The sequence below is a fragment of the Coregonus clupeaformis genome, unplaced genomic scaffold (assembly GCF_020615455.1).
Source record: "Coregonus clupeaformis isolate EN_2021a unplaced genomic scaffold, ASM2061545v1 scaf0202, whole genome shotgun sequence".
Taxonomy (NCBI): domain Eukaryota; kingdom Metazoa; phylum Chordata; class Actinopteri; order Salmoniformes; family Salmonidae; genus Coregonus; species Coregonus clupeaformis.
Genome location: NW_025533657.1, coordinates 485,507 through 557,595, shown reverse-complemented (window position 1 = coordinate 557,595; position 72,089 = coordinate 485,507). Strand labels below are relative to the sequence as shown.

The 72,089-nt window shown below is 44.4% G+C and overlaps 2 protein-coding genes and 1 pseudogene across 3 annotated transcripts; 1 reads left to right on the top strand and 2 right to left on the bottom strand.

The window, feature by feature from the left end:
- Positions 1-6,998: 6,998 nt before the first annotated feature.
- Positions 6,999-10,015, top strand: LOC123484125 (secreted frizzled-related protein 2-like). Its single transcript, XM_045214140.1, has 3 exons — positions 6,999-7,634; positions 8,272-8,352; positions 8,515-10,015. Exons 1-3 carry the CDS (start codon positions 7,139-7,141, stop codon positions 8,817-8,819), a joined length of 882 nt encoding a protein of 293 aa, XP_045070075.1. The 5' UTR covers positions 6,999-7,138; the 3' UTR covers positions 8,820-10,015.
- A 7,505-nt stretch (positions 10,016-17,520) lies between these two features.
- LOC121560104 lies at positions 17,521-18,599 on the bottom strand (annotated as a pseudogene).
- A 3,136-nt stretch (positions 18,600-21,735) lies between these two features.
- On the bottom strand, positions 21,736-61,666 carry tmem131l (transmembrane 131 like). Of its 2 annotated transcripts, none has more exons than XM_045214148.1 (29): positions 61,587-61,666; positions 60,712-60,816; positions 57,193-57,270; positions 55,431-55,611; positions 53,661-53,719; positions 53,457-53,562; positions 49,350-49,455; positions 48,974-49,112; positions 48,481-48,654; positions 45,119-45,188; positions 44,863-44,980; positions 44,573-44,642; positions 44,202-44,311; positions 43,736-43,805; positions 42,392-42,516; positions 41,719-41,861; positions 40,792-40,978; positions 40,039-40,224; positions 39,515-39,664; positions 38,531-39,173; positions 38,229-38,344; positions 37,612-37,784; positions 35,918-36,124; positions 31,934-32,012; positions 31,423-31,526; positions 30,973-31,105; positions 27,571-27,647; positions 27,286-27,425; positions 21,736-22,285 (listed from the first exon to the last, which is right to left on the bottom strand). In XM_045214148.1, exons 5-29 carry the CDS (start codon positions 53,694-53,696, stop codon positions 21,968-21,970), a joined length of 3,780 nt encoding a protein of 1,259 aa, XP_045070083.1. In that variant the 5' UTR covers positions 53,697-53,719; positions 55,431-55,611; positions 57,193-57,270; positions 60,712-60,816; positions 61,587-61,666; the 3' UTR covers positions 21,736-21,967. The 2 variants fall into 2 exon arrangements, with proteins under 2 accessions (XP_045070083.1, XP_045070084.1); XM_045214149.1 differs by having other exon boundaries at positions 49,350-49,452.
- Positions 61,667-72,089: the final 10,423 nt, after the last annotated feature.

Here is a 72,089-nt window from a genome sequence, read left to right as displayed (position 1 = left end):
GGAGACATCCCAGTGGCAGATGTAGGAGAGTATTGTGGGCATACTCAACCCAAGGCAACTGAGAGGCCCAGGAGGTGGGGTTGGAAGAGACCAGACAGCGTAGCGTGGATTCCATCTTCTGGTTGGCTCTCTCCGCCTGACCATTGGATTGGGGGATGAAAACCAGATGTGAGACTGACAGTAGCTCCAATGGCCGAACAGAAGGACTTCCAGACAGCAGAGGTAAACTGAGGGCCACGGTCGGAAACGATTCACTGGGCAAACCGTGGACCCTGAAAACCTCCCTAACCAGGATCTCGGACGTCTCCGAGGCAGAGGGAAGCTTGGCAATAGGCACAAAGTGGGCGAACTTGCTGAACCTGTCCACGATAGTCAGAACGACCGTGTTCCCCCTCAGAAGCGGGCAACCCCGTGACGAAGTCCAGGGCCAGATGCGACCATGGACGCCGGGAATAGGAAGGGGGTGAAGTAGTCCAGAGCTGGGCCGATTGGCACTCTTATTCTGCGCACACACTGGACAGGCAGCAACAAAACCCCCGAGTATCCTCGGCCATGGCAGGCCACCAAAAACGTCTGCGAAGAAACGCCATTGTCCGAGCCACGCCAGGGTGACAAGCCATCTTACTGGCGTGGGACCATTTGAGAACAGCAGGACGAACCGACTCAGGCACAAACAACCGACCGGGTGGACCGTTACCGGGTCCGGGCTGAGTCCGAAGGGGCCAGCACCTCCTCCTCAATCCTCCACATAACTGCTCCCACGACGCAGTTCCGGGGGAGAATTGTCTCGGTCTTGGACCCACTCTCCTCCGTCTTGGAGAACATCCGGGACAAGGCGTCCGCCTTGCCGTTCTTAGATCCAGGTCGAACGCCAGGACAAACTTGAATCGTCTGAAAAACAACGCCCACCTGGCCTGACGGGAGTTGAGACGTTTAGCCGATTGCACGTAAGCAAGATTCTTGTGGTCAGTCCAGACAATAAACGGTTGCTCCGCCCCTCCAACCAGTGGCGCCACTCCTCCAAGGCAAGTTTCACCGCGAGAAGCTCCCCGGTTACCCACATCGTAATTCCTCTCCGCAGGCGAAAGGCGACGGGTAGTAGGCGCAGGGATGGAGTTTACTGTCCGTGGAGCATCGCTGCGACAGGATGGCGCCAACTCCCACATCAGACGCGTCCCACTTCAACGACGAACTGACGGGCCGTGTCCGGTTGAGAGAGAATCGGTGCGTTGGTGAATCGCCTCTTCAAATCCAGAAACGCTCGATCCGCCTCCGGATTCCACTTGAAGGTCCTGATGCTGGAGTCAAGGCAGTTAATGGAGCGGCCACACGGCTGTAATCCCGGATGAATCTGCGGTAGAAATTCGCAAACCCCAAAAATCTCTGGAGCTGCAATCTCGTACCGGGCTGGGCCCATTCCAGAACCGCTCTAACCTTCTCCTGGTCCATCCTAATCTCACCCCTGGAGATGATGTACCCGAGAAAGGATGTCGTGTGGGCGTGAAACTCGCACTTCTCGGCCTTCACGAACAGGCGATTCTCCAATAATCGCTGCAGAACCTGCCGGACATGCTGGACGTGGTCGGAAGGTTCCTTCGAGAAGATCAGAATGTCATCCAGGTAAACAAACACGAAGAGACCGATCATATCTCTCAGGACGTCGTTCACCATACTCTGGAATACCGCTGGAGCATTGGTCAGTCCAAACGGCATCACCTGATACCAGTGCCCCATCGGCGTATTGAAACCCGCAACCACTCGTCCCCCTCTCTGATCCGGACCAGGTGATACGCATTGCGTAGGTCAACTTGGTGAACACCGTAGCACCCTGTAAGGAGTCGAAGGCAGAACTCATCAAGGGCAGGGGATACTTGTTCTTGACCGTGATGTCATTCAACCCCCGATAGTCAATACATGGTCGAAGAGAACCATCCTTCTTACCCACAAAGAAGAATCCTGCCCCCAGGGGTGATGACAGACCGAACGAGACCAGCAGCTAGGGACTCCTTGATGTAGGTCTCCAACGCCTCACGTTCAGGTCGGGAGATACTGTATAACCTTCCCTTGGGGTAGACAGCTCCAGGGACCAGGTTGATGGCACAATCATATGGTCGGTGGGGAGGGAGTGACAGAGCCTTCTGCTTACTGAAAACCTCCCCCAAATCGTGATATGTCTCGGGAACCAGGGACAAATCTGGAGGTTTAGCCTCAATCACCTGACTGGGAACCGAATGGGGGCAGGCAGTCTTGAGACAGTTAGCATGACAATCCAGGCTCCAACTCGTTACCTTGCCCGTCACCCAATCGAACGTGGGATTGTGTTCCTTCAGCCAGGGGTATCCAAGGACCAGAGGAACATGGGAAGACGGCAGAATGAAAAATGAAATCATCTCAGAATGATTCCCTGACAACCGCATCTTAACCGGTTCAGTCCTCATCGTGATACGTGCCAGACTACTGCCGTTCAGAGTGGTCGCTTCAATGGCTTCCGGCAATTGCTCCTTGGAAAGCCCCAGCTGTTCCACCAATCGCATCAAGAAAGCTTCCATCGGCACCTGAATCGATAAAGCGTTAAGCGCTAAGCTCTGATTCCTGTTCACAAGGGTAGCCGGGAAGCGGGGTCTGACAGAGGTACTGAGAGGTTGAAACTGGCTCGCTAAAAGTCCTCCCAACTTTAGCGAGCCGGGCAGTTGGACGACCGCAGGGAGCAAGTGGAGATGTAATGTCCCGAGCGACCACAGTAGAGGCAGCAGTTGGTCCCTACGTCTCTGTTGACGCTCCTCCTTGGTTAACCCGTGCCGCCCCCACTTGCATGGGTTCAGAATCGGGAGAGAGGTCCTCTCCACTAATCCTTCGTGGTGGAGAATGATCGACGTGTTCTGGTCCACCACCCGACCCGACTGGGAACTGAGAAGCTGATCGATTGGAAGGAACCCCATTGCTTCTCCTCCTTCGCTCTCGGACTCGATTATCCACCCGAATAGACAAGGCTACCAAGCTGTCCAGGTCACTAGGCTCCGGATAGGAGATCAACTCATCCTTGAGCTGCTCCGACAGACCCTGGTAAAAAGCCGCTTGCAAAGACTCCCCTCGTTCCACCCACTCTCCACAGCCAACGCCCTGAACTCGATCACGAAATCGCACGCTGCGAGTTCCTTGGTGAAGAGAAAACAGGCGCCTAGCTGCGTCCCTCCCTCGGACGGGAATGGTCGAAGAGCTTCCTCATCTCGGCCGTGAACCCCTGGTATGAAGCCATGCAGGGATCCTGTCGTTCCCAAACGGCTGAAGCCCACTCCAGCGCGTTCGACCACGCAGCAACTCAATCACAAAGGCTATCCTAGCCTTGTCTGTGGCATAAGAGTAGGGCTGTAGATCGAACACTAATCCACACTGCATAAGGAAGGAACGGCATCCTCCCAGCTCCCCCTCATATTTATCCGGCGCGGAACCTTGGGCTCACGGAGGGACACAACTTCAGAAGCGGCAGGCGAGATGGGTGAAACCGGTAGTGGGTCCTCCACCGGACACTGGCGTTGGTTCTGGACCTCCATCAGGCCGGTAGAAAGGTTCCGAACTGACAACGCGATCTCCTGTAGTACCGTACTATGATGGCCCAACATCTTCTCCTGCTGGGCAATGGCATGGCGAACTGAGTCCAGGTCCGCTGGGTTCATAATTGGCCGGATCGTTCTGTCACAGTTCCCTCAGCCAGAACCCAGAAGCAGACCAGGACAAGGAGAGTAGAAACGAAAGTGAGGGTTTATTCAGATAACAAAAAGGTGCAGAATAATCCAGGGACAGAGCGGGCGGCGTGGGTGAGTAGTTGGGGGTGCAGTACTTGGTCCAGTGATGGCTTCGGCAGCCGCCGACCATCAGGCAGAGGTGGGGTGAAGGTTCCGGACGTGTGACTGCAGGTGGAACAAAAACGGAGGTAAGGACACAAAAACTCGACAAAGTACAAAACAACAAAAACTCACGCTAGAACTCAACACTGATACAGATACACCTACTGTTCATGGCTAACGATCCGGCAGGAACTGGATGTTGGGCCAGAGCCTAAGAAAGGTGCTGATTAGGCCCAGGTGTGCAGATTGCTAATGGGAAGCAGGTGCGGAAACCAGAGCGCTCCCGGAGCGTTCCCGAACCCTCGGGAAACTGGAGATTACGACCAGGACCCGACTCAGACAGCCGGGATCGTTACATAACATGTCAACTACAAGGCAATAACATCTTTATGTGGGACATAGAAGGGAAGTTACAAATCCAATTTGTGCAATATGTTACAATTTCTTGTGCTTAAGATCCCTGAGTGCATCTTTAACATACCACCCGAATTGCAAAATTCGTATGATATCATAAATTTTTACATTTTACGTCATTTAGCAGACGCTCTTATCCAGAGCGACTTACAGTTAGTGCATACATTATTCTTTTTTATTTTCATACCGGCCCCCCGTGGGAATCGAACCCACAACCCTGGCGTTGCAAACGCCATGCTCTACCAACTGAGCTACCTCCCTGCCGGCCATTCCCTCCCCTACCCTGGACCAATTGTGCGCCGCCCCATTGGTCTCCCGGTTGCGGCCGGCTACAGCAGAGCCTGGATTCGAACCAGGATCTCTAGTGGCCACTCGGGAGACTAACTCATACGAATTGCAAAATCCATAACGTATCACACGAAATGGATGACGTAGTACACAATTGGATGACGTGGTACACAAAAAACGGGGACCCGTTTTTGCTCGTCAGCATCATTTTCAAAACTACTGGCTGAAATTATACAACGTTCGAGAATGCATCTTTAACACGCAATAACACATTTTTTGTTGCTTTTATCAAATGTAAAATTCACTAGAACAATGCAATGTACATGCTCCCTTATGTTCTTATTGTGTGGCTGAAAATCAACATTCTTCTCAGAGTACTGGCTTTCTAGTAAGGAAATGGAGGCCATCACTTAGGTTGCTGACCATGTCAACTCCAGCTCTCCCTTTTACCCATTGATCTAGTTATACTTGTCGGAGCAAAGACTCCTGCGAATGAACAACATCAACCTTTAAGATAAAGCTCTCACCATCCTTTCTTTCTCTTTTTCCCCCAAAGGAGAAAATAGGGCAGGATGTCAAGGCTGAGAAGAACCATTCGGCTGTCTGCAGACCAGACTCCAGCCCAGGGGGTGTTGAGTGGGATGGGAGCCAGGCTAGGGCTGCAGCCGAGGGGGGGAGATAGAGTTTCACCCCTGGGTCCTATGCACCAAGCTCTGGTTCTCACACTGGACTATATTTCACCATGTGGTGTATAAACCTGAGGAATGAGCCAGAAGGTTTAACCCCTGGTAATGATGATAAATTAATGCATGGATGAATAGAGTCGAGTGGCACTTTCAACATAGCTCTCCTAACTCCAAACTTACTCCCTAAAGACAAGATGTAGCTTATAGGTTTTAATTAGTTAATGTATTACTATTGTTTTGGGCAGCTGACACAAAAAGCATGAGTGGAAAGCCAAAATTAAGTGATATAAACTCTCAAATGAAAAGGTTCCTGGAGTATCCTTTAGGGGTTCTTCAAATTTAAACTGTGGGGGAACCTCTAAATTCTTTGAAGAACCCTTTAAAATGGTTCTTCAAATAACCCCTTTTAATGGATCCTCGAATAACCTTTTGAATAACCCTTTTGGGTACATTTTTGAACTCCCCCCTCCCATATTATTAACAATAATATGCTTAACAATAACAACAATAACACAATATTTCAGTTGTCAGTGTTTATTATGATTTTAGAGGCAAAAAATAATTACTTTTTTATTTTATTTTTTAAACGTGCACATGGCAGTATTCATACCTTGGTTTTTGTGGTAAATGTGAATGGAAAAAAACTGTTCACTTTTGATAATGGTTTTTATACAAATACCTTGTCCATGATGTAGAGGCCTCTGGGATTGTCATTGGAGAGGTAAGGGAGGCTGCTGTGACTGAGTCCTATAAGGTTTTAGAGAAACCTAAATGAACTGTAGATGATACATGTGATCTGCACAACATACCAATACCAATTGTACATACCTTTGGGTGCCTCCTGGTCAGTATACCTGCAGACTCAGACATACACAAAACTGAGTAGTTCAGTCATCTGCACCCAATGCAGCTATAGCCTTTAACATATTCTTACCTCTTTGTTGATTGATATCCATTGAATTGTCCATTTTCTGTTTTAGAAATAATTTTAAAAGGGAGAAAGTGTCAAACAACACTGCCATTTGTACAAATATGAAAAGATAGATGGTATCATCATAAAACAATATACATTTAGATCATACAAGGGAGAAACCTTACATTGAGGAGATCTTTCCATTTTTCAGTTAAGTGTCTGCACCTGCTGTCATCTCAAATTAAAATCCAAATGTTTCAGTTGGGCAGTTAGGTTCCTGCAAGAACCCTCACCAACTAAGGATGTTCCTGGATGAACCCCACCTCCTTTGCGGTTCTTGGAAGAACCTTTTGGGGGCATTTATCAGTGCCAAGAACCCTAAGGTTCTTCCATGAACTTTTAGAAGAACCCTTGTTGGACCCCTACTTTTTAGAGTGTCGCTCTATGTAGTAAAAAAAAAAAGTGCAAGACTGATAGTTTTGTAGCATGTGAGGTATTTCTAACATTCTGCTGGCTTCAATTGCAAAGAGGTATGCTTGGTAGTGAAATAACTTACCATATATACATATGTTTTTTTCTACAATATGAAATGAATAACGTAATACATTAGAAAATAACCCAGTGCACACCTTCACACATCTTTCTCTGGTGAGCTCTATTGTTTAATTGTTTATATTCAATAGTATTAATTGACTTTAATTCCAACCAGACTCAAAATAATTGCTAATGTAACTCTGCCACTCGAATGTTTACCTAATACCGAGGAGTGAAATTGGACCAATGGATGAGATTACTTCGCGCCCCTGACTCCTCCCAAACATGCCCACAAGAAAGCCCCATGTTAGGCTACTACATATTCAGAACATTGTCAGTGGTCCTCTACTCATGTAGGCTACGGATGCTGAAGAACACCTGGATGAAGGCATCGAAGCTCGACGTTTCGATTTTTTAACATTTATCTTATATATTTTTTTTCTATTTAGGCAACAACTATGAATTACTACATTCTGTCCTTAATATGGGCGATAACATTACCTGCGTGCATGGCCATCCACGGATTATACAATTTCGGTCAGCCCGAGTTATTCTACAAAAAGAATAACTGCAAACCCATCCCGGCCAATCTTCTCCTGTGCCATGACATCGAATACACCGAGATGCGCCTCCCGAATCTTCTCGGGCACGAGACCATGAACGAGGTTTTGCAGCAAGCCTCTTCGTGGATTCCACTGGTCCAGAAGCAGTGTCACCCCGACACGAGAAAGTTTCTTTGCTCTCTCTTTGCACCGGTGTGTCTTGACGATTTGGACGAGCCCATCCAGCCGTGCAGGTCGTTGTGCGAGAGCGTCAAACACGGTTGCGCACCGGTGATGTCCGCGTTCGGGTTCCCGTGGCCAGATATGCTTGACTGCGAGCGCTTCCCGCCCGACAATGACCTGTGTATTCCTTCAGCGGGCATCGATCATTTCATGCCAGTCACCAAAGAAGGTAAGGTATTGGCATAATTCGGCTAGACAACACTTCAATTATTCACAGAATAAACCTCAAATCGATTATAATTTTTTGTAACACCAGTTTAACTTCCAGTTATGAAAAGAAAATACAGGGCTTTATGGCAACATAACAAAAAGTTAAACATTTTGAGTAAGAATTTCATAGCATATAGCCTACTGATAAAATAAAGTCAAGGCAAAATATGTCTTAGCCTACAATAACATGACACTACTTCAAACAGCCTATGATACATTTTATGTAGTAGATCTAATGGGGTAATGTAATGGAGTAATTTAATAAAAAGTAATAGCCATGTTCCTGGTGCACCATTCCCTCCTGGATTTTCATAAGAGTGAAAATCAGGTTAATAGTGGGGAGTCTTGTGGAATCTCCTCCTTTGGGCAGGACCTGTGTTTACTGGGTTGTTCCCTTAATAATGGGATGTGTAAACAGCATGCTTTTCCCATCTCCACCGGTTAATCCTGAGATCACTCTCAACAGTGGATTGGGAGAAAGAATGCATTGAATAGTTTCACTAAAGCTTTAAACTGTAATATGCTGTATTATGTTATAGTACACCTGTTGAATTTACAGTGGGAGTATAACAAATCTGCTCTCGTTTCTCCTGTAGTGCCCAGAGTGTGTGAAGCCTGCAAGGAAAAGGAAGAAAACGACAATGAAATAGTTGACAACCTGTGCAAAAACGACTTTGGTAAGTCCTACTCCTGAATTCTATGTAGATACAGTCTTGTCTTGCTTTATATATATAAACAAGTCGGCTACCTACTGTAGGCCTATTAGCACGCAGTTTCAAGTCCAACAAATCAAAACGTAACATCCACCTCTTCCTTTCGCCCCTGCCTCCTTTGCGCAGCCCTGAAGATCAAGGTAAAGGAGATCTCCTACATGAACGGCGACACCAAGATCGTGCCTGAGACCAAGAGCAAGACCATCTACAAGCTGAGCGGCGTGACGGAGCGCGACCTGCGCAAGACGGTGCTCTGGCTCAAGGATGGCCTGCAGTGCGTGTGCGACGAGATGAACGACATCAACGCCTCCTACCTGGTCATGGGCCAGAAGATGGATGGCCACCTGGTCATCACCTCGCTCAAGCGCTGGCAGCGGGGCCAGCGTGAGTTCAAGAGGATCTCGCGCAGCATCCGCAAGCTGCAGTGCTGAGCGAAGCAAGACCAGATTAGTTTTATCTAGACTCAAAGAGCCGGTCTGGTCTGATACCGATGCAACTAGTTCTCTGTCAGTATTGTTAAACGTCCTGTTTTTAGTACCATGTTTAGCACTGCCATAGGCTACTTTTATTAGGATCTCATTTGATCCATCAATAGTCCTTATAAGACAAAACACATCACATTACAGTACAATCAAAGACAAACAGGTCTGTCTACGGTCGGCCTACTACACAGTCCCACTTGGAATGTCTGCATATTTCAGTGTTTCTGAAAAGATTGAAAATAATTAGCTACCAGTCATCCTTTTTTCGTTATGCAATGCAGTCTGTTAGACTACACTTATCCAGACTTGATGATGAGGCTGGATACATTTAGTGCATAGGCCTATCATTAGGTGAGAGGAGAGTGTGTGGTTTCTGTGTGCATGATGTGATATTGTTCACATGTATTCTTTACAATATAATGTGCTTTTTTACGTATTAATTTTCTCAAGCAACGAGAGATAGCTGGCTATATTCTCTGCATTTTAGATACTACTTCCAATGTACCCCTGGCATTGCAAGTTCAGCAGCCCAAAGCAAGGCCCATTTCATTGCAGTGACGATTATCAATTATTTGACCCTCTGCAGTCAATGGACTATGTCACCTTTTTGTAAGAGCCTCAATACTGCACTGTTCCCTTTTCTACCACAATTATTGATTATGAAATATTTTTATATTTCAAGCTTTTTCAAGTTAGTTCCTTTGACATTGGTGATCACATTTTGGAGTGCCGTCTACCACGCCATTTCTGTTTCTCTTAACTTTTTAATTAAGTTTCTTCTCACTATGACAGCGTGTCTTAGGTATGTTAACTAAGTATATAAGGATTGTATATGAATGGTCGATTAATGTTTTCATTTTTTGGGTTGAATGCAAAAAAAAATGCAGCTGGAGTGTGTGTGTGTAAAATATTGTTTTATACAGTACTCTGTAAATATCAGATAAACATTGTATTCTTGTACATAGTTTTGAGAGACAGCAGAAATCGAGACACGTGTGAATTCAGATGGTGATAATTTTCAAAAAATTACAACACTAAACATATATTTGTATAATGCTAATCTGAGAAGTGTAATTCTTATATATGATCTGTTACTGCATCTTTTGGTCCCTCTTAATTAAAGGAAACAAATCTTTGACTAATCAAAGGCATGTTTATTAATATGTTTGGAACAGATATGAAGTGAAGACCGGAGAACTTGAGACCCAGACCCAACCTCTTCAGAACCATTCCAGACCAAGACCCAACTTCTTGACAACCAGAGCTAGATTTAGTGTATTGAGACTATGACAATATATGTTGAAATGTGGAAAAACAAGACCCAGACCAACCCTCTTAAAGCATCCTCAAAATAAGAAATCTCCCTAAACATTAGCATGCAAATACGGCCTTCACATTTAAAGAAGGTGCCAGGGCAAAAGATGGTACTCAGTAGCCCCGTTTATACCTAGTGCCAACATGCATCCTTTGTCCAGATTTAGTCCACATCCTGATTGTGCCCACATTTGTAGACAGGTGTAGATTATCTAAAAACATAGTGACCTGCGGAGATAGCAGAGCACACCTTGTGTCTGAATATCTCACAAGTGTAGACGGATCTGGACTGTAAAAACATTTAAATCATCATTATCCCACCCTCTAAAGTTAACAGGTGGCACCAGTGTCTTAAAATGAATACATTCATATTATTTAAACAATATCTGTCAAATAACTTGCATACAGAGAGGGATCACAAAATCTGGTCACAATGCAGACAAAGTGGACGGATAAATGACACATTCTAATGACAAGTGTAGACGTGTCAAATTGTGATTGGATCATCTTGATCGGGTGACGACAATCACGTGAGCACCAAGTATAAACGGGGCTAGTGATGCTATGTATCTTGACCACATCATGAGTTGAGACCACAAAGACTAGCCAAGACCCAGAACAAACCAATACTTTGGGCACTGAGGCCCTGACCAAAATATCTCTTAGGGTAAAATGTATACAATAATGGAGAGAGCTCACTTGAGTAATAGCACCATCTGCTGGATATATTTCAAAAGAATACAGCTTGTACTGTATCCCTAAATGTATTGTCAAACATTATTAACAAACAGGGCAAATGTGATAGTTTGGGGATTTTAGTTTTATCACTATCAATTTACAGATAGACACATTTTCAGAATGTGTGACCCATGTGGGGATCAAAACCATATTAATAAGAGTTAGGGAAATGTCACGGTTTACTAAGCCAGAACCCAGAAGCAGACCAGGACAAGGTAAGTGGTGTCAAAAGGTGAGTGTTTATTTACTGAACCAAGGGTGAAGGGGAATAATCCAGGGAACAGAGCGGCGGCGTGGAGGAGTTGTAGAGGGTCCAGTGGTTGATCCGATGATGGCTCGGCAGCCGCCGACCATCAGGCAGAGGTTGGGTAGAGGTTCCGGGCGAGTGACTGTGGGGAGAACAAAAACGGAGGTAAGTACCAGGCAGGTCAACAGGGTGCAACAAAACAACAAACACTAACTCTAGTACTGAGGCTAATACGCCGGCAAAACATACTGTTCATGGCTAACGATCCGGCAGGAACTGGATGTTGGGCCAGACCCTAAGAAGGGTGATGATTAGGCCCAGGTGTGCCGATTGCTGATGGGAAGCAGGTGCGAAACAAGAGCTCCCCGGAGCGTTCCCGAACCCTCGGGAAACAGGAGCTACGACCAGAAACACTCGTCACCAGACAGGACCCGACTCAGACCGCCGGGATCGTTACAGTACCCCCCTCCGACCAACGCCACCGGGCGGACTCCCGGAGCGCCAGGATGGAGGCGGTAAAAGTCCCTGATGAGATCCGCATCTAGGACCTGTCGCCGCGGAATCCAACTCCTCTCCTCCGGACCATACCCCTCCCAGTCCACGAGATACTGGAAACCCCGGCCCCGCCGTCTGGCATCCATAATGCGACGCACCGTGTAGGCAGGACCACCTCCGATCATCCGAGGAGGAGGAGGAGGAGGCGGAGGAGGCAACAGAGGACTGAGGAAGACAGGCTTGAGGCAGGAGACATGAAAAGTGGGATGGACTCTGAGCGTCCTCGGTAGTTTGAGTCGCACGGCCACTGGATTGATCACCTTCTCCACCACAAACGGACCAATAAACTTCGGTAACAACTTCCTAGACTCCAGTCCGTAACGGAAGATCCCGTGTGGCCAACCAAACCCCTATCTCCGATGGTATAGGTGGGAGCGGGGATCCGGCGACGATTCGCCTGGAGCTGATACCGGTCCGAACCTCTAAGGAGTGCCTTTCTGGCCCGATGCCAGGTCCGGTGGCAACGCCGAATATGGGCCTGAACAGAAGGCACTGAGAGCTCCTTCTCCTGAGAAGGGAACAGGGGAGGTTGGTAGCCATACAGGCACTGGAAGGGAGACATCCCAGTGGCCGATGTAGGGAGAGTATTGTGGGCATACTCAACCCAAGGCAACTGAGAGGCCCAGGAGGTGGGGTTGGAAGAGACCAGACAGCGTAGCGTGGATTCCATCTTCTGGTTGGCTCTCTCCGCCTGACCATTGGATTGGGGGTGAAAACCAGATGTGAGACTGACTGTAGCTCCAATGGCCAAACAGAAGGACTTCCAGACAGCAGAGGTAAACTGAGGGCCACGGTCGGAAACGATATCACTGGGCAACCCGTGGATCCTGAAAACCTCCCTAACCAGGATCTCGGACGTCTCCGAGGCAGAGGAAGCTTGGCAATAGGCACAAAGTGGGCGAACTTGCTGAATCTGTCCACGATAGTCAGAACGACCGTGTTCCCCTCAGAAGCGGGCAACCCCGTGACGAAGTCCAGGGCCAGATGCGACCATGGACGCCGGGGAATAGGAAGGGGATGAAGTAGTCCAGAGCTGGGCCGATTGGTACTCTTATTCTGCGCACACACTGGACAGGCAGCAACAAAACCCCGAGTATCCTCGGCCATGGCAGGCCACCAAAAACGTCTGCGAAGAAACGCCATCGTCCGAGCCACGCCGGGGTGACAAGCCATCTTGCTGGCGTGGGACCATTTGAGGACAGCAGGACGAACCGACTCAGGCACAAACAACCGACCGGGTGGACCGTTATCGGGACCGGGCTGAGTCCGAAGGGCCGCCAGCACCTCCTCCTCAATCTTCCACATCACTGCTCCCACGACGCAGTGCCGGGGAGAGAATAGTCTCGGTCTTGGACCCACTCTCCTCCGTCTTGGAGAACATCCGGGACAAGGCGTCCGCCTTGCCGTTCTTAGATCCAGGTCGAAACGTCAGGGCAAACTTGAATCGTCCGAAAAACAACGCCCACCTGGCCTGACGGGAGTTGAGGCGTTTAGCCGATTGCACGTAAGCAAGATTCTTGTGGTCAGTCCAGACAATAAACGGTTGCTCCGCCCCTCCAACCAGTGGCGCCACTCCTCCAAGGCAAGTTTCACCGCGAGAAGCTCCCGGTTACCCACATCGTAATTCCTCTCCGCAGGCGAAAGGCGGCGAGAGTAGTAGAGCGCAGGGATGGAGTTTACTGTCCGTGGAGCATCGCTGCGACAGGATGGCGCCAACTCCCACATCAGACGCGTCCACTTCAACGACGAACTGACGGGCCGTGTCCGGTTGAGAGAGAATCGGTGCGTTGGTGAATCGCCTCTTCAAATCCAGAAACGCTCGATCCGCCTCCGGATTCCACTTGAAGGTCCTGATGCTGGAAGTCAAGGCAGTTAATGAGCGGCCACACGGCTGTAATCCCCGGATGAATCTGCGGTAGAAATTCGCAAACCCCAAAAATCTCTGGAGCTGCAATCTCGTACCGGGCTGGGCCCATTCCAGAACCGCTCTAACCTTCTCCTGGTCCATCCTAATCTCACCCCTGGAGATGATGTACCCGAGAAAGGATGTCGTGTGGGCGTGAAACTCGCACTTCTCGGCCTTCACGAACAGGCGATTCTCCAATAATCGCTGCAGAACCTGCCGGACATGCTGGACGTGGTCGGAAGGTTCCTTCGAGAAGATCAGAATGTCATCCAGGTAAACAAACACGAAGAGACCGATCATATCTCTCAGGACGTCGTTCACCATACTCTGGAATACCGCTGGAGCATTGGTCAGTCCAAACGGCATCACCTGATACTCGGAGTGCCCCATCGGTGTATTGAAACCCGTCAACCACTCGTCCCCCTCTCTGATCCGGACCAGGTGATACGCATTGCGTAGGTCTAACTTGCGGTGAACACCGTAGCACCCTGTAAGGAGTCGAAGGCAGAACTCATCAAGGGCAGGGGATACTTGTTCTTGACCGTGATGTCATTCAACCCCCCGATAGTCAATACATGGTCGAAGAGAGCCATCCTTCTTACCCACAAAGAAGAATCCTGCCCCCAGGGGTGATGACGAGGACGAACGAGACCAGCAGCTAGGGACTCCTTGATGTAGGTCTCCAACGCCCCCTCACGTTCAGGTCGGGAGATACTGTATAACCTTCCCTTGGGGTAGACAGCTCCAGGGACCAGGTTGATGGCACAATCATATGGTCGGTGGGGAGGGAGTGACAGAGCCTTCTGCTTACTGAAAACCTCCCCCAAATCGTGATATGTCTCGGGAACCAGGGACAAATCTGGAGGTTTAGCCTCAATCACCTGACTGGGAACCGAATGGGGGCAGGCAGTCTTGAGACAGTTAGCATGACAATCCAGGCTCCAACTCGTTACCTTGCCCGTCACCCAATCGAACGTGGGATTGTGTTCCTTCAGCCAGGGGTATCCAAGGACCAGAGGAACATGGGAAGACGGCAGAATGAAAAAATGAAATCATCTCAGAATGATTCCCTGACAACCGCATCTTAACCGGTTCAGTCCTCATCGTGATACGTGCCAGACTACTGCCGTTCAGAGTGGTCGCTTCAATGGCTTCCGGCAATTGCTCCTTGGAAAGCCCCAGCTGTTCCACCAACTCGGCATCAAGAAAGCTTCCATCGGCACCTGAATCGATCAAAAGCGTTAAGCGCTAAGCTCTGATTCCTGTTCACAAGGGTAGCCGGAAGCGGGGTCTGACAGAGGTACTGAGAGGTTGAAACTGGCTCGCTAAAAGTCCTCCCAACCTTAGCGAGCCGGGCAGTTTGACGACCGCCGGGAACAAGTGGAGATGTAATGTCCCGAGCTACCACAGTAGAGGCAGCAGTTGGTCTTACGTCTATGTTGACGCTCCTCCTTGGTTAACCCGTGCCGCCCCACTTGCATGGGTTCCGAATCGGGGAGAGAGGACCTCTCCACTAATCCACTGTGGTGGAGAATGATCGATGTGTTCTGGTCCACCACCCGACCCGACTGGGAACTGAGAAACTGATCGATTGGACGGACCCCATTGCTTCTCCCTCCTTCGCTCTCGGACTCGATTATCCACCCGAATGGACAAGGCTACCAAGCTGTCCAGGTCACTAGGCTCCGGATAGGAGATCAACTCATCCTTGAGCTGCTCCGACAGACCCTGGTAAAAGGCCGCTTGCAGAGACTCCTCGTTCCACCCACTTTCCACAGCCAACGTCTTGAACTCAATCACGAAGTCGGCCACGCTGCGAGTTCCTTGGCGGCGAAAACAGGCGCCTAGCTGCGTCCCTCCCTCGGACGGAATGGTCGAAGAGCTTCCTCATCTCGGCCGTGAACCCCTGGTATGAAGCCATGCAGGGATCCTGTCGTTCCCCAAACGGCTGAAGCCCACTCCAGCGCACGACCACGCAGCAACTCAATCACAAAGGCTATCCTAGCCTTGTCTGTGGCATAAGAGTAGGGCTGTAGATCGAACACTAGTCCACACTGCATAAGGAAGGAACGGCATCTTCCCAGCTCCCCCTCATATTTATCCGGCGTCGGAACCTTGGGCTCACGGATGGCCACAGCTTCAGAAGCGGCAGGCGAGATGGATGAAACCGGTAGTGGATCCTCCACCGGCCACTTGCGTTGGTTCTGGACCTCCGTCAGACCGGTAGAAAGGTTCCGAACTGACAACGCGATCTCCTGTAGTACCGTGCTATGATGGCCCAACATCTTCTCCTGCTGGGTAATAGCATGGCGAACAGAGTCCAGGTCCGCTGGGTTCATTACTGGCCGGATCGTTCTGTCACGGTTTACTAAGCCAGAACCCAGAAGCAGACCAGGACAAGGTAAGTGGTGTCAAAAGGTGAGTGTTTATTTACTGAACCAAGGGTGAAGGGGAATAATCCAGGGAACAGAGCGGCGGCGTGGAGGAGTTGTAGAGGGTCCAGTGGTTGATCCGATGATGGCTCGGCAGCCGCCGACCATCAGGCAGAGGTTGGGTAGAGGTTCCGGGCGAGTGACTGTGGGGAGAACAAAAACGGAGGTAAGTACCAGGCAGGTCAACAGGGTGCAACAAAACAACAAACACTAACTCTAGTACTGAGGCTAATACGCCGGCAAAACATACTGTTCATGGCTAACGATCCGGCAGGAACTGGATGTTGGGCCAGACCCCTAAGAAGGGTGATGATTAGGCCCAGGTGTGCCGATTGCTGATGGGAAGCAGGTGCGGAAACAAGAGCGCTCCCCGGAGCGTTCCCGAACCCTCGGGAAACAGGAGCTACGACCAGAAACACTCGTCACCAGACAGGACCCGACTCAGACCGCCGGGATCGTTACAGGAAATGAGTAATCAGTTTAGAGAAGGGAATGGTTTAATACAAATACTGACCAAGCATTCGTATCCCGAAAGAAAGAAATGACTCATACATTGTTAATAGAAAGTTAGCAAAAATAGATAACATCTTGCTACCATGGAAAGGAAAATACCTGTCTATTTGTGGAAAAATCACCCTGATTACCTTAAGTCATACCTCCCAGTTTATCTATTTGCTTATGGCCCTGCCTACACCTAACGACTTGTTTTTTTAAATTATATGAGCTGAAAATATTCAATTTAATTTGGAATGGCAAGTCAGACAAAATTAAACAGGCCTATTTATATACAGTGCATTCAGAAAGTATTAAGACCCCTTGACTTTTTCCACATTTTGTTACATTACAGCCTGATTCTAAAATTGATGAAATTATTGTTTTACTCATAGATCTATACACAACACTCCATCATGACGAAGCGAACAGGTTTTTTGAATTTTTTATTACAAATAAAAAACGGAAATACCTTATTTACATAAGTATTCAGACCATTTGCTATGATAATCGAAATTGAGCTCAGGTGTATCTTGTTTCCATTGATCATTCTTGAGATGTTTCTACAACTTGATTGCAGTCCACCTGTGGTAAATTAATTGGACATGATTTGGAAAGGCACACACCTGTCTATATAAGGTCCCACAGTTGACGGTGCATGTCAGAGCAAAAACCAAGCCATGAGGTCGAAGGAATTGTCCGTAGAGCTCCGAGACAGGATTGTATCGAGGCACAGATCTGGGGAAGGGTACAAAACATGTCTGCAGCATTGAAGGTCCCCAAGAACACAGTGGTCTCCATCATTCTTAAATGGAAGAAGTTTGGTACCACCAAGACTCTTCCTAGAGCTGGCCGCCCGGCCAAACTGAGCAATCGGGGGAGAAGTGACAAGTTTTTGTATGGGGGGCAATGAGAGATTGCCGAATTTAGTCAAGATAAAAATGAATTGCTAGTTTGATGGCTTATTTGAGGTTCCGTAATGCTTAGGTTGTCACAAGTGTACTGATTTATAAGTGTGATGCACGTGACATCCTGGCAACTTTGAGAAAAAACACTTTGTATCGGAGTTGGAAGCGGGTATAGTCCAGCTCGTACTTACACCAATCGCTCCTTACAAATTTCTGGGAGAGGACAAAGAGTGGGGACAAAGAGTGTCCTGTGACTCTTCTCTATGGCGTCCATGAGTCCAAGATCCACCCACCGGGCAGGAAGTCCCTCTTGTGGAGGCGTAATGGCGGTTGCACTTGCTCAAGCTCTGGGACCAGATGCTCCTCCACCCACCCAGAGTCTCTCTCACTATAGGGTACAAAGGCGTCGTAGCCAACGTCGCCTCTTGAGAACTGGCCTCCTTTTAGCTCTCAAACAAGCCCAGGTCATTTTGAGGTACCACAGGGCATCGAAATTGTAACACAGAACTCCAGAAAGACCATGAGAATGCTAGTGCAATACTGCTGCATGGCACTCAAACACTGATAGCCGAGCGTCTATGACGGGCATCCCTCTCACCGCGTCAGGTGACTCGCATACGTAGGCCCCAGACCCATCTACTAAGGTGAGTAGGTGTCCCGTGTCATCTTGCATGAAAGCCACAAAGTCACACGAACATACAAATGTGTTGGTACCAGCCTCCAGAACCCTTAGTTTGTTGTATCCCTCCAAGTCTTCACGGCTAAAGAAGCAAAGGGCATTGTTGCGAATGGAGAGAACCTCCAGACAAGGATCCAACTTTCCATCCATCAAACTCAAGATCTTGTTGCCAGAGAAGTACAACTCAGTAAGGAGAGGAAGTTCAATGTTAAACACAGTCAGGTCATTGTCGCTTATATCAAGAACGTGCAAAGGGTTGCCTTTGTTAAGTGGGAGGACGAGATGTTCAGTAAGCTGCCAGGTATGCTATGGAAAACGTTCCCACTCAAGTCGATGGTGGTCAACTTGTCCAGTTTCGTGAAAAGGTGATTGTTGAGGGTTTGCAGAGTGTTTCTGCTGACGTTCAGGGTCCTAAGTCCCCAAAGTACACCCTTGCCATAGCCCAGCATCTCTTGCATTGTTTGATCATTGAATAAGTTTACACTAATGTCCATATACTCCAGCCTGGAAACATCCTCAGAGGTTACACAAGGAGTGGTGTGAACTACACTATTGATCACCGATACTATCCAACATAATGTTGTAAACCAGGGATCATCAACTAGATTCAGCCGCGGGCCAATTTTTTCTTGAGTGGACGGTCGGGGGGGCCGGAACATAATTACAAATAATTTGTAGAATACAAATTGACCGCAAGAAGCCCGAACAGATAGAATGTTTCACTAAAACATAATCATTTTAAACCTTGCTTACATTTGTACACTATCTCTATTATGCGTGGGAATACTTGGGAACAGATATTTTAAATAAAAATCACTTGGAGCAGATTGGTGTTTTTCAAGTCTTTTATGTCCCCCCCCAATTGTCCTTTATATATATATATTTTTAAATTGCTCATAAAACTTGGGGGTACAAATAAAACCACCCGAGGGCCAAATTTGGACAGTTGGGGAACCCTGTTTTAAACCAAGAACGTTTTTCTCTGATATTGATTGTTTAGACGAAGTGTTACACTGCCAACAGGTCCAATTTTCTCTAAACTACCATTTTCATAGACCTCTAGAGCACTGCCATGGAACTCAAGCTCCTCAAGAAAGCTTTCTTTCTTCTGACGGATGGGGCTGGAGAAATGTTACCACTCAAATTCATTGACAGAGCTACAGAAGCAAGGACTGACCATCCATGATGAAAATAAGCATTTAAAATGGGCTATTCATAAGTGTAACCAATTATTCAGATTATAACTAGGTTGTAAGATATAACATACAGCTAGCTATACACTCAGTGGCCAGTTTATTAGGTACACCCATCTAGTACCGAGCCGGACCCCCCTTTGCCTCCAGAACAGCCTGAATTATTTGGGGCATGGACACGTTGCTCAAATTGGTATCAAGGGACCTAATGTGTGCCAGGAAATCATTCCCCACACCATTACACCACCAGCCTGGACCGTTGACACCAGGCAGAATGTGGCCATGGGATCATGCTGTTTACGCCAAATCCTGACTTTGCCATCAGCATGACGCAACAGGAAGCGGGATTCATCAGACAAGGCGATGTTTATTTTTTTCACGTGCCACTTCTTGTTTTTAGCTGATAGGAGTGGAACCCAGTGTGGTCGTCTGCTGCAATAGCCCATTCGTGACAAGGACCGACGAGTTGTGCGCTCCATGATTTCATTCTTCACACCACTGTTGTACTGCGCCGTTATTTACCTGTTTGTGGCCCGCCTATTAGCTTGCACGATTCTTGCCATTCTCTACGACCGCTCATCAACGAGCTGTTTTCGTCCACAGGACTGCCGCTGACTGTTTTTTGTTTGTCACACCATTCTCGGTAAACCCTAGACACTGTCATACGTGAAAAGTCCAGGAGGCCGGACGTTTCTGACATACATTGGTTCCAGTGCTTGGCACCGACAATCATACCACGCTCAAAATTGCTTAGGTCACTTGTTTTTCCCAATCGAACAGTAACTGAATGCCTCGATGTCTGTCTGCCTGCTTTATATAGCAAGCCACTACCACGTGACTCACTGTCTGTAGGAGCGAACCATTTTCGTGAACAGGGTGGTGTACCTAATAAACTGGCCAGTGTATATACAACTATAACAATTATTTTAAATGATTACAACTTGAGAAATGTAGAGCAAAATAAACCACTGGGTTCCTTGTGTTAAATCATTTGATTTAAACAAACATAAGAGTGGTCCGTCTTCTAAAATGTGTTCCGAGTCCCCCTTACCGGTCAGTGAGAATTTGACTGTCCCAAATTCCCTTGGAGCTGCTGTTCCTGCAAGAAATATACTGTCCAATGGAATGGTTATTCGGCTTAATAAAATGTAGGCTAAACAGCATTTGTGAATCACCTTTTGTGTGCCACGATGCCATTGCCCATACGTTTCTGGGACCAATCAGAAAGGTTAGAATGTGTTTGCATTCAAGAAATCGTGGGGGAGAACTCAGATCCAGACTCATTGCGGATAAGAAACTAACGTCCGTGGCGTAGCGTTTGGCCGTAGCAAGGAGTTTGGGTAGCCAGGCAAACTATGCCAAATAGTGAGCATAGTATTTCCCCCTTTCTCTGTCCAACAGTATGGAACACTCCATTGACTCAAAAGAGGAAGTGAAGCCAGAGTGAAACATGGGGACTGGTTTTTTCAAGTGTTATTTCTGATTTATACTGAACAAAAATATAAACGCAACATGTAAAGTGTTGGTCCCATGTTTCATGAGCTGAAATAAAAGATCCCAGAAATGTTCCATCAGCACAAAAAGCTTATTTTTCTCAAATTATGAGCACAAATTTGTTTACGTCCCAGTTCGTTAGCATTTCTCCTTTACCAAGATAATCCATCCACCTGACAGGTATGACATATCATGAAGCTGATTAAACAGCATGATCATTACACAGGTGCACCTTGTGCTGGGTACAATAAAAGGCCTCACCACCCCGACAGCTGATGAAACTGGAGTATATCTGTCTGTAATAAAGCCCATTTGTGGGGAAAAATGCATTCTGATTGGCTGGGCCTGGCTCCCCAGTGGGTGGACTTGGCTCCCAAGTGGGTGTGCCTATGCCCTCCCAGGCCCACCCATGGCTGCACCCCTGCCCAGTCATGTGAAATCCATAGATTAGGGCCTAAAGATTTTATTTAAATTGACTGATTTCGTTATATGAACTGTAACTCAGTAAAATCGTTGAAATTGTTGCATGTTGTGTTTATATTTTTGTTCAGTATAGTTCAATTAGTGTTCGAAGATCAACAACGAATATTCTCATCCTAGAATCTTAAAAATGTCACTTTTATAAACTGACTTTTAATTGATTGACATCAATTGTGCAGTGATATGAATCAATTGATTACTTGGTTTGGTCTATATTTCACTTAGTTTCACTGTATATTATTAGGTCGTCACCTGGTGTACATTTTAATTCTCTGACATTTTCTGGTTATAATTGTTTTTGTAAAGCGGTGGAAACTGCTGTATGAAAGTGATTTTGATGGATGGCAAAGATAACAAGCTTATGCGGTCCCTCTGTTACTGCCATATTCTAAATAGTTGTAGCGTTGGGGACAAAGCAAACAAGACATCAAGTACAAAACGTTTTTAATTTTCTATGATCAAAACTGCAAAACATCTAGAAAAATATACAACAAATGCTTAACCTTTCACAACATTGAACGTTTGAAAAAAAAGGAACATAAAAGTAAAGGAATATTCACATTCTTCCCCCATTATCGATAAAAGCACATTCATTTTTTTGTTCCTTTCTTTTATAGCATTGTTTTTGTTTGTTGTCGTCAGGTTATGCCGGGTTTTTATTAAACGTCGCCGCAGTAGCCCGAGTCGTTGGACAGCTGTGAGTTTGAGCTGCGGTTGGACGAGGAGTTCCAAATGTCCAGGTTCATGTGGGGGCCGAAGGGGTTGAAGCTGGAGTACTGCTTGGGGCGGCACATGCCCCCGGGCTCCCGGTTGAAGGGGGCGTGAGGCGGGGTGATGGGGCAGATGGGGGACACCGGGGACATGGGGGCTGAGCGCTCGGGCTGGAAGTGGCTTTGGTACGGCTCACTCTGGGGGGTCCAGATGGAACCGAATAGACTGGACATGGGGGACAGGCTCCTGGTGCCGGGGAAATATGGCTAAGGGGGAACAGAGCGAGAGAGAGAGAGAAACAAAATGTGGTTTAGAAAAGATATGCCACCATTTATTTTACAAAATAAATTAAAAAATCTAAAAGTAAAGTTCATGAGAAGCAGTGTTTGAATTTCCTATATACACACAAGCAATGTTCCCTCTAGAACTGTTGCCATTTTTAACCATTTCATGTGTCTGAAGGTACAAAGTCTGCCTTCCCGGCGGGCCCAAAGAGCAAATCAAGTGCACTATAGGCCTACCGCTGGCCAATCGGATGGCTCAGATGACCGTGTCTGCAGTAATGTAGCAGGCATAAAAGAAACCTACAGTAAAATTGATACTGTGAGATTTAAAAACGTTTAAAACCATGACTAGAGAGAGGCTGTCAACAAATACAGCAAAGAGATGCGGTTTATGAGTGAGTTCATGTTTAAGTTCTTCCTCAGCACTGTCAACAATTTTATAAGCCATAAAATGCACGTTCCTCCTATTTCCACTAAGCGCTACTACAAGCACTGCAGCAGTAATGAATGAGTAGGAAAGTGCATCTATAGGCTTGCGTTGTTATTATTAGCGGCTTGGGTCTTTTTTTTATATCGTGGAATATTTCACTTTCTCTGTTCATAGAAGTAACAAATATGTGCATGAGGCAGAAATAATGCGGTGCGACTCGGGTTTCGCAATCATCTGGAAGACGGTGTCCCTTTTTGGTCAGTGTCAGTGGAGAAAAGGGAGAGCGGAGGGATGTTGAGAGGCGGACCCTCAGTCTGCTGCTCGCTCTCTCCCTCCGCTGAGACAGACCATCAGATGCAGGCACCATCAGCCCAGTAAAAAATAAAAAAGTAAATTATTTAAATGTGTGCTCACTCAGCTGTTCTTCACAAGTAATAAAACAACATATCTATTACTGGTGTGATCATATAGCTTACCTCAAAAAAAAAAAAAAAAGACCCGAACAACAATGCATTGGCAGGGCAATTCAAGCAAAGCCAATATTCGGTCATTACATATTGGGCCTATAGCTTACTGCACAAACCTCATTGCTACAGTACTGTTTTAAATTGGTTAATGTTGCATAGTTTTATGTTTTTTAAGTCATGTAAAAAAAAAATCTTAGCGGTAGATCTCAGCTTGCATTTTGACTCAAATTGATCTTGACTCAGAAAAGATTGGTGACCACTGTTCTAGAATTATCCCTGTTAAAACTAATCAACGTTTCCCTTTACTGTGGCAATTGTGATCGAATCAACTCAATATTAGCCACTTTCAATGCAACATACCGAAACAAAACGAACTATGCAAGATATTTTGTTGTAGGCAGAACGCATCGGAGTAGGATTCTATTGCATTGATACGCACTACTCAGCCCATACTCTACACAGACCAGTGCGGCATAAACAATCAGCGCTGCAGAAGGTCTATATGCAAATAGACCATTGCCATATATGGATCTGTGCCATTTACTTTGAACTGGACTGTGTTTACAGCATGAGTGGCCGTGAGTAGATGCGCTTGTTTTGAGATCAAAGTGAGAGCTGCATGTACCCACGTGCACATTTTGTTCATATCCTTTGCTTGTTAGGGAGTTATTAGCCCAGTTATAGATCATTTGTAGCCAGCAATAGGGGAGTGATTGCTTCCTACAAGAGCACAAAACGTATACATTTCTAGACATCTTTGAAAAGCGAGTCAGGTAAAGAGCTTTTTTTGTCATAAAGTGGCAGTGTTGTATTTTGAGACAGGCTTGAATAAGCTAAGTAGCAAATAGGGAGAGGGTAGCATTATTAGTCTGATTCTCTGTAATAATGGTGTGGGAATAATAATGCATTTTATTTTGTAAAGTGGTTTCTTGCATCAAACAACAACATTTTCAGTCACCTCCTTGTCTGAAGGACAAGTGGATAAACAGGTTAATGTAAAGCCCTGAATGTTTTTAAAAAAAGTCTCATGGACTGTAGACCTACATTGAATGCCACACATTTGCTGCTACTGTAGGCTGAATGATATAACTGCTATTTCCATGTTAAAATGTTATGGGATGCATTTTCTACATTGTTTTTTATGGTAGGCCACTCTGGTAGGCCTACATTATGATCAAATAGCCACAGCAGCCTACATGGCCACTTAAAACTGCAACTTAAAGCGGGTACACCCTCAAGTGTTCACAGTAAACGCACGCTGGAAGTTGCACAGAATTTTCACAACGTTCAAGTTTGCGCTCAGCTGACCAAAAATTTGCTCAGTGCCGAAAGAAAGTAGAGGGAACATTGCACACAAGACATGTTTGGTGATAATGGAGGTGGTCAGGATCTTGATAAAAATAAGCATAAAAGCGTCATCTTACAGCCCTGTCACCGCTAGTATTTTGGTATTTACTTTCTGGTTCTTGTTAGAAAATAATTCAATACAATGGAGTACCACTTACAGTGGGGAAAAAAAGTATTTAGTCAGCCACCAATTGTGCAAGTTCTCCCACTTAAAAAGATGAGAGAGGCCTGTAATTTTCATCATAGGTACACGTCAACTATGACAGACAAAATGAGAAAAAAGAATCCAGAAAATCACATTGTAGGATTTTTAATGAATTTATTTGCAAATTATGGTGGAAAATAAGTATTTGGTCACCTACAAACAAGCAAGATTTCTGGCTCTCACAGACCTGTAACTTCTTCTTTAAGAGGATCCTCTGTCCTCCACTCATTACCTGTATTAATGGCACCTGTTTGAACTTGTTATCAGTATGAAAGACACCTGTCCACAACCTCAAACAGTCACACTCCAAACTCCACTATGGCCAAGACCAAAGAGCTGTCAAAGGACACCAGAAACAAAATTGTAGACCTGCACCAGGCTGGGAAGACTGAATCTGCAATAGGTAAGCAGCTTGGTTTGAAGAAATCAACTGTGGGAGCAATTATTAGGAAATGGAAGACATACAAGACCACTGATAATCTCCCTCGATCTGGGACTCCACGCAAGATCTCACCCCGTGGGGTCAAAATGATCACAAGAACGGTGAGCAAAAATCCCAGAACCACACGGGGGGACCTAGTGAATGACCTGCAGAGAGCTGGGACCAAAGTAACAAAGCCTACCATCAGTAACACACTACGCCGCCAGGGACTCAAATCCTGCAGTGCCCCCTGCTTAAGCCAGTACATGTCCAGGCCCGTCTGAAGTTTGCTAGAGTGCATTTGGATGATCCAGAAGAGGATTGGGAGAATGTCATATGGTCAGATGAAACCAAAATAGAACCTTTTGGTAAAAACTCAACTCGTCGTGTTTGGAGGACAAAGAATGCTGAGTTGCATCCAAAGAACACCATACCTACTGTGAAGCATAGGGGTGGAAACATCATGCTTTGGGGCTGTTTTTCTGCAAAGGGACCAGGACGACTGATCCGTGTAAAGGAAAGAATGAATGGGGCCATGTATCGTGAGATTTTGAGTGAAAACCTCAGTCCATCAGCAAGGGCATTGAAGATGAAACGTGGCTGGGTCTTTCAGCATGACAATGATCCCAAACACACCGCCCGGGCAACGAAGGAGTGGCTTCGTAAGAAGCATTTCATGGTCCTGGAGTGGCCTAGCCAGTCTCCAGATCTCAACCCCATAGAAAGTCTTTGGAGGGAGTTGAAAGTCTGTGTTGCCCAGCGACAGCCCCAAAACATCACTGCTCTAGAGGAGATCTGCATGGAGGAATGGGCCAAAATACCAGCAACCGTGTGTGAAAACCTTGTGAAGACTTACAGAAAACGTTTGACCTGTGCCATTGCCAACAAAGGGTATATAACAAAGTATTGAGAAACTTTTGTTATTGACCAAATACTTATTTTCCACCATAATCTGCAAATAAATTCATAAAAAATCCTACAATGTGATTTTCTGGAATTTTTTTTCTCATTTTGTCTGTCATAGTTGACGTGTACCTATGATGAAAATTACAGGCCTCTCTCATCTTTTTAAGTGGGAGAACTTGCACAATTGGTGGCTGACTAAATACTTTTTTTCCCCACTGTATGTGACTTTTACCAAGAATTAGGAAAAGAAAGGTATCATCTATGTCATCAAGCGGTCAGTGACAATGGTTTGTCTAAATAACAGGTAAACAATGGTCTCTAAAATAAAGCCTAACCGAAAGACTATGACCTACATTGTATTGACCCATGCTGAGGCCAGACCCATGGTCGGTAGTTTGTGAAGTGGAATTGTCCACGCAAGAGAAGCAGACAAAGCCTCACTCCCTAGATTCCCATTCAAACCACAGAAGTTGCAGTTCCTATTTTCTAAGCTCTATTTGCTTTGTTATAAAATCACACAGTTAGATTGTGATGTTAAATGTGATAACCGCAGACAGCACACCAAAAGGGAAAAACAGAGGTTCCAGAGGCCGAGGGCGTTTCAGAAAACAGACAGTCAACAAAACTGTAGCTTCACAGATTCAGATGAGTTACAATAACACTCACATTCATTATCCACTTAAATAATTTCAAACAATCCTTTATATTATTATCATAAATATATAATATTAAATACTAAACTTTACTGAGACAGATTTACTAAGCGTTTGCACATGGCTTTATTCACAGGGAATTAAATATTGGGGACAGACTAAACATCGGGGACAGATCAAAAGGGCAAAATAAAGGTTTGAAATAAAACATGAATCTTAAGTGTAAATAAAGGACGTTTCTAGTTTTAGCTTGGTCTTTGGTGCAGACGCTTAGTAAACCTGGTACAAAGTCAAGTGGTTAGGACTAGGTAATTGTCTGAGGCAGACAGGGGGAAAGTAATGATAGATATTAGGGGGATTAGGTTAAATGGTCCCCTGTAGCTCAGTTAGTAGAGCATGGCGCTTGCAACGCCAGGGTTGTGAGTTCGTTTCCCACGGGGGGCCAGTATGAAAATGTATGCACTCAATAACTGTAAGTCGCTCTGGATAAGAGCGTCTGCTAAATTACTAAAATGTAAATGAATGGAGCCAGCAGCGGGTCCCGGGGGTTTACCTTGCTGCCCACACAGCCGGCTGTATCCCAGGTCGAGGGAGCCTCCTGGGAACACTCCTCGCTCCAGCTGGGCTGGTGGTTGTAGGCTACAGTCTGGCGCTCTGGCTGGCATGGAAAACTGTTGTGGAAGTTGGTGTTGCCTGCGGACCGATGGTAAGGACACAATGGTAAGTGTTTTTCCCATGATATTTCACCAGGTTGTCCCATTGACAACAAAAGCCTTTTTTCAAGGGATACCTGTATAAAACATTTTACACACAATAACACAGTAGATTTGATGCCTACCTGCTGACATGTAGTTGCCCTGGTCACAGTACGCGTATGGGCTGTTACATTGGCTGTTGGCACTGTTCCAAGGGAAGCTGTTCAAGAACACAAACACACATTAACGAAAACACAAAATCGTAAATTAGCTAATACACATTTCACAATTGAAAATGATATCACTTGACAGATGACCACATCACAGGGGTAAACATTTGTATTTATTAAGGATCTCCATTAGCTGCTGCCTTCCTGGGGTCCAGCAACATTAAGGCTGTTACATACAATTACAAATATTACATGACATTACTTTTCACAACACATTAAGTCTGTGCCCTCAGGCCACTACTCTACTACCACATATCTACAATACAAAAGCCATACGCGTGTGTAGAGTGCGTGTGTTATCATGTGTATGCGTGTCTGTGCCCGTGTGTCTCTTCACAGTCGCCGCTGTTCATAAGGTGTATTCTTTATAAAAAAACATATCTGATTCTACTGCTTGCATCAGTTACCTGATGTGGAATAGAGTTCCATGTAGTCATGGTTCTATGAAGTACTGTGCGCCTCCCATAGTCTGTTCTGGACTTGGGGATTGTGAAGAGACCTCTGGTAGCATGTCTTGTGCGTTATGCATGGGTGTCCGAGCTGTGCGCTAGTAGTTTAAAACAAACAGCTCGGTGCATTCAGCATGCCAATACTGCTTACAAAATCAAGTAGTGATTAAGTCAATCTCTCCTATACTTTGAGCCATGAGAGATTGACATGCATAGCTCTCTGTGTACATTTAAGGGCCAGCCGTGCTGCCCTGTTCTGAGCCAATTGTAATTTTCCTATGTCCCTTTCTGTGGCACCTGACCACACGACTGAACAGTAGTCCAGGTGCGACAACACTAGGGCCTGTAGGACCTGCCTTGTTGATAGTGTCGTTAAGGCGGCAGAGCAGCGCTTTATTATGGACAGACTTCTCCCCATCTTTGCTACTGTTGCATCAACATGTTTTGACCATGATGGTTTACAATCCAGGGTTACTCCAAGCAGTTTAGTCACCTCAGCTTGCTCAATTTCCACATTATTCATTACAATATTTAGTTGAGGTTTAGGGTTTAGTGAATGATTTGTCCCAAATACAATGCTATTAGCTTTTGAAATATTTAGGACTAATTATTCCTTGCCACCCACTCTGAAACTAACTGCAACTCTTTGTTAAGTGTTGCAGTAATTTCACTCGCTGTAGTAGCTGACGTGTAAAGTGTTGAGTCATCCGCATACATAGACACACTGGGTTTACTTAAAGCCAGTGGCATGTCATTAGTAAAGATTGGAAAAAGTAAGGGGCCTAGACAGCTGCCATGGGGAATTCCTGATTCTACCTGGATTATGTTGGAGGCTTCCATTAAAGAACACCCTCTGTGTTCTGTTAGACAGGTAACTCTTTATCCACAATATAGCAGCTCCCACAATCTTTTTATCAGTCATTTGTGTAAGTGCCATGCATGTTGAATGTCCTCCCCTATAAACGTGCTGAAAGTCTGTTGTCAATTTGTTTACTGTAAAATAGCATTGTATCTGGTCAAACACAAGTTTTTCCAAAAGTTTACTAAGGGTTGGTAACAGGCTGATGGATCGGCTATTTGAGCCAGTAAAGGGGGCTTTACTATTCTTGGATAGCGGAATTACTTTTGCTTCCCTCCAGGCCTGAGGGCATACACTTTCTTGTAGGCTTAGATTGAAGATATGGCAAATAGGAGTGGTAATATCGTCCACTATTACCCTCAGTAATTTTCCATCCAAGTCGTCAGACCCAGGTGGCTTGTCATTGTTGATAGACAACAATTTTTTCATCTCTTCCACACTCACTTTTCAGAATTCAAAATTACAATGCTTGTCTTTCATAATTTGGTCAGTTATACATGGATGTGTAGTGTTGGCTTTTGTTGCTGGCATGTCATGCCTAAGTGTGCTAATCATGCCGATGAAAACAAATCATTAAAGTAGTTGGCAATATCAGTGGGTTTTGTGATGAGCCATCTGATTCAATGAATGATGGAGTTGAGTTTGTCTTTTTGCCCTTGATTACATTTAAAGTGCTGAAAAGTTTATTACTATCATTCTATCATTCATTTATCTTTGTTTCATAGTATAGTTTCTTCTTCTTTTCATTCAGTTTAGTCACATGATTTCTCAATTTGCAGTACATTTGCCAAATCGGTAGTGCAGCCAGAGTTATTTGCCATTCCTTTTGCCACATCCCTCTCAACCATAACATTTTTCAATTCCTCATCAATCCACGGGAATTTAACAGTTTTTACAGTCATTTTCTTAATGGGTGCATGCTTATTAGTAACCGGAATAAACAATTTACTAAATGTGTCAAGTGCAGCGTCTGGTTGCTCATCATTACACACCACAGACCAGCAAATATTCTTTACATCATCAACATAGGAATCACTACAAAACTTATTGTATGACCTCATACACTATATTTTGAAACTTTGGTTTTCCTAGATATGGCTACTATATTGTGATCACTACATCCGATGGATTTGGATACTGCTTTAAAGCAGATTTCTGCAGCATTAGTAAAGATGTGATCAAGACATGTTGATGATTTCAGTCCTGTGCAATTTGTAGGTTGACTGATAACCTGAACCAGGTTGCAGGCACTGGTTACAGTTTGAAGATTTTTCTTGAGTGGGCAGCTTGATGAAAGCCAGTCATTATTAAGGTCACCCAGAAAATATACCTCTCTGTTGATATCACATACATGATCAAGCATTTCAAACATATTATCCAGATACTGACTGTTAGCACTTGGTGGTCTATAGCAGCTTCTCACAAGAATAGGCTTTAGGTGAGGCAGGTGAACCTGTAGCCATATTACTTCAACAGTATTTAACATGAAATCCTCTCTAAGCTTTACAGGAGTGTGGCTCTGCAACACCGCCCCCATTGGCATTTCTGTATTTTCTGTAGATGTAATAACCATGTATTGCTACCACTGTATCAAAGGTATTATCTAAGTGAGTTTTAGAGAATATGAATGTGATCTATTACTAGCAAGTTATTGATTTCATGAACCTTGTTTCTTAGGCTACATATGTTAATGTAGGCTATTTTTAGCACTTTTCTGGGATTCTTGATTGTTTTTCTTGATTTACTGGGAAGCTTATGAGAAGGTAGACACAAAAATGTTATTTATGTTTGAGCTGATAGTGCAGGGTGAGCTGCACAGTCGACTTCCTACTAGGACATACCACCTCAGTGCTAACAGTATAACTCTGGTTCATAGGCACATGATTACTGTATACAATAGATGTATGATCGACATGGCCTGACAAACAATCAAAATGGCTTCCTAAGCTACAGCATGATTGTACAAAAGACACAATTAGTACATTTTGTCTCGGCTTAGTGACATACCCGTTGAAGGGAGCGGGGGCTGAGGCCTGAGGTACGTAGGACACGGCGTCTGAGGTGTTGTACCTGAACTCATTGGTGAGGGGGACAGAGGGAGCCGACCACGTCTCCTCAGGCAAATACTGGCCCGCCACATCTGAGAGAGAAGAGGGAAACAATTAACATAGAGCTGTAACACAGGCTTTATAGTAGGGTTGGAGAAAAGGCCTGCATACTTGGCAATCCAGAAAGAGGGTTGGCCACCCCCGATTTACGACACCAAACATTTACAGCAATCGCACTCATTCGCGAAACGCATGAATACAATGACAAACAAAACAATACCCTTGCATGCTGATTTTATAGCACTTCCCTTTTTGAGATCAACTTTCTATTTATACTAGACAATACATTTTCCACACAGATTCTGATGTACAGGTATGTCAACATTTATTGACTGAGCACTTCACTCACCCATGGTTCTGTCCATGCGGGCTGCTACAGAAGCAAAGCTGGGGGGCACTGGGGCAGGCTCTGTTGGGCTTTGGCAAGGCTCCTTCCTGTACAGGTTATTCATGCTGCACACCAGGGGACAGATATAGCACTTTGAGATTCTGTGTGTAATAAAAAGCACTTTAAAAATGTACATAAATAATAATCATTATTATTGGAACTTTGACTTCTCCATTAGGGTTGATAGGATCAAAGTGTCTTTGTCAGTAAGGACATTTAGAATGATAGTATACTTCTTGAAACACTATAAGAGTGGTTCAGTTGGTTAAAGTATGGCCGTGCTTGCCACACTACAGTTGTGGGTTGAACTGTAAGTAGCTTTATATAAAATAGTCTGCTAAATGACCATAAGAGTATGTCTTCCATTCTATGTGGTTGATGTGTGTGTGTGTGTTTACGTGTGTATTTATCAGTCTGTGTGTGTGTGTTAATGTGTGTGTGCGATTACATCAGTTAATGTGTGTGTGTGTACCTCTGGGCCTTGTAGGTGGAGTTCATGGTCTGGTAGCAGTCCCTCTCGGCTGGGTAGACGCCGTACTGCATGGAGTCCCCTGTGGACACAGACACACAGTAACAAATCACAACTCTGACCCTGCTTTATAATGAAAACATGTTAGTTAATTCATCCCTTTTCTACTATATCAGTGTCAGAGAGGGAGAGAGAGCGTGGGTGTAGTAATGTTAATTGAAATCTTTAAAAGGTTTAAAAAACAATTATAATAAATGCAACAGTGAAAATACTCCAAACTTTTAGAAATGTTTTAATCAATCAGATATTGACTGAATTATAGCACATTAAACATTGTACTGGCACGGACAAATAATGAATGGAGCTCAGGCATTTTGGTGTTACATTAATTGTAAAATGTCTTTTTTCAGATCTTTTTGAAATACTTTGTGATAAAATAAACAATATTATGTGCCTCATTTGCCTGGGTGTATTTGCATTCATTAATACATTTATATAAAGGAGTGGAACATGGCTGCAACCACCAAAAACTTTCTCTGTCTCTAGGCCTACCTGCACTGTCTAGACCGGCTCATTCATTATTCATTACCGTTGTCATGTTCTCTTGCATAATTCAACAAGTGTGTCAAGAGAAGGATAACCATGCGTTTTTAAAATCAAAACGCTTGGCTCTAGATTACACCTTTCAATACATACTTTACATTGTTTGTGAGATTAGACATATCACTATAATTTTAGCGTTAATTTTCCAAGTTGCTTTCATTTCAGTGCCTCTAAATTGTAAACATTTGAACTAAATCATTACTTTTTTCAATTGCACATAAATCTAAACTCATCGAAATAAGATATCTTTCTTGTGATGTAACTGTCGAGCGGTGCGTTAAATCCCAGACATAGTGTTAGCGTTCTTATAGATGCAACGGAAAACCAATGTATTCCATTGAGCCCATTACAGCCCAAACTAGTGTGTTTGACAGGTCATTAGAAACTTTTCCGCGGTCCTTATGTCAATGAGAAAACACTAGCAAGTGTAAGAAAGAGTCACCAGAGTAAGAGATTTAAGTGACAAGTGGATTTTGCACCCCTCAAAACACAGGAAATAGATAGCTGAGAGTGAGAGAAAGGTAGACAGAGAAAGAGGGAGAGAGAAAGAAATAGGTGGAGGAAAAGAGAGATGGAGAACAGGTGAGGTGAAAGACGGATGCAACATTTCCATGTCTGATGAGGTGTACACTGAGGTGGATTCAGAGATGGGGAATTTGGGAATCTCAGTCCTAGCCAAGGCCGACAAAGTCACTCAGAGCCAAAGGGCAGGTAAACATCTGGCTTAACCTAACCCAGCACCACGGTGCTCTGTAGAGTCTCCAGTCCCACTTCCAACCCCCCCAGCCCATGGATCTCCAGAGCCTAGGTCCGGACCTACTATTCTGGGGTAAAAGGAGGACATTTCGATGAGAAGCACATGTGTGAGATGGAATGGAGACACATGGCTATGCTGATGAAAGACAGAACAACAGGGGAGATGGAGAGAGAGAACTATTGGGAACGGAGCAATATGTGGGGACCAGGGAGAAAAACACATTCCCTAAAGTTAATCTGTGACTAAGGCAGGGTTCTCCAACCCTGTTCCTGGAGAGCTACCTTCCTGTAGGTAGCCTAGTGGTTAGGAGTGCTGGGCCAGTAACCAAAAGGTCGCTGGTTCAAATCCCCAAGCCGACTAGGTGAAATATTATTGTTATTAACTAACGGTGCGCTAGATTACGGTTAAAGTGAAAACCTACAGGACGGTAGCTCTCCAGGAACAGGGTTGGGGAGCCCTGCTCTAGGGGCACATTTCCTGATAAGTGCAGTGCAAGTGACAGTGTATACACTTACCCTGTCTGAGGTGCTGCAGTAGCGAGAGAGGGGAGTGTATACACAGTGTACAAAACATTAGGAACACCTAGGGCTGTGGTGGTCACGAAATTTCATCAGCCGGTGATTGTCAAGCAAATAACTGTCGGTCTCACAGTAATTGACCGTTAATTAACAAACACATTTAGCGTCTCCTGCCTTCCACATAGCCTACAAGCCACTGATGCAGACCTTTGGAACATCACATTTTAAAAAGTCTAATAAATCCATGTAATACAGCCTACACCTTCACAATAAATCCATTATTTATTTTAGACAGGTCTAAAGAAGCATGATATGAAGAAAATGTAGTCTATTTCAGAAGAACAGAATAGCATACTCTGAGTTGTCCTTATGTTAGGTACTGATCTGGCTATGCCATATGGCTGTGGGCTACACTAGTTCATTTAGCATTACATTTACATTTACATTTTAGTCATTTAGCAGACGCTCTTATCCAGAGCGACTTACAGTTAGTGAATACAGACGTTTTTATTTTATTATATTATTTTTATACTGGCCCCCCGTGGGAAACGAACCCACATCCCTGCCGGCCAAACCCTCCCCTACCTTGGACGACGCTGGACCAATTGTGCGCCGCCCATGGGTCTCCCGGTCGCGGCCGGCTGCGACAGAGCCTGGACTCGAACCAGGATCTCTAGTGGCACAGCTAGCACTGCGATGAAGTGCCTTAGACCACTGCACCACTCGGGAGCAGACAAGATTAGCTTAGAATTCCGTGGCATTAATCTATGTTATAGTATGAAGAATACAATTGAACAACGCTGAATAAAATATAAATATTTTCTCCAATCAATTTGAGGCAGTGCGCACATGAGGCTATTCTGTGTTGAGCGGTTAACAAAGAAATAGGTACTCTTATATGCTTAATTTAGAGTTATTAATGTAACTTTAGTTTTTCTACAAACATTGGGCTATATGTTTTGATTTGTAATACATTTTAAGGCTGCATGATGAGACTAATGATGATTTGAAAAAAGTAATGAGCTATACTCCTGTTGTAAAGAACAGCAATGTGCTTAATATTAGGAGAGTTGAGAAATAAATATAGTAGGCCTAGCCTATAGAAAGCTGATTGGATCCTCCTCTTTTTAATAGACGCCATCACTCTGTTTTCTCACGCAATTGCATAGCCTATAGAAATGTTGCGCAACATGAGCTCATGGGCTCTCAAGTGTTTGATTAGATTTTCGATTACATTTGCATTGATGTCAGTGATAAGAGGGACAATAGAGCGCTGAGTACCAGGCAGTTAGCAAGTTTGGTAGGCTACTACTGACCATGAACAGCATCAGAGCTTGGAGAAGCCGAATTACCGTGACTAAATGGTCACGTGGAATTTGACTGCCTTCATGACTCGTGACCGCCGGTGTGGCGGTAATTCGGTCACCGCAACAGCCCTAGGAACACCTTCCTAATATTGAGTTGCACCCCCCTTTTGCCCTAAGAACCACCACAATTCGTAACCTCAATTCGTCGGGACATGGACTCTACAAGGTGTCGAAAGCATTCCACAGGGATGCTGGGTCATGTTGACTCCAATGTTTCCCACAGTTGGATGTCCTTTGGGTGGTGGACCATTCTTGATACACACACGTGAAAAACCCTGCAGCGTTGCAGTTCTTGACACACAAACCGGGGCGCCTGGCACCTACTACCATACACCTTTCAAAAGCCACTTAAATATTGTGTCTTGCCCATTCACCCTCAATGGCACACATACACAATCCATGTCTCAATTGTCTCAATTTAAAAATCCATCTTTAACCTGTCTCCTCCCCTTCATCTACACTGATTGAAGTGGATTTAACAAGTGACATCAATAAGGGTTCATAGCTTTCACCTGGATTCAACTTGTCAGTCTATGTAATGGAAAGAGCAGGTGTTCCTAATGTTTTGTATACTCAATGTATAGATAAGAGTGTGCTTGTGTGCGTGCGTTGTATATAGTGCAGTGTGTGTGTGTGTGTGTGTGTGTTGTGTATGTATATTGCAGTAGTGTAATTTGTAAGTCGCTCTGGATAAGAGCGTCTGCTAAATGACGTAAATGTAAATGTAAATGTTTATTCATACATTTCCTGGCTGAGGTAGTGCAGTGGTGTGTGCGGTGGTGCGGGGCGCTGGGGTCCTTGTCTCCCTCAATGCTGCTGGCAGAGCTCCAGCTGCCCCAGCTGCCGCGGCTGGCCCGCACGCTGCCCGATGAGCTGCCCGAGTCTGAGCCCGACTCGCACGCCACGCGCCGCTCCGCACACTTCCGCCGTGGGCGCACCAGACAGACACCTAGAAGAGTAATGAGGGAGAGAGATGCTGAGGACTGTGCATGCCCGTGGTCTAGCGGTAACACTCCTGGCCAGTCAAATATACTGCTCAATCCCTTCAATCCCCATGTCCATCCTTCCTATGGTTTTCCCACTTGCCTATCTTCCCTTCTGTTTGTGTAAAATTAAAAGAAAAGAGCTGCTGAGGACTGTCCAATATTCTATATAAAATGTAAATCTATTAACTTCATTCCCTCTCGTCTTTACCATCACATTTAATTGGGAATTCCAGTGTTTCTGAAAATGTGACAAAACTGGATCTGTACTCTAATGTCTACCATGTCAATGTGTTGTTAAAGAAATTGCACTTTAGCACCTCCTTGTGGTCAGTCAGGTGTAAATACACTTAGAGATGTCCGGATCATCCCCGACACAGCAGAAGGCTTTTTTTACATGATGGTTTAGGTGAGTGTTAAGGTTAGAGTTGAACTTTGGTCAAGTTAGCCACAAACTTACAGTGATAGCCACAGGTTATCAAGTAGTTGAGGGTTGTAACCATAGACGTTCCAGCTTTTTGAGTTTGTTAGGGTTTCCGTTATTCGGTAATAGCCAGCTTTTGGCCTATAAAATATGAAACCGCTTGCATGTGTGGTGACAGCGTTTTCCCGCTAACTGCATTATGGAACAAACATTCACACATAGCCTACTGCCTTCTGCACATTGCTGTGCTTATAATGTGAAGAAATAAAAGTTTATCAACATTTTCAGCTAAACGTTCTGATCTGTTGCTTCAGACTCATTGCTTTTTAAAGTTTTATTTTTTATTTTTATGGAGCCTAGGCCTACTGGTTGTATGAATTTGGGATCTATCTTCCCACAACTGTCCCAAAGTATGTTTGGAATAGGTCATCTCATTCTCGACAAGCTGACCAATAGAATAGGTACACTTTTCTACCATGGGGGATAGTAGATTGACATAGGCTAGTGATTTTGCTGTTCGTTACTCATCTTGTTATAATATAAATAATATAATATGCCATTTAGCAGACGCTTTTATCCAAAGCGACTTACAGTCATGCGCGCATACATTTATTTTATTATTATTTTTGATTTTTTTTGTATATGGGTGGTCCCGGGGATCGAACCCACTACCTTGGCGTTACAAGCGCCGTGCTCTACCAGCTGAGCTACAGAGGACCACATTTGTTGGCTGAGGAAAAGTATATGTGGACAGTTATTCTAACATCTTCAAAGTGCATATTAGAATTCGGTAAGAAGGACCGCACATTGTTTCATTCTTGACATGCATGTTCTGTTAATATTAATGACCATAATCTAAATGTGATTTCTGTCATTATGAGCACCGTGGGTGGACTAACTAATCAGTTACGCACCCAATGCATATGGGTCCGTCAAATTTCTCAAATGTTCTGTCAATTAAAAGGTTGCCGGTCAAATGTCCGCCGCCACATTTTCCTAACGGAAACCTTGGTGTGTGTGTGTACCCACCGTTCTGTTTGAGGGGGCTGTCGGGGTTGGGGCTGGGCTTTGGTGCGTCTGGTTTTCCTGTGGAGCAGCGGTTCCGAGTGCGTGTTCCGTTCATATTCTGTTGTTGTTCTCCCGTTCTCCACTCCGGTTCCCTCTCCTGCACTGACATCATAACCAGGCTGTGTTCTGGTAGCCTGTTGGAACAGCGAAGACCAATGTCACTTTTCAATGTCTTTACATTGAAAAGTGATTCAACAATCAACAGGGTTACAGACTTTAAACACAGCTGAATGTTCTACCATAAACGGCTAGTGGGGGTAGCTAATTAAAGTTTGATCCTTTAAAAAGCTAAATCAATCCCAAATTGAAATCAAATCAAATCAAATTCACCAATTCATTTCCTACCGAGTTAGAAAATATTAACATTAAAACATTTACTTTTGGTCAATGGCCCTTGGTGTGAATAAGGTGCATCACATCTGTGTGGGATGAAGAGGTTCATCCCAAGTGTAGTGCAAGCACTGACTTATTGAAGATTGTCCTTTGAGTGCTGTCCATTTCATTTCTATAGATTTTACAAACGGAATTCTGCACCAAACCATTTGTCAAGATTCTATCGATTTGAAGATGCAACGTACCCAGAAACCCCCTCTGTGTTCTTCTTGCGACTCTTCTTTGCTTTGTTGTTCCCGGCTGGGACACCAGCCTCTGTCTTCTCTGCCTTCTTCCTCTGGCTTTTGCCATCCTCTCTGGTCTGGAGGGAGAGAGAACAAGAGAAAGATTGAATTCACATTTTCACTTTGTACTGAAGTACTTAGACTGCACACCAACAAAATCTCTACAGAGCTGTAGGAGAAACCAGGCTACAAGCATCAATCAGAGCAAGCTATCAAATAAAACCAAGTAATAGCCAATTGATCACCCTGTGTGTCTCTCTCACCTCTAGCTCAGAGTTGTCCCTTTTCTCTGTTGTGTCCCTCTTCTCTGGAAACTGTGAATGTGTACGGTGGTCGCACACTTTCTCTGTCACGGGGCTGCACAGCAGGAGACCTGGTCGGGGGCCCGGGCCCGGGCCCACAGTGACATTGTCGCGGAAGCCGGCCTGCGTTTCCACGGGAAACATAACCACCGCCGGCCCCTTGCTGTCCTCCCAATGGGCGGCACTCTGTGGGGGGGCTTCCTTAAAGTGCTGTGTCATTGTTTTCTTAACGTCGATCGGACAGAGGAACGTGGGCTCATTGTTGTTGCAGGCGTCCGTGCTCAGGTCGGGGTCCAGGGTTCCCAGGTCGGGCATTAGGTCTAGTTCCCGCTCTTCCTCGGTCGACATGGCTGCCGTCGCCGCTGTGGCGGAGGAGCAGCTTTTGTACTTGCCGTAGTAAACGGACACCTTGTGTTTCTTCTGCGGCTGGGACGGGGTGGTGGAGGCACCCTTCTTGGAGGTGGAGGAGGAGGAGGAGGAGGAAGAGGAAAAGGGCTGGGGCCGAGGGGTGGAGCCATTGGCCACCGCCGGGGAGCCACGGCCCTTTCCTTTGTCAGAGTTGTGGCAGGTGTCCACGTAGGTCTTGCAGCTGCCCTTCATTTTACTGGACACGGACAACAACAAAACAACCAGTTAGAGAATGTGTATGTGTAAACCCATATCAGTGCATTATCACCTGCTAATCAAATGGGTGACAAGCTTCATTTAAAGAACAAAATCAGTTCAGTTCTTCAACAGGTTTATGTAGATAACATGCAGCTACTTTTACAACATGGTTGATGGAACACTTGTACTGGAGTGTTATATCAAATACCACCAAAACATCTAACTTTAATAACCCTTTATATTGGCAATTAACCATGTAAAACTGTTGATTTTATGTACAAATATTTGATTGGAAACAGGTCTCTTGTAAAATATATTTTGAATTCCAAAGAGTCTTACTTGACTCCGTTGGGGGTGATGTTGTTGACGGGGCAGTTGTCCCGTGACAGGACAGAGTTGTGGTTGCTCCGGGGGGTGGGGCTGGAGAACTGAGTCAGGATGTACTGGGCCTGGTGGAAAGCCATCAGACAAACGCCCGCCAAGGAGAAGCTGATAGGAGAGAGAGGATATGGGCAGTTATTCATTGGTGATACCAGTGCTAACAAATTGAAATTCTGGGGGAAAAAAAGTCAACATATTGATTAAAAAGGGCAAACTATGCATTTCAGACAGGATTGGGAAGATTGTGGGAACAAGCCATAACTTTGGGGCAGTTTGAGACTTCACAGAAAGAAGTAGACACTGGTAATCTGGTTGGGGAGTCAAAAGCCATTGTCTTCCAACCTGAAATCACTTACAGACCGGTACATTTCAGTGGCAGCGTTTGATTTCTGTAAAAAATTAAATGCATGAAGCTGTGTACGACATTGGATCTTCATCACCCAAAGATGGCACTGGTGTAGGCGTCTCGGGGTGGCACTGACCAGGTGAAGATGAGGGTGACCACCCAGAAGGTCTCCTCCCAGCTGGGGCCGGGCACCACCTGGGCACAGAGGGGCAGCATGTGGTGGGGCAGCGTCACGTTGAGGGTGAAGGGGAACGATGAGCCGCGGGACGTCACCAGGGTCAGGTCCCGGATCACCCAGGACGACGTGAAGTCTGGAGTGAACCTGGAGGAGGCAGAGAGGGGTGAAGAGAGAGAGGGAGTTGGGGAGAGAAAAGGATAGAGGAGGGGGTGGAAAAGGAGAGAGGAGGGGGTGGAAAAGGAGAGAGGGAGAAGGTGGAGTAAGACAAGGGAAGGGAGAACGTGGAGTAAGAGAAGGGGAGAGAGAGAGAGATGAAGGGGAAGGGGGAAAAGTGGAGGGTGAAAAGGAAGTGGGGGAGATTACGAGAAGGGGAGAGAGGGAAGACAACCAGAGAGGGAAGAAAGAGGGGGAAGTGGAGAGAAAGAGAAGATGAGATAGAGAAAAAAGTTGAGACGGGGAAAGGAGAGAAGGAGATGAGGTCCCCAAAAAAATCTCATTATTGACTGAACAATACAAACGTCTTGATGTTTACGTTCGGACTTAATACACAAATGTTAGATCAATTTTCTTTCATTACTTTACTTTACTTTTTGTACCCTTCACTTGAAAGTAACCTGACACATGTACACTACTGTTGAGTTAACACAAAATATGTTCACATAAAAAAGGTACAACAACAATCTGCATCCATTCTTCCGACATTTGACTTACGCAATGGTGATCTCGGACGAGGAGTTGTGGTCCAGGCTGAATGACCTGCACTGCAGCACCTCGAAGCCGAAGCCCTGGCACTTGTAGCCGTTGATGTTCATGGACATGACCGTTAGGGGAAGCTCCCCGGCGTTCTCCACCTTGAAGCTCTTCCGGATTGCAAACAGAGGCTTGTTGGTGTGCAGGCCTGGTAGGAAGATGGGAGGGAGTATTTTTTGTTTGATGCATAAAGAACTTAGGAAATAAATGAAAGTAGCCAGCCACACACTCTTAAGAACAGTAGAGCAAGACAAAGGCTGAGTCCCAAATGGCACCCTATTCCTTTTATAACACTACTTTTGACCAAGGTCCCTACTTTTGACCAATTACTTCCCTATAAAGGGAATAGGGTGACATTTGGTACGCCACCAATGATTAATTAGCCGAGGTAGGAGAACACACAGATAAGACACGCTAAATTTGCCCGTTTTCACAAAAATTCTGCTTTGTGCCATTAAAATGAGTTTATTATAGGATGTAAAATATGACAGGTTGTACAGCAGAACTACCACCACTAGTAAGGCAATGATTAAATAGACTAGTTTTAAATTCAAGGGCCTTATAATTGAGTTTGAATTCCAAATTGGATATCCTACCAATTAACCTGAAAGGTATTGAATTCTATTTGCCATTACTATGAAGTACCATCATTTCCCTTGACTAATGAACTGTATTAGTAATGCATTCAAATATTGTTAAACATCTAATAAGTTCTAGATATATACAGTACATATTGCTGCCCTCAAATTCAATATAATCAAACCCTATCATATATTTTTGAGTAGTAACACACTGATTGTTGTGATTGCCACTAGGAGCATAAAATAGATTTTATCTCAATGAGAGAATGGTGGATAAATGATCAAATGAACCGAGTGGTTGGCTCACCGTCTCGGCACTCCATGAGTGTGGACTGAGGGACATTGAAGCGTAATGAGGCCCCGGGGCCTGGCAGCTTGCCCCCAACCCTCAGCAGCTCCTTGGCCCCATGGCCCCGCACCGTCACCATGTCAAACACTGTCAGGTTGTTCCTGAGACCGAGAGAGGCCAAGAGAGAAAAAGAAAGAGAGAGAGCGAGAAAGAGAAAGTAAGTCTCTAGACTCAGCTCCCCGACTTCCACTTCCTCACGCTCCAACAGCAGAGTGACAGACGAGACTTGAAAAGAATGGCAACTCGAGACTAGACGTTCACCAATGCAGCGAGTCACCAAAACTGACACACAGGACATGGCACCATACTCAAATCTGGCAAACGTCATTAAAATACCTGGTGCCATCTAGTTTGGCTACATTTTTGACAAAAACAACCACAAATGTGGAATAATATCACGTAAAAAGCAATGTGTTCGCATAGTACTGCAATAACAACTAGTGTAATATCAGTGCTAATATCAAAATCTTGCATGCACGAGAGACTACAACTACTGGCAACAACTGGGGGGAATTATTCACAGTACTGTTTATATGGTCATTTTGCCTTTGTATGTACATGACAATATGAATATCAGAAGACTATTTCTAAGAACATGTGTCAAAATGTAGAGGTGTACTTCATAGTGTACCTGATGAGCAGGATGGTGGTGGTGGGTTTGTGTTCGGAGGGGGTGAACACCACAGCCACCTCCCTGCTCTCCCAAGGCTGGAGGAGGAGACGCAGGACTCCATCTCCCTTCACATTCTCACCCCCCTGCAGACAACACAGAGGGTGAGGGTTAGCAGAAATTGTTAATATATCACTGCATAGCACACTTTATATAGCAAGGATTATTCAACTGGTCAGCTGAAACACTTCTGGGGTCGTCTGTATCAAGCATATCAAGAGTAGGAGTGCTGATCTAGGATCAGGTCTTCCCTGTCCATGAAACCTTATTCATTTTGATCTAAAAGGGCTGAGACGCTTGATACATACGGCCCCTGGCTTTCATTCTCTACTAATCATGGACCGATTCAGACCTGGGACACCAGGTGAGAAGCCAATGATTGAAGACTGCATTGGTTTCCCCATAACTAGAGCAGTGTTTCTCAATCCATTCCTGGGGGGGGGGACCCCAGCAGGTTCACATATTTGTGCTAGCCCAGCACTAACCTGGATTCCCTAGGAGTGAATTGAGAAAATCTGAGCTGGAGTGTCAAAAGGCAGGAATTACTAAAACACATGCATCAAAATGCAATAAGGACCAAAGAATAATGCAATAAAAAGACAGTGAATGTCCGCTCAATGTTTGCTGCAGAGCTAGTGACTTAGCAAGCCATCCACCGTAGGTCAATAAAATACCACACTTGGGAGCAGCAAACAATGAGCTCTCAAACATTTCCTGTCATTTCATTATAATCCATTCCCGCCCTAGGTGAAGTTTCCCCTAGGTACAGATCCAGAATCAGCTTCCCCTCCGCCAGTCCTAACCTTAACCATTAATGGGTGAAATGTGAAACTGACCCAAGATCAGCGTCTAGGGACAGCATCACCCTACACTAGGGCTTGGAATTGCCAGGGACCTCACGATACGATATTACAATACACGATACTGTATATGTATCACGACTATGTATTGCGATTCGATACTGTGATTTTATTGTGATTCGATGTTCCAGAGATATTGCTCACATATGTTTGCTGCAGAGAAATGAGAGAGCCATGAGAAAACAAGTTTTAAAAAGAAGATGGAAAACAAGCTATAGGAAGAGAAATACCAGTTTTGGCGCAGGTACAGCCGACTAGCGCTAGCTTACGTTAACTACCTAGCAATTTATATATAAAATCAGCAAAAATAATATCGCTATACTCTACTGTATCGATTCTTTCCCCCCATCCCTACCCTACACCTAATACATTACAGCAGCCCCAGTCCCATTGTCAGACAGTGGAACAGACAAACTACATTTCCCAGAATGCACAACATCCTTACCTTGTGCTGTGCAGGCAGCAGAGTGAACTCTGTAGTGCTGATGTTGACAGAGAGGGGGCTGATGTTGAACCTGGAGAAACAGGGGAGAGAGTAGGAGGCCAAACAGTGAGACGCCTCATCAATAACACCTATAAGGGACGCTCAGAGCTAACTGGTAAGAAACTGCAATGTTAAAGGGGCAGTTCTGTCTAAAATCAACTGATGTTTAAGTGAACTGTCCCTTTAAGGAGTTGGAAACTAATGCGAAGGAATTTTTACAATAGTCTGAAGTGACTTTCCATTCCTTCCTCTGCGCTGATCTCAAAACGTAGGATAGGCGAAAGCAATTTGGTCCAGTTGTTTCACTTCAGTGCAGATTAAGGAAAGGAGACGAGGAGAGGAAGCCACTATAGACTATTGAGATGCACCCAAGGGAGTGCATCTCCTGTGCAACTAACGGTGAGGGGAGGTGTTCTTGGGTTCGTACCATTTGGTGAGGAGGTCAAGGGCTTCCAGGGGGGCCGGGTACAGGGAGAGGGCTCTGATCTCCACAGAGACCACAGAGGAGGAGGGGTTCTTCAGAGTCAGCAGCTTAACCTAGGGGAAAAGTTCAAAGTTCAAAAGATGTATTGTACATTGACATTTGTATTTGGTTTCCATGGCTCACAGCTGACACATAACATAACAAGACATTGCATTACACAGACAGCGTAATGGAAAAGCATTCTAATGTTAAAAGTGAAGATTGCATTTATTTTTTATATCTCAAATCCACAAACTGCTGCAGGTGAATAGTTGACTTGAAGTACCACAGAGCTATTCAACTATTAGTGTGAGATAAAAACATGTTTGGGTTACCTTGCTTTCATTGACAGGGATAGCACCAAAGTCTAGAGGTGACGAGGTCTCCGCTGGTAGTCTGGGCCACCTTTGGCGAACAGAAGAAAATAGGAACTGTAGATGTGTTGTGTGTAGCCCACTGCCATTATAAGTGATATGTGTTAGAGTGACTAGATAACGTATAAGTGGCTGAATGAAGTGAAAAATTGTGTGTGTGTGTGGCCCACCCGCCCTCATACGTGTGTGTATGTGTAGGAGTGACTAGATATAGAGTAAATTAGTGAAGTGAACAACCGTGTGTGTCTCACCTGCAGGGCAGCTGGTCTTTGCGGCTTTGCCAGCGAGTGCAGAGCTCCGAGGCCAGTCTGCTGTCCAGCATCCAGGAGGAGGAGTCTGAGAGGAGAGAGCGCTGCCACTGGACACGACCTGGAAACACCCATACAACACAGCCTGAGTGGACCACACATGCGCAGACTGAAAATATCAGTCTAACACACACACTGTACCAACAGCAGATACCACTGACTCATGCATGCACGCCACAAGCGCGCGCGCACGTCTCACCTGCTTCTGACAGTCTGAGGGGACATGGTCGGCCACACTCCCCCTCCGCTTCAAACACAACATCACCCTGCTGGAGAGGGAACACACAAAACAAACTCCCATTAGAGAACACACTCCCAGTTATTTTTGGCTGGATGAATGTCATATCAATATAATTTCGTTTGACTGTGTCAGCTTGAAAAGAGAGATGCCCTCTACAGAGTGGAGTGGATGTGCAGGAAGAGAATATATACACACACAAAGTGCATTCGGAAAGTATTCAGACCCCTTGACATTACAGCCTTATTCTAAAATTGATTAAATTGTTCCCCCCCCTCATCAATCTACACACAATACCCCATAATGACAAAGAAAAAACTTGTTTTTAGAATTAAAAACTGAAATATAAATTTAAATAAGTATTCAGAACCTTTACTCAGTACTTTATTGAAGCACCTTTGGCAGCGATTACAGCTTTGAGTCTTCTTTGGTATGACGCTACAAGCTTGGCACACCTGTATTTGGGGAGTTTCTCCTATTTTTCTCTGCAGATCCTCTCAAGCTCTGTCAGGTTGGATGGGAGCGTCGCTGCACCCCAGTCTGAGGTCCTGAGCACTCTGGAGTAGGTTTTTATGAAGGATGTCCCTGTACTTTGCTTCGTTCATCTTTCCCTTGATCCTGACTTGTCTCCCAGTCCCTGCCGCTGAAAAACATCCTCACAGCATGATGCTGCCACCACCATGCTTCACCTTAGGGATGGTACCAGGTTTCCTCCAGACGTGACGCTTGGCATTCAGGCCAAAGAGTTCAATCTTGGTTTCTTCAGACCAGAGAATCTTTTTTCTCATGGTCTGAGAGCCCTTCAGGTGCCTTTTGGCAAACTCCAAGCGGAGGGGCTTCCATCTGGCCACTCTACCATAAAGGCCTGACTGGTAGAGTGCTGCAGAGATGGTTGTCCTTCTGGAAGGTTCCTCCCATCTCCACAGAGGAACTCTGAAGCTCTGTCAGAGTGACCATCGGGTTCTTGGTCACCTCCCTGACCAAGGCCCTTCTCCCCCGATTGCTCAGTTTGGCCGGGCGGCCAGCTCTAGGAAGAGTCTTGGTGGTTCAAAACTTCTTCCATTTAAGAATTATGGAGGCCACTGTGGGGACCTTCTTGGGGACCTTAAATGATGCAGACATTTTTTGGTACCCTTCCCCAGATCTGTGCCTCAACAAAATCCTGTCTCGGAGCTCTATGGACAATTTCTTCGACCTCATGGCTTGGTTTTTGCTCTGACATGCACTGTCAACTGTGGGACCTTATATAGACAGGTGTGTGCCTTTCCAAATCATGTCCAATCAATTTAATTTACCACAGGTGGACTCCAAGTTGTAGAAACATCAAGGGTGATCAATGGGAACAGGATGCACCTGGGCTCAATTTCGAGTCTCATAGCAAAGGGTCTGAATACTTATGTAAATATTTTTTTTCTGCAAAAATGTATACAAACCTGTTTTCGATTTGTCATTATGGGGTATTGTGTGTAGATTACATTTTTATTTATTTAATCCATTTTAGAATAAGGCTGTAACGTAACAAAATGTGGAAAAAGTGAAGGGGTCTGAATACTTTCCGAATGCACTGTATAGACAAACTCAGCAAAAAAAGAAACATCCCCTTTTCAGGACCCTGTCTTTCAAAGATAATTTGTAAAAATCCAAAAAACTTCACAGATCTTCATTGTAAAGGGTTTAAACACTGTTTCACGTGCTTGTTCAATGACCCATAAACATTAAATGAACATGCACCTGTGGAACGGTCGTTAAGACACTAACAGCTTACAGACGGTAGGCAATTAAGGTCACAGTTATGAAAACTTAGGACACTAGAGAGGCCTTTCTACTGACTCTGAAAAACACCAAAAGAAAGATGCACAGGGTCCCTGCTCATCTGCGTGAACGTGCCTTAGGCATGCTGCAAGGAGGCATGAGGACTGCAGATGTGGCCAGGGCAATAAATTGCAATGTCCGTACTGTGAGACGCCTAAGACAGCGCAACAGGGAGACAGGACGGACAGCTGATCGTCCTCGCAGTGGCAGACCACGTGTAACAACACCTGCACAGGATTGGTACATCCGAACATCACACCTGCGGGACAGGTACAGGATGGCAACAACAACTGCCCGAGTTACACCAGGAACGCACAATCCCTCCATCAGTGCTCAGACAGTCCGCAATAGGCAGATAGAGGCTGGACTGAGGGCTTGTAGGCCTATTGTTAGGCAGGTCCTCACCAGACATCAGCGGCAACAACGTTGCCTATGGGCACAAACCCACCGTCGCTGGACCAGACAGGACTGGCAAAAAGTGCTCTTCACTGACGAGTCGCGGGTTTGTCTCACCAGGGGTGATGGCCGGATTTGCGTTTATCGTCGAAGGAATGAGCGTTACACCGAGGCCTGTACTCTGGAGCGGGATCGATTTGGAGGTGAAGGGTCCGTCACTTCTGGGACCTGTTGGATCGGAGGGTGAGGGCTAGGGCCATTCCCCCCAGAAATGTCCGGGAAACTTGCAGGTGCCTTGGTGGAAGAGTTGGTTAACATCTCACAGCAAGAACTGGCAAATCTGGTGCAGTCCATGAGAAGGAGATGCACTGCAGTACTTAATGCAGCTGGTGGCCACACCAGATACTGACTGTTACTTTTGATTTTGACCCCCCCTTTGTTCAGGTACACATTATTCAATTTCTGTTAGTCACATCTGTGGAACTTGTTCAGTTTATGTCTCAGTTGTTGAATCTTGTTATGTTCATACAAATATTTACACATGTTAAGTATGCTGAAAATAAACGTAGTTGTTAGTGAGAGGACGTTTCTTTTTGCTGAGTTTATATACACATACACACTGTACTGTAGTACATAGGGATCAGAACACAGGAGTGAGTGAGCAGATTATAAACATTAGTATAGAGATCAGAACAATGTACAGTAATAGTGTAAAGTGTGGTTATTCGTGACTGTAGTAGTATGTAATAGACAGTTGTCTATGGCAGTGTTTCTCAGTCCGGGGCCTGTATTCAAAAGGCATCTCAGCGTATGAGTGCTGATCTAGAATCTGTCCATATAATCTTATTCATTATGATATAAAAGGCTAAATCAGCACTCCTACTCTTTGTGGACACGGGCCCTGGTCCTGGGGTCCCAAAGAGGTGCACATCTTTGTTTTTGTCCTAGCACTACACACCTGATTACACTAATGAACTCATCATCAAACCTTTGATTAGTGGAATCAGGCATGTAGTGCTAGGGCAAAAACTAAAATGTGCACTCCTTTATTAAGAAACGCTGGTCTATGGAGAGTATGGAGGATTGTGTATGCAGACAGTCATTGGTAGTATTACCTTGGCCAGGGTGGAGTGAAAGTGGAGGGGTAGTTTCAGGGCAAGACCCAGGCCAGTGGTCAAGGAGAGCGTGGAGAGCAGGTTTAGGGGCAGGCTCCTGTTGAGGAGCTGCAGGGAGAGGAGCCGCCAGCAGCCACCCTGGGGCACTGACACCGCCCCGTTGAAGTTGACCACCTTGACGCACGGGGGGCAGACGGTCAGCAGGAGATTCAACTGATTCAACTGTAACTACGCAGATTTTATTACCTCATATTTTAACCTGGGAAACCAAGCCTGTGAAATTTTGAGAGGCTGAGTTGAGCGCCTGTACCAATCTGTATTTAAAAAGGCAAACTACTTTTGCACATCGCTTTCGGGCTGAACTTTGACATTTCTATCGAGTTGACCTTTAACAATAACTTCTGGTCGACTTCATAGAAATGTCAACATTTGTATGATGTAGCTATCTTCTGAGATGCTAAGCGCAACTACAAAAAAAGACCACCACCCCTACCTTGAATAAGCCCTGGGACTCTGGGGAGAGGGTGGCGTCCTGGACGGTGAGGGGGAAGTGGAGAGTGTTGGACAGCCACAGGTCCACGTGGTCTGCCCCCCACTGCCTCACCTGGAAGAGACTAGACAGCTCCAACCCCCTAGAGAGAGAGGAGGGACAACCATTGAAAGTGCTCTATAGGAGTGAGAGGCACTCTGTCTCTTGAATTGTGTTGATAATGTAACACCCATTCACTACATTCTCTAGAGATGTTTTGTTATCTGGATTTTATACTTTATAAATAAAAACAGAACATAAAAGTCGTCCTCTAACACACCTTGAGGGTAGAAAATACAATTGAATGCTCCATTTGAGCAGAGTATCTGTATGGTCTTACCTGTGTGTGATGTGGAAGCCAGGGAAAGTGTTCACTGTGTGATTCCCCAGGACCTGTAGGCTAATATGACTGGAGCATCTTCTACCCTGACCTGGCAGAGACCCTGCTGAACACAGTCATAACATTTGATTTTAAAGTAGGAGGTTCTTGACAGTAGATAGCAGTTACGTTCCAGCTAAAATAGGACAGTTGTATTTTTCATAGTGATAGCAGCTAAATACATATCTAGAATGGCATAAATGTCCCTTCAGAAAGTATTCATACCCCTTGTCTTATTACACATTGTGTTTCAGCCTGAATTCAAAATTGATTAAATAGATGTTTTGGTTTTTAGAGATTTTAGCAAATGTATTGAAAATGAAATACAGAAATATCTAATTTACATAAGTATTCACCCCCATGAGTCAATACTTTGTAGACGCACCTTTGGCGGCTATTACAGCTTTGAGTTGTCTTGGGTATGTCTGTATCAGCTTTACATATCTGGATTTGGGGATTTTCTCACATTCTTCCTTGCAGATTTTCTCAAGATGGGGAATGGAGGTGAACAGCAAGCTTCAAGTCTTTCCACAGATTTTCAATGGGATTCAAGTCTGGGCTTTGGCTGGGTCACTCAAGAACTTTCACATTCTTGTTCTGAAGCCATTCCAGCGTTGCTTTGGCTGTATGCTTGGGGTCATTATCCTATTGGAACGTAAATCTTCGCCACAGTCTAAGGTCATTTGCACTCTGAAGCAGGTTCTCATCTAGGATTTTCCTGTATTTGGCTCCATTCACTGTTCCCTCTATCCTTACCAGTCTCCCAGTCCCTGCCGCTGAAAAGCATCCCCATAGAATGATGCTGCCACCACCATGCTTCACGGTAGGGATGGTGTTAGACAGGTGATGATCTGTGCCTGGTTTTCTCCAGACATAGCCATTCAGGCTAAACAGTTCAAATTTTGTCTAATCAGACCACAGAATCTTTTGCCTTATGTTCGATATTTCACGTCACTTTTTGCAAACTCCAGGCATGCTGTCATGTGCCATTTTCTCAGGAGTGGCTTCCGTCTGGCCACTCTTCCATAAAGCCCAGATTAGTGAAGTGCTGTAGAGACTGTTGTCCTTCTGGCAGGTTCTTCCATCTCAGCCAAGGAACTCTGTAGTTCTGTCAGAGTGGTCATTGGGTTCTTGGTCACCTCCCTGACCAAGGTCCTTCTTGATCGGTTGATCAGTTTGGTCAGACGGCCAGCTTTAGGCAGAGTCTGGGTAGTTCCATATTTTTTCAATTTCCCAATGATGGAGACCACACTCTAGAAATTATTTTATACCCTTCCCCAGATATACGCCTCATCACAATTCTCTCGGAGTATAGTTTCTGCTCTGACATGCACTGTCAACTAGGCTTGGGTGATATCCAGATTGTCATACCTTCATACCAACCTTGTGCCATACCTGGATATTTGGTAATACCAGCACTGAACACAAGGATCGCTATTTCTAAACCCCACTGAGCCTTTGTAATCCGAAGGTTAGCAATGCTAACAAGTACATGTAGAATCCCATAGAGGATGCTAACTAAATGCTAATGAGCGCATTGTGAACAATTTATACAAGATATCTAGCTGGCAAACGTTGAGTTGTGAATTCCATACTGTAACTAGATCACCTGGCACATGCTGCACAACAGTGAGTGACTCACAAGACACCAGTCTCTCGTCGTTGTGTGCTTGTAAACAAACACCACGTACTCCTGAGTGGCGCAGTGGTCTAAGGCACTGCATCGCAGTGCTAACTGTGCCACTAGAGATCCTGGTTCGAATCCAGGCTCTGTCGCAGCCGGCCGCGACCGGGAGACTCATGGGCGGCGCACAATTGGCCCAGCGTCGTCCAGGGTAGGGGAGGGAATGGCCGGCAGGGATGTAGCTCAGTTGATAGAGCATGGTGTTTGCAACGCCAGGGTTGTGGGTTCGTTTCCCACGGGGGGCCAGTATAAAAAAAAGGATTTATTCACTAACTGTAAGTCGCTCTGGATAAGAGCGTCTGCTAAATGACTAAAATGTAAATGTAAATATGACTACCGGTAAGCTTCATAATTCAAAATTATGTGACAGGTGAAATGGAAAATGCAATCTTCTTTATCTCAACATAGTTGACTGCAGGTATTTACTTAAAAAATAGCTACAAATATTCAAATGAAAACTTCAAAGAAATAGTTAACGGTATTGAAAAACCATCCTGTGGCTATTTCCAAATACTGAGCAATCGGGGGAGAAGGGCCTTGGTCAGGGAGGTGACCAAGAACCTGATGGTCACTCTGCCAGAGCTCTAGATTTCCTCTGTGGAGATGGGAGAACCTTCCAGAAGGACAACCATCTCTGAAGCACTCCACCAAATCAGGCCTTTAGAGTGGCCAGACGGAAGCCACTCCTCAGTAAAAGGCACATGACAGCCCGCTTGGAGTTTGCCAAAAGGCACCTAAAGACTCTCAGACCATGAGAAACAAGATTCTCTGATCTGATGAAACCAAGATTAAACTATTTGGCCTGAATGCCAAGCGTCACGAATGGAGGAAACCTGGCACCCTCCCTACGGTGAAGCATGGTGGTGGCAGCATCATGCTGTGGGGATGTTTTTCATCGGCAGGCACTGGGAGACTAGTCAGGCTAGAGGCAAAGATGAACGGAGCAAAGCACAGAGAGATCCTTGATGAAAACCTGCTCCAGAGCTAAGGGCTGCATCCAGGCACTCCACGTTGCGTTGTTATCAAAACATCACGCCAGGGTAGGCCTACATGAAACACAACCCTTATTTTAAGTGTTTCTAAAATCCCCTATGGGAAAAAATGTATGGTGGAAAAACGATTGGAACCATTTCCCTGTTTGACCGCTAGGTTTTATGGGTATTAAGACTCATACTATGGTACTCTATGATGACTTTAAAACAGTTAGAGTTTAATGGTTGTGATAGGAGAAAACTAAGGATGGATCAACAACATTGCAGTTACTAACCTAATTGACAAAGTGAAAAGGAAGCCTGTAAAGAATAAAAATATTCCAAAACATGCATCCTGTTTGTAACAAGGCACTAATGTAATACTGCTAAAAAATGTGGCAAAGCAATCCATTTTTTGTCCTGAATACAAAGTGTTATGTTTGGGGCATATCCAATACAGTAGTACCACTCTCCATATTTTCAAGCATAGTGGTGGCTGCATCATGTTATGGGTATGCTTGTAAATCGCTAAAGACTTGGGAGTTTTTCAGGATATAAAAAAATAAAAACGTAATGGGCGCTAAGCACAGGCAAAACCCTAGAGGAAAACCTGGTTCAGTCTGTTTTCCACCAGACACTGGGAGATTAATTCACCTTTCAGCAGGACAATAACCTAAAACACAAGGCAAAATCTACAATGGAGTTGCTTACCAAGAAGACAGTAAATGTTCCTCAGTGGTCGAGTTACAGTTTTGACTTAAATCTACTTGAAAATCTATGGCAAGATCTGAAAATGGTTGTCTAGCAATGATCAACAACGAATTTGACAGAGTTTGAAGAATTTTGAAAATAATACATGGGCAATATATGGGCAAGTGTGGAAAGCTCTTAGAGACTTACAGCTGTAATCACTGCCAAATCGGTTTCTACAAAGTATTGACTCTGGGATGTGAATACTTATGTAAATGACATTTCTGTATTTCATTTTCAACAACTTTGCAAAATTGTCTAGAAACATGTTTTCACTTTGTCATTATGGGGTGTTGTGCATAGATGGGTGAAAAAAAGCACTTTAAACCATTTTGATTTCAGGCTGTAACAACAAAATGTGGAATAAGTCAAGGGGTATGAATACTTTCTGAAGGCACTGTACTACAACTCCTTGGGCCTTATTGCTTAAATATACACACACACACACACACACACACACACACACACACACACACACACACACACACACACACACTATCAACTCATTAGCAAAATAGGAAAAGTTCTCGCACAGCTGAGTTTGCTTGTTGCAGGTGCGTTGGAATGATGATGACATATCAAGAGCAGTTTGCAGGTTTTCCTTTTCTTTTAAGATATCAACATTATTACCACAGTATTTCTCTACCTTCCATTGAAACATACCTCTGCAGGCTAGTGTAGCCACTTGTGTGAAGTTTGTCGCTGATGCTCTCAGCAGGACTGGGCTGAACTCCAGAGTGCTATCCACTTCGGATAACAACTGCATTTCCTAAGAAAAAAAGAAAAAAACTCCTGCATGGGTAATACTGAATACATATTAAATATACTCCATATGAGTACTCTGCATGAGTTTGCACAGAAACTTACCTTCACATAAAGTTTCTTTCCTCCTGAATTCAACATATAAATTCCTATTTTTGGCTCCCCTGTAGGATAGAATAAAGACATAATAGGTTAATGGACATGTTATTAACATTGATGACAGAATAGAATAAATACTGCCCAACAAAACACTGAAATTTGCACTTCTCTCTGTCGCTGGTAGGTGTCACTATGCACACAAAATGGATACATCCACCTTTAGACAGACACAGTCAATAACAAAGTAATCTTCAGGGCTACTTGACATGATTGAGAGCTAATCCTGTTAGGTACTGTGCCTATACTCCATGCACATCATCTAAGAGCGTAATGCTGATGCTCTATGATGCACATTCCAAGGTAGAACGTAAATGCCCCATCTATCCCATTCTGTTGTACACAATACAAAAATTGACTGATATAACTCCTCATATGAGGTCAGATGACTGACAATTAACTTAAAATTAGATCTAATGTTACTCACTAGGTGGTTTCAGTTTTGAAACAGAAAAGCAGTGATACTTTGGTTTGATCTGCACAGTAGTATTAAGTGAAAGGAGGTGATTACATATACAATATGCTGCGATCATAAAACCTGAGTGCTCTACTCTACAGCAGCATTGCAGCAGTTTGGTGGGTAAAAGCGCTGAGTTGACACTTCGGGCTGATTTCCTTGGCTCTGGCAATTCCTTTCAACCTCAGGTTTCTCTGCAAGTGAGACTGTGGATAAAAAAGTGCCTGTGCTACCGTTTCACCTCCATCGATTGCATTGTATTGGCAAACCAATGAATGACCAACCATTCATTGGGGGTCACTAAGTTCACCGTTTTAGTACTGTTTCACAGAAATAAATGTTCTATCTAATGTTACTTTCCTAAAAGCATTTTAATGTCAAATGATGCATGTTTTCTTTCACACATGTAGTAAACTGACATGAAAAGATTGGAAAACAGGTTGACTTCACAGCCATAGTGCATATAGGGCCACTTACAATAGGGTCTGTTTCCCGGACCCATATTAAGTCTACTATTAGATTAAAATGTAACTGGAGAAAGCCAGGAAAACATCCCTTAGTTGTTTATGATGTAGAAATCAGTGGACAGAAGATCAAGGAAAGAACATCTAATCACCCATCTCTGGCCCCTAGTACCAAACAGTAAACAATATCTGCATTCCAAATGGCACCCAATTCCCTATATAGTGCACTTTTGACCAGACCCTATGGGACCTGGTCAAAACTAGTGGACTATGTAGGGAATAGGGTGCCATTTGGGACAAACACAATGTTAATCTACCATCAATCTATAGGCTACATGCCTGGTGTGATAGGGATCTTCTAGCAGGGAGATGTAGCCTAATCTACACAGTATAGTCTGGCCTTGATAAGGGAGCGCTAATTGTCCTGTGTATGTAATATCGGGTGTGGTGGTGATGAGGATACAGCATTAACTTGCACCTATGGGCAGATCTAAGATCAGTTTTGCCGTTTCCCCTTTAATGGTTAAGATGAGAATTTGGGGAAGGACATGTTTGATTCTACAACTAGCTGTGGTAATTTGCTCAATGGTGCAGCAGTGGTAAGGCTCCCAAATCCTAATCAGTGTTTCTCCCAGATTTTTCTTTAGGCGGAGTGCAGAGGTCCCTAAATCCGCAGACTACCAACATTCTCTATTGAAACCAACCAACATCCTAAAACAGTTGAAGTTATTCCTATAGCTCTCACGCCTTACCCCACCTCCTCCCCCAAAAACTAGTCCCCTAGCCCCCGACACCCACCGTTGGCGGAGCCGCGGCCCGTCGCTGAGGCGACCAATAGGACTAGGATGTGTTCGATGACGTAGGGCTTGAGCTTGTCCAGGTCAGCGGGGCGTTCTGTGCGCTCCGACAGCCTGATCTGGAGGTTGAGTCGCTGCTCCACCCCGGCCGCGTTGTCCTCAACGCTCTGGAAGCAGGACCCCTGGGGAAACGGCAGGAAAGGCATACCAGTTATGCAGAGGGAGCAAGGAGGGAGAAAGGGGGAGGGGGTTGGTTGAATAGAGGAAAGAGAGAGAATGAAGAGTGTAGAAAGAGCGATTAGTGGGAGAGTGGAACGTGGGAGAGTGGAACGTGGAGAGAGATTGGGGGGCAAGAAAGGGGGACAGGGTGACAGAAAAATGAGAAATTGTGTAAGAAATGGAAAAGAGGAAGAGATGAAGAGGGAGAATCCTAAAAAAGAGTGTGTGTGTGCATGCGTGTACACACACATACAGTATATACATAATGATATAATAATAATATGCCATTTAGCAGACACTTTTATCCAAAGGGACTCACAGTCATGTGTGCATACATTTTTTACGTATGGGTGGTCCCGGGGATCGAACCCACTACCCTGGCATACAAGCGCCATGCTCTACCAATTGAGCTACAGAGGACCACATAGAGGCAGAACTATGTGTGTTAACCTACTTCTCTCCAGTCCCTCAGCACTGTACCTAACTCACTAACCCTCCATTTATCCTGCAAGATCAGCATCTGAGGGGTGCAAAGCACGGCGCAAACCAGGTTCTGTCGTCTTAGGACCAGGAGTGACTCAGGCCTGGACTTAAGAAACAGACAGCTCGCTATCCCTGGCTAGACGCCACAGGGCCTGGGCCTACAATAACAAACACCAAGCCCCTGTGGATACAACAGATACACACAGACTACCGGCCACTTCCTAAAGACGCCATATTAGTACTTATCCCCCCTGAACATAGGAGTTGGCTATACTTCACAAACAGATCTGGAACCAGGCTAGACCATACTAGTAGTATTCACAAGGCATCAAACAAACAAAACAAAGTTGGGTTAGGTTTGGGAGATAAGAGTGGTGGCTGGGGCTTGCGTCATGGTGGTGATTGCGCCACCTGTGTTTAGGGAAGCTCCCGGCCAATTAACAGTCTCGTGAGAAAGCAATTATGTGCCTAGCAAGTGGTCTCGCTATCCTTGGGGCTTCTTGAGGAACCAGACTGCAGTCAGATATCACAACACTGCAGCTCACTCAATACACTTCCTGTACACATAACCTTCCAAACAATTTCATCACGAGCAATGATTCTGCAGAAAACTTTACAGCCACAATTCATGTGAATAGGCCTTATAACTGACTACAGGAGAATATGCCTTGTGATTATCGTGAAGCCAACAAGATAGTGAGTACACACAGTTGAGTATTAAGCACTCATATTGACAATTGCTGGAAAAAAAATTAAAAATAATAATAAACGACCATAAATGTTATGAAAATGCCTGTAATAACAACGCTCAAAGTTATTCTTACAGTTTGCATGGAATAAGGCCTTTGTAATTTAAACGTTTTGCCCTTTAAACACAAATAGGTTGTCTTGAAAATATAAAGTGGTCATAAATATGCGTCTCTGTTTAGTCTGGCACTGTTTTTGTTATTGTCTCGTGTTAATTTTAAACTAATGTAAAGTGTCTTTGGGTCTTTGAAAAATAATAATGCATTTACATATTGACAACATTATAGTGAAACAGTGGTTGAGATGCCCAGTACCTGCGGCTGGCTGTATATGGTCTTGGGTAAACTGCACTCCAGCAGTAGCCCCAGGATAGTGATGTTGGAAGAATCTTCCTGTAAGAGCAAAACAGAGAACATAGAGTCAATAGCAGAAACATACAATCAAGGTTGAAAACTCAGCCTTCATCCCAATGCTCTTTGATGAGATGAATAGCTTGAAAGGTCATGTTGATTAGACGTAATAAATTGAAGACCGTTTAATCCAGATTAAAGATCAAAATTACATTTTAGATGGAAGTCTACTGGGGCTAGTGAATAAATAAATACAGGCATGTGTAGCATAATTAACAAACTAAACTAATTATGTGAGGTTATATTAAGCAAAACATTGGTAACATACATGAACAGCATTATTGCCCTCTCAGTCATTGAACCCTATGACCTTTGTGATTCTAGACCGGGTTATTTACCGTAAAGTCCTTTGTGACAACTGCTGAGGTAAAAAGGGCTTTTTAAATACAAAACTGATTGATTTATTAACATGACCTGTAGGTTATCCCAACTACAAGGCAGATCTATTTGACCCTATTTTAACACAAGTCTTAACTAGTCAAGACCTTAGACTTAGGTAACAGTGCATTATTTAATATCAAAAGTGGTGGTTAGCTCAAAGCTACACGCAGTGACCTCATCCAATGACTTGGTGAGAGAGAGAGAGAGAAAGTGACAGAGAGTAAAGAAAGAAAGGGAGGGGGGGACTAAATTAGCATCTGGCTGCTAAAGCTCGGTCTATATTTAAACCTCTTTATATGTTCAGCAGCTCAACAGGCCGTGTTACAGCAACACAAACACCGTACACAAACGACTTTACTCTCACAACCCCTGTCTAGTAATAAAGAAACCTCTCATAAAATAATATCCAGATCAGTGAAGAAACTGAGTGTATCCCAAATGGCACCCTATTCCATTTATTGTGCACTACTTCAGCAAAACCCTAATTTCTATATAGCGCACTGGTCAAAAGTTGTGCACTATATAGGGAATAGGGTGCCATTTATTTAAGGGGAATAGGGTGCCATTTATTTAAGACGCAGCTCATATGTTGTCTTGTAAAACTTCAGTGTTGTAACAGAAGAAGAGTGTTCAAAATAAGTGGTTGATTATATAAGTAAACCATACTGAGAAATAACAATGACCATCTTGCAAAACAATATATATACAGTACCAGTCAAAAGTTTGGACACACCTACTCATTCAAGGGTTTTTCTTTATTTTTACTATTTTCTACATTGTAGAATAATAGTGAAGACATCAAAACTATGAAATAACACAAATGGAATCATGTAGTAACCAAAAAAGTGTTAAACAAATCAAAATATATTTTATATTTGAGATTCTTCAAATAGGTCACCCTTTGCCTTGATGACAGCTTTGGCATTCTCTAAACCAGCTTCATGAGATAGTCACCTGGAATGCATTTCAATTAACAGGTGTGCCTTCTTAAAAGTTAATTTGTGGAATTTCTTTCCATTTCTTGCCCATCAGTTGTGTTGTGACAATGTAGGGGGGGGTGTACAGAAGATAGCCCTATTTGGTAAAAGACCAAGTCCATATTATGGCAAGAACAGCTCAAATAAGCAAAAGAGAAAACGACAGTCCATCATTATTTTAAGACATGAAGGTCAGTCAATACGGAAAATGTCAAGAACTTTTAAAGTTTCTTCAAGTGCAGTTGCAAAAACCATCAAGCCCTATGATGAAACTGGCTCTCATGAGGACAGCCACAGGAAAGGAAGACCCAGAGTTACCTCTGCAGCAGAGGATACGTTCATTAGAGTTACCAGCCTCAGAAAGTGCAGCCCAAATAAATGCTTCACAGAGTTCAAGTAACAGACATCTCATTCAAGTAACAGACATCTCAACATCAACTGTTCAGAGGGGACTGTGTGGATCAGGCCTTCATGGTCGAATTGCTGCAAAGAAACCACTACTAAAGGACACCAATAAGAAGAACAGACCTGCTTGGGCCAAGAAACACAAGCAATGGACATTAGACAGGTGGAAATGTGTCCTTTGGTCTGGAGTCCAAATTTGAGATTTTTGGTTCCAACCACTGTGTATTTGGGAGACGCGGTGTGGGTTAACGGATGATCTCCGCATGTGTAGTTCCCACCGTAAAGCATGGAGTAGGTGGTGTTATGGTGTGGGGGTGCTTTGCTGGTGACACAGATTTATTTAGAATTCAAGACACACTTAACCAGCATGGCTACCACAGCACTCTGCAGCGATACGCCATCCCATCTGGTTTGGGCTTAGTGGGACTATAATTTGTTTTGCAACAGGACAATGACCCAACACACCTCCAGGCTGTGTAAGTTCTATTTTACCAAGAAGGAGAGTGATGGAGTGCTGCATCAGATGACCTGGCCTCCACAATCCCCCGACCTCCCAATTGAGATGGTTTGGGATGAGTTGGACGGCAGAGTGAAGGAAAAGCAGTCAACAAGTGCTCAGCATATGTGGGAACTCCTTCAAGACTGTTGGAAAAGCATTCCAGGTGAAGCTGGTTGAGAGAATGCCAAGAGTGTGCAAAGCTGTCGTAAAGGCAAAGGGTGCCTATTTGAAGAATCTCAAATAAAAAATATATTTTGATTTGTTTAACACTTTTTTGGATACTACATGATTCCATATGTGTTATTTCATAGTTTTGATGACTTTACTATTATTCTACAATGTAGAAAATAGTAAAAAAATAAAGAAAAACCCTTGAATGAGTAGGTGTGTCCAACCTTTTGACTGGTACTGTGTATATATAAAGACTAGAATCAAGTCTGAGTGATTGTGAGAACGCAGCCAGGCTGACATTTTGTAACTGCCACCCGCTTCCTGTTGCTGAGGGTAACGCTCCTCCGAAGAAGCCTCGTGCCGCTTTCACTCCTTCCCTTGATGTTATTAAAAGTCGGTGCGAGTGCATGTGTGATGTGACTGTTTGCATGCTCTGTGTGTGTGTGTGTGTGTGTGTGTGTGTGTGATTGTGTATACACAAATATGACAGAGATTGTGTGCATGCATGTGCATGCTTCGAGAGTGTGTGCGTGCATTAATGTGTATATACCTTGTATATGTGTGTGTATGCCTCTCACGTAAGTGTGTTTTTATGCATCTGGGTGTTTTGTGTGTGTGTGTGTGTGTGTGTCTGTGTGTGTCTGTGTGTGTGTGTGTATGTTTGTTATCTCCGTATCAGGTCTGGCAAAGAGGAGAAGTCAGCTGCTGCTGGCTATCAGATGTCAGACAATACAGCAAGGCCTGCACACTGCAGAGCAGGACAGAGGGCCATGCTAGCAAGTCTTCTACTTGGTGTATGTTGTGATAAATATTGTGGTAAACGTCTTTGTTTGTAGGTATGGTGTGTGTGTGTGTGTGTGGCGTTATGGTACATGTTGTAGTAAACATATCTATCCTGTTGCCATGTGTTGTCTGTTGACTTTCTTGCCCAGGAACAATTGCCTGTTGGGGAATAAATAAAGTGTATTGAGTTTAATGGAATGGACGTACCTGAGTTTGGCTCAGCTTGATGCTCTGGATGTGGGGGAATATGAGGACGCTGTCCTTCCTATGGACCCCCTTTATAGAGCCCCGGTAGACGCCCAAACCAAAAACCTGGGTGAAAGGACATCACTGTTAAAGGGACAGTTCATATAAATTAAAAAAATTACTTATTTTACCTTGAGAGACATTTAATGTGTCAGAAGAGAGTGCAATACAAAAGTGGAGTTTTGTTTACTTGGCCATTGTAAAGGGAGTGATAATATTCTAGACCACAGAATATTAAATCACAAAACAAAGGGAGTGAATGAATCCAAGGTAGCATACTAATGTTCCTTATGCTAATAGTGGCCATGACATATACAACCCTAGAGAGTGGATCATCGTAATATCACAATACCCATAGCTTATTTCATGGAAACATAAGTAATGTAATGATTGGGTGAACTAAATTGTGCCTTTTCACTGATAAACAGGATATATTTAGGCTTAGGCACCCTTATCTCCCTACCAAGAACCATGAACTAATCCTTAATGAACTATTAATAGTGCTAATGTCACTCTGTTAACAACCATCTGCTTTGATGAGTCTTTAAAAGGTCAGAGGTCAAGGGTGCCAAATATCACATCACAGCCATTACTTGCTGTGTTGCAAAACTAACTTAAACATGCCTTCTACCGGGCACACGTTATTTTTTTGTCCATATTAAAACAGACCCCTGGTCGTGGGTCAGGGCATAAGTCCCAAATAAAACACTGTTCTATAGTGCACTACTTTTGACCAGAGTCATATGGGCCCTGGTGAAAAGTAGTGCACTAAATAGGGAGCCTTTTGGGACACAGACCAGGGAGCGTTAGTAGTCATACGAGCATATGATACTGACCTGGTAAGAGAGCACCCCGTGGGCAGATGTGTTTATAAATAATGAGTTTTCTATGTTGCCTCCTCAGTCGGGTGGAAGACAAGTTTAAATGAGGCCTTCCTCGGGGTGGGATCACCTGAAAGAAGAGAGGACACGGGGTCAGGGTTCACCGAAGGCAATGACTACGTTACAATGTCCATACTAGCATGACTTCATTCTCAGTAGTATGTTGGTGAGGACATTGAAACGGAGCCACACAACTTCCACCACTCATATGAGACTCATGCTGAGAATGAGACCTTGTGTGAATGATTATTGGGTTAATTTCAGTGTGGAATCGATAGGAGAAAATGTGATATGCAATGATGTAACATGCACTGTTGTCAAGAGTGTGATGCAACGTTGTTGTGCTTAATTTATTTTCTAAGCAGAGCAAATGCTGTGGGTTTCAATGGCAGTTTGAGAGTTTCAATAGCTGTACTGGTGGCCCAAGGGACTGACATGAGAAAGGGAGGGGGGTAGAGAGAAGTAGAAGAAGAGAGTGAGGAGAAAAACAGTGTGAGAGAGAAAGGAGAGAAAGGGAGAGAGAGAGACGCGAGGGAGAGAAACAAACAGAGAGAAAGAGGAGAAGGAAGCAAAATAGAGATTGTAGCGAGAAGCTGGATGGACGGGGGTGTGGTTGAGTGAGAGAGGGAGGGAGCGTCCGAGTGAAGGGAAGGCACACACAAACACACTCACCCTTCTGTGGAACGAAGGCATGTGAAAATGTCTACTGGATGTAAACATTGACAGCAGTGTCACTGGGAGTTCCTGGCTGGGGTTGTGTATGCATATGGTTTCAGCTCTTGGCAGCCCCAGTGGCCTACAGAGAGAGAGAGATAGAGATGGAGAGAGATGGACACAGCCACCATTTGCCTCATGCAGCGCAACATTGCATAGAGTTGATCAGGCTATTGATTGTGGCCTGTGCAATGTTGCACCAATCCTCGTGCGAAGTTGCTGGATATTGGCGGGAACTGGAACACGTCGTACACGTCGATCCAGAGCATCGTACACATTGATCCAGAGCATCCCAAACATGCTCAATGGTTGACATGTCTGGTGAGTATGTAGGCCATGGAAGAACTGGGACAATTTCAGCTTCCAGGAATTGTGTACAGATTCTTGCGACATGGGGCGTGCATTATCATGCTGAAACACGAAGGGATGGAGGTGGATGAATGGCACGACAATGGACCTCAGGATCTCGTCATGACATCTCTGTGCATTCAAATTGCCATCGATAAAATGCAATTGTGTTCGTTGTCCGTAGCTTATGCATGCCCATACCATAACCCCACCGCCACCATGGGGCACACTGTTCACAACATTGACATCAGCAAACCGCTCGCCCACACAACGCAATACATATGGTCTGCGGTTTTGATGACGGTTGGACATGCCGCCAAATTCTCTAAAACGATGGCTTATGGTAGAGAAATTAACAACCAATTATCTGGAACAGCTCTTGGGAACATTCCTGCAGTCAGCATGCCAATTGCACGCTCCCTCAAAACTTGAGACATCTTGTGGAATTGTGTTGTGTGACAAAGCTGCACATTTTAAAGTGGCCTTTTATTGTCCTCAATACAAGGTGCACCTGTGTAATGATCATGCTGTTTAATCAGCTTCTTGATATGCCATAAATGTCAGGTGGATGGATTATCTTGGCAAAGGAGAAATGCTCACTAACTGGGATGTAAACAAAATTGTGCACAACATTTGAGAGAAATACGCTTTTTAAGCATATGGAACATTTCTGGGATCTTTTATTTCAGCTCATGAAACATGGGACCAACACTTTACATGTTGCGTTTATATTTTTGTTCAGTGTAAAATACTTTCTAGCATTTGGACATCGACAAAGTAATATTTCTAAACTACTATGAAACTAACTTTTGTTTAAGTACAATTTAGACATTGTTACCTCATTTGCAGTTTTACCATGATTACATTTTAGTTACCACTGTAGTTATAGAGTAACTTCAGGGCATAAGTGTTCAACTCAATGCAAAGTGTTCCCGGTTGTGTCAACACTGACATAGCATCAACACTTGAGCATGAGTTAGAACTGTCCCTTTAACAGTGATGTTTCCTCTAGGTACAGATCTAGGATCGGCTTCCCTTCCCCCAATCCTAACCTTAACCATTAGTTCGGGAAATGCAAAACTGACTCAAGATCAGTATCTAGGAGCAACTTCACCCTACACCATTTTCTTGACGACAAGTTAGCACTTCCTGGAAACGAGGAAGGCGCTTTTGCTTATCTGACACTTCTCTGGGGCCGACATCAAAGGAGAAACCGTGACATAGTTCAGATCTAGCACAAAAAAACAAAATGAGTGCAGGCTGCTATTAAAAGGTATATGGCGACCTTTAGAGCTATGCTTAGCGCGCTCGGTTTAGCCTTTTAATATTTTGATGTGTTTGTAATAAAAGGGGGTCCAGCAACAAAGGCCGTAGTCACCACAGGTCTGTAAATGTCACTTTTAAAAGATAGGTTTTCAGATAAAAAAGTAAATAGCTGCAGGTGCAAGCTTTCCTCATACTATTGTTGTCATCATAACCATAAGCAAGCAATATATATACCTGATTGCAACTTTTAGAGCTACTGTACAATGTGAAGTCATTGGATAGGTCAAACTCCATTTCCTAACGTGATTAAGTTAAACAGATAGATGTGTTTTAGCCTTGCCTATTTTATAATACATCCATTTTATATAATGTACATGTTTCCTCAGTTCAATGTTGATAGCAGAAATTCCATCCACTTTATGCAAAGTTACTGCCTGTCCTATCCACTCGTATCACATGACTGGGGACTATACCTATTCTATAAACCATCCAATTCTACATGTTTCCTCAATTCAATGCTGATGGCAACAACAGTAGAAATTCCATCCACTTTATGCGACGCCTGTCCTATCCACTCATATCACATGACTGGGGACCTGCATTGTAGTGGGGACAGGGGGTGTGTTGTGTGTTTAAACAACGGGATGACAGTAAATACTGCGAAACACGTGGACTCGGGCTGAGAGGGAGGGAGGCATGGAGGGAGCCCTGATGCAATTAAGAGTCACAGTCAATGTGCATCCCAAATGGCACCCTATTCCCCTATATACTACACTACTTTTGATCAAAAGTAGTGCACATCTTCGGTCAAAAGTAGTGCACTACACATAGGGAATAGAGTGCCTATATAGCTCTGGTCAAAGTAGTGCATTATATAGGGAAGAGGGTGACATTTGGGACACAACTTCAGTCAATAAGGGTCTGTTTGGGCATGCCTGGTTCGATCTGCACTGCCTGGTAAACGGATTGAGGAGGGTGTGCTAGTGTTGCATATCAACACTGTATATTGCCATTGCTAAAATGACTGGGCCGTTGGGTTATCCTAGTTAGCGAGTGGCTAGCAAGGCTAGTGGGCGGGGATGAGGTTGAGTTTAACACCTTATGGTGGTGTTGTGCTTGTGTTAGGTTGTGTTAATGCTGCTTTGCTTGATGCCACTGTAGCAAAACAATGGTGTAGGATTTTAATGTTTAAACACTTCAGTTATATAGCAACCGTTGTCTGTATCGATAAGGTATGGACGAGGATACATCCTAGGTCGGACCTAGTGTTTCCTAGTTTGTTGGATTCATTCTAATCTACACCGAAAGGTTGGGAATGGTGTAATTCTCAGATTTAGAAACAGAACTAATTAACAAATATATTTATTGGATACTTGGATCAATAGATAAACAAAATGAAATGGGAAATAAACTGATAATTTTTTTCCAGCTTCAAATAGTAGCAGTGGGGAAGGCCGTCCAAGCACAACAAAGAGTCTCACTATTCTGGTGGTTGTTTTGGAAGCTGGGAGGCAGAGTTCTAAACCTTTCCGCTTCGGTCTGACCCTCTTCCTTATTCAGCCTCGCGCAGATGGGAAGAGAGCTGAGCTGTTCACGGCCTTATTTGGTCGTCGCCCGTCTGTTCCTTTGGCTTCCTCTGCGTTTAAAAGGTCCCCCCGCTTTATACAGAGAGCTTTTCCACTTCTACGGCTTTTTATCACCAATTTCTATGGCTGTGCTTCTTCTTGGGGGCTTCCGGTGACATAATCCAGACAAGGTTAGGTGAAGGTTACAGATATTTAGTTGATTTTGGTATATGCTTTTTCCACATTACACTTATAACTGTCGGATTGTGATTTGGAGTCGGTGTCTCATGCACCCATGTGTACGTCTAAAATTAGGTGGTTGGTTATAGTAGCTCCAAACACAGGATTTATCAATGTCTTTACAATGGCTTATGTTTATGAATCCTTTTCTATGAAACCAGGAAGTGAGAGAAATAAACTCACTGTGTCCCAAACTCCAGCAATGGCGGCTGGAAGCGCAGCGGCCTTCCATTCTCCCGCACGTAGAACGAGGAGCTAGAGAAAGACAAAAAGAGAAAAACACATTTATGTACACGTACACCTATCAACTCAATGAGTTCCAATGGGACTTTCATTCTAAACAAGTGAGCTCTCGGGCGACTTGGCAAAACGCTGACTCTCCTGCCTAACAATGCAGCCAGAGTGGGGCGAAATCTCGACTCCTCTGTGAGACACTTGAGCCTGCTACTTGTAAAAAATTAAAAATACAAAATATAACACAAAGGCAGAGAGGGATGTCAGAGATGATGAATTTAAGGGGATTTAAACAGAAGTCTCCCTCTTGCCAAATCCACTTCACACCCCATTGGGCGGGAACTCGAGTTGAAACACGACAAAGACAATGAGGGTTCTTTATTAAAAGAGCCGCTTTACAGTGTCTTTGGGAAACTTAAGCCGCACCTGTTAGGAGTTGGACTAAAACCTGCTTTCATCGACACCCATGTGGGTCCTTTTATTTGTGCTTTGAATTCTATTAGGTTGTGTATGTTTATTAGACACCAAACAGAAGAAAACAGGGAGAGAAATGTATATATTTTTTGGCGTTGCAAAACGTTTTTCGTTGTCTTAATGAACATGCCCCTGCATTGCACTGCAGGCGAACGTCGATGCATGCAGCAAAACAACGCAGCCAATCGCCAGTGACACCGCTACAACAGAAGGTGGTTTCTAATTCTGAGCTTCAATAAGAATAGCTATCAGACATCACAACTCTAAAAACTATCAGAGGTGTGAATCCAATGTTGTCAAGGAGTCTTCAATGTCGTAAAATTGGCGTGTGTACAGTATATTCGTTATGGATCTTATTTAACAAACGTGTACAGCATACAGATACAGAGCCTTTGAGCAGAAAATGCTCAATGCTGCTGCTACAGCATCTCAAACAGCAAATACATACATAGGCAACGGAAGGCAGGCTTCATTAGTATGTCACACACCACTTTGCAATGAGCTGGAGGCAGTATACATATACTTAATTGTTTGAAACCTGAACGTTTTTAATACATATTATGAGGCAGGTCTTACCTTACTTCAAAGTAGCCTAGCCAAAATCAGACCATATCCGTGGAGGCAATTATTTTATTTTAAACTTTTTCACTGTCCAGTAGCCACAATACTAGTCATATTAGCAACCCATGCTAGTTGATGCACATTAGATACTCTCAAAATTTATAACGGATACTTTCATCTCGGTCACATGAAACCGCTTGCATGTGCGGTGCCCTTTTGACAACGGTGTTTTCCCGCTAACTGCATTATGGAATAAACATTCGCGAGTAGCCTACTGCCTTCTGCACATTGCTGCGCTTATAAATGTGAAGAAATAAAAGTTTATAAAAATGTTAAGCTAAACGTTCTGAACTGTTGCATCACACATAGCTTTTTAACGTGAAAATGGTTATGTAGCCTAGGCCTACTGGTTGTATGAATTAGGGATCTATCGTCCCACAACTGTCCCAGAGTCTGTTTGGAATAGGCTATTTCTTTCTCGACAAGCTGACCAATAGAATAGGTAAACCTTTCTACTATGGGGGATAGTAGATTGACATAGGCTAGTGATTTTGCTGTTCGTTACTTGCCTTGGCTGAGGAAAAGTAAATGTGGACAGTTCTTCTAACATCTTCAAAGTGCACATCAGAATTCGGTAAGAAGGACCGCACATCGTTGCATCCTTGACTTGCATGTTCTGTTAACATTAATTACCATAATCTAAATGTGATTTCTGTCATTCTGTGCACCGTGGGTGGATGCCTTAATCAGGTTGAGCACCCATATGGGTCCGGTAAATTTCTGAAATGTCAGGTAAATTAAAATCCCGCCAGTCAAATGTCCGGCAACACATTTTCATAACGGAAATCCTGGCTGGGTTCCAGTGTTGATAAACATGTTTATTTGACATGTTGATTGTTGGAATGGATGGGGATGCCCATAAGCTAGCTCAGTGTTTCCCAATCCTGGTCCTGGGGATAAAATAAATTGATAGTTACATATCGGGATATTATTTCTGACGATATATCGTATCGACAATATCACAATAATCTTTTTTGCGCTAGTTGGCTGTCCCTGCACAAAAACGACAGTATTTTTCCTTCATAGCTTGTGCTCTTTTTAAATAGGGAGCCAATTTTGTTTTCAGAACTTTTATTTCCATGACTGACCAAAACTTGTTTTCGTATGCTGAAGCAGTGAGCAATATTGTTTGGAACATCGAATCGCAATAAAATCTAAGTATCAACTTGCAATACATATAGAATCATGAGAAACGCGAGAATTGCAATATAGGTCCCTGGCAACTACAAGCCCTACTGGGAAACCAAATGGATCCACACACGATTCCACTTATCGCATGGCTTGATGATGAGTTGATAAGTGGAATCAGGTGGGTTAGTGTGGTGTGTTATTGCCAGGGCAAAAACTAAAATGTGCATTGTGCACCCCGTTGGGTCACCAGGACCAGTATTGAGAAACACTGGGCCCTAGGCTATAAGTGAGCAGGCTGGTACATTGACAATTCCATATACATCAGTTAGGCTAGTCTGTCTGAGACCATGGCAACATCCACCTGGCTCCGGGGTGAAGTTTCCCCCTAGGTACAGATCTAGGATTAGCTTTCCATCCCCCAATCCTAACCTTAACCATTAGTGGTGAAAATGCTAAACTGACCCAAGATCAGCGTTTAGGGGCACCTTCACCCTCCTCAATCTACCCGAGACTGATCTGTGAGTGGGTTACATTGTCTTGTCACCTGCGACAGATGGTCAGGTCTGCAGCTTTGTTACACAAATAGAGACGAGTGGTTATGGTGAAAAAGAAGCCGATACGAGATAGAGGCAGCGTTTAAAAAAAGAAACCCCCACACACAGCCTACAACATATTGTAATGGGAACTCAATTAGTATACATGTACACACACCCTATCCCTTACTCTCTCACATCCACTCTTACCAAAAATCAACAAGTGAACTTGCGCTCTCCCTCTCAATGACACACTATATGACGGCTAGTACGAGGTCATTTCTGCCACCCTGCTGCGACCAGTGCGTTGTTCGTGGTGGCCATGTGTGTGTGATGTCCCATCCTAATGAGCACTGTGAGGAGGTCCGCACAGCAGGGAGCCGGCAGCTGCAGTGTGTGAGGAGTAGAACCTGATCTGGCCCTGTTGACAGAGGGCTGACACAGCTGTTCAGTGAGTTGACGGCAGAGAGACAGAACACTGATTCTGAGGACCCTAACTAGCTTTAACAATATAGGTGTAGATTGTGGGGTTCACAATGATACATGAAGTTGGCAAGCTCAAGTATGCTGAAGTCGGAAAAGGGAGATCTGTGTGTCAAGCATGTCATCAACATCAACTCCAATCATCACCTATATAAACAGACCCAAGTATACCTCAACTCCCACTAACATCACCAGAACACACATGGAAACTCTTCAAAACCTCCCTAAAGGAGCACAAACGCAAGAAGACCCTACACACACACACACCCCCCCTCCCTGGGAGATAAGAATAAAATCAACACATTGAAGAAGCCATGTTTTCACACTTCGGGACGGACAACCTGCTGGATGGCGAGGGTGAACTGGAAGCTGGCGAGCTCTCTCCATCAGTTCCAGACAGTCAGTTTCCTGTCCAAGCTTTCAACAGCTGGGATCCCGACTCACATACCCAGGGAGGGGTGGAAGAGTTGAGAGAGAGGCACAGTGGATGGCTACTACTGGGGACTTACTGGATTGTACAGTGTGTACAGATGTAGCAAATGTTCTGGACCGCAGAGTGATTGTTGAACTGTATGTCCTGTTGGGTGGTGCCTGTTGAGGTGACTCATATTATAAAGCAGACCTGAAGCACTGAGCTCAATTTCCTGTAGGGCTGGGCGATATATCGTGTGGGGTGATACAATAAGGACAATTTGGAATAGGAATTTGGTTTACTTTCTGAATTGATTGCCCCCAACCCTGCTAATGATGGAAGCCTACAGTATAGGCTCCTAATGAGGTATAATGGATTTGAATGGACACCTTATCAACTAAACTTGTCCAATAGAATGCCATCTATCGCACTTCATATCACTATCATGATAAACATTCAAATGATTATAATATGCATCTTCTGCCAAAAAACCCTAGTCCTACTCCAGACTCATGTTCTAAAAAAGACTTGTATGTTAAAATGTCTTATTCTTCAATGGTCTCACACACGCTCACCTACGCACAATTTCCCAAGAATAAAAGAGAACATATACCATCCCTGAAGCACGCTAACCCACCTGCAGAGGTTCTGAATTTAGTTCAGACAGAGACACTTTGCGGGTGGTTACGAGTCGAGAGGCAGCTTCCCTCAGTCATTAACGGAGAGGATAAAATAGCCCATGAATATATTCAGGCTAGGGGTGGTTATTCACATTATTAACAGCTTCTCATACCAGTCAAATGCTACCGCCGCTTATAGCATCCTAGGGATCTGCATCGCTGGCCTGCAATGCGGTGTGCTGTGTGGAGGTATAAAAAAAGACAACGGGAGAGGAAGGGAGGAGGGAGCGGTGAAGGGGAGAAAGTTCATGCTGTGGTCACAGGGCATTGGGTACATGAAGGGCATGGAAAGAGAGAGAGGCTGTTGGCAGTGGATGTCAGACACCGCTGGCATGAGGCTTGTGACAATTGTCTAAAAGCATTTGGAAGGACAAGCCTGAGAAAGACTAAGGCCTAATCAGTTCACACAACAAACACCACTTTGATTTATAAACACATACAAGAAGGCTGATCTGAGGTAGATTTCAAGATACCTCCAAACCAGGGTTTCCTTTAGCCGATAATAGCCGTTGTTGAAAAGCCAATAAATAAAATTGGTGCCGGCCAATTGTCCGGGAGAGGAATAAAAACTCCCATTGCGAAATAATGCTTTTTTGCCTATTAATTGATGGCAATACAAGTCGATGGAAATACATTTGACTTGTCATTCTTATCTGCCTACAGGTTAATTTGTATAATTTTGTGGAATTAAATTGGTGCGTGTACAGTATATTAGTTACGCATCTTATTTATCAAACGCGTACAGCATACAGATACAGAGCCTTGAGTAGAAAATCTGTCAGACAGTGCAAGAGCTGCTACTGCAGAATCTTGTGGTGCTTTGAAGACTGGAAAATACAAGGTCAAATCATGATGTCAGTGACCTACAGGTCAGAGCTCTAGAAAGAGGCCAGAGTTCCCGAGTTGGAATTCCGAGTTGGATGACCGTTCCAAAATATTTTTGAACTCGGAAGGCAGGCTTCATCAGCGCGTCACACAACACTTTGCAATGAGCTGGAGGCAGTATGCATTTTGAAAACAAATACTTAATTGTTTGAAACCTGAATGTTTTAATAGACGAGGCATGTCTTACCTTGATTCAAAGTAGCCTAGTGGGATCTCCTCTCTTTCTAAATTTCTAACGGACATTTCCATCTTTGTCACATGAAACCGCTCGCATGCGCAGTGCCCTTTTGACAATGGTGTTTTCCCGCTAACTGCATTATGGAACAAACATTCACACATAGCCTACTGCCTTCTGCACATTGCTGCGCCTATAAATGTGAAGAAATAAAAGTTTATCAACATTCTTAGCTAAACGTTCTGATCTGTTGCATCAGACTCATTGCTTTTTAACATTATTTTTTATGTAGCCTAGTCCTATTAGTTGTATGAATTTGGGATCTATCGTCTCACAACTGTCCCAGAGTCTGTTTGAAATAGGCTATTTCTTTCTCGACAAGCTAACCAATAGAATAGGTAGCCTAAACTTTTCTACTATAGTAGATTGACATTGATTTTGCTGTTCGTTACTTGTCTTGTTGGTTGAGGAAATGTAAATGTGGACAGTTATTCTAACATCTCCAAAGTGCACATCAGAATTCTGTAAAAAGGACTACACATTGTTGCATCCTCGACTTGCATGTTCTGTTAATATAAATGACCATATTCTAAATGTGATTTCTGTAATTCTGAGCAACGTGGGTGGACGCCCTAATCAGATTACGCACCCAATGCATACGGGTCCGGTACATTTATATTAAAATGTTGCCGGTCAA

Excerpts from the sequence above, each read along its gene's own strand:
- LOC123484125 (XM_045214140.1), top strand. The coding sequence starts at position 7,139 with ATGAATTACTACATTCTGTCCTTAATATGGGCGATAACATTACCTGCG. Across the intron at positions 7,635-8,271 it reads CATGCCAGTCACCAAAGAAG|TGCCCAGAGTGTGTGAAGCC; the intron begins GTAAGGTATTGG and ends TTTCTCCTGTAG. Across the intron at positions 8,353-8,514 it reads CCTGTGCAAAAACGACTTTG|CCCTGAAGATCAAGGTAAAG; the intron begins GTAAGTCCTACT and ends TCCTTTGCGCAG.
- tmem131l (XM_045214148.1), bottom strand. The coding sequence starts at position 53,696 with ATGTTGAATTCAGGAGGAAAGAAACTTTATGTGAAG. Across the intron at positions 40,979-41,718 it reads ACTCATGGAGTGCCGAGACG|GCCTGCACACCAACAAGCCT; the intron begins GTGAGCCAACCA and ends TCTTCCTACCAG. Across the intron at positions 39,174-39,514 it reads ATCACCCCCAACGGAGTCAA|TAAAATGAAGGGCAGCTGCA; the intron begins GTAAGACTCTTT and ends GTCCGTGTCCAG.